Source organism: Macaca mulatta, chromosome 19, assembly GCF_049350105.2.
Source record: "Macaca mulatta isolate MMU2019108-1 chromosome 19, T2T-MMU8v2.0, whole genome shotgun sequence".
NCBI lineage: Eukaryota > Metazoa > Chordata > Mammalia > Primates > Cercopithecidae > Macaca > Macaca mulatta.
This window is the reverse complement of record NC_133424.1, coordinates 39,976,546-40,048,634: the sequence shown is the minus strand read 5'-3', so window position 1 is coordinate 40,048,634 and position 72,089 is coordinate 39,976,546. Positions and strand designations below refer to the sequence as shown.

Sequence of the window (72,089 nt, the reverse complement as noted above, 5' to 3'; positions counted from 1 at the left end):
TACATGTGTCATGTTGGTTTGCTGCACCCATCAACTCATCATTTACATTAGGTATTTCTCCTAATGCTGTCCCTCCCCCAGCCCCCAACCCCCCAACATGCCCCGGTGTGTGATGTTCCTTGCCCAGTGTCCATGTGTTCTCATTGTAGAACGTATTATTTTAATGTTATTCTTCCTACTGACACCTCATAGGCCTATAGAGATATGCAGTAACAAGAGGCAAGTGGAATCATACTTTCCATAAAAAGCATTATAACCTGTTTTTCTTTCCATGAATGATAGTTTGACAAAAAGGGAGCTTATAACCAAATGTTGAGAAGGTCATGTTTCTTTCTCTAACAGGTGCCAAGTCCAAGAAAAAAGAAACCTCCACCCATAGAAAGGAAAGGTACCCTTGCTTTCTGCAAGATTGATTATTTACTGTTTTATTTCAATGAACTGAAATGTTTGGTGACTGTGATGCTTTTCTCAGTGAAGTTTAGAACATGTTATTGAACATTTTTCTCTTTCCACTGAGATTTCATAGACATACAGAAATATCCAGCAATAAAAGACAAATGTAATCATGCTTCCCATAAGAAACACTGTAAACTGTTTTCATTCAGTGAATAAAAGAGTTTGACACTAAAAGGCATTTGTAAGTAAACATTTAGAAGAAATTATTAGAACATGGTTTTTCTCCAATGAGCACCGAGGCTGATAGAGAAATCCAACTATAAAATGTAAGGTTGTTTTCTGCAAGATTAATCATTAACCGTTTTCTTTCAGTTAATAGAAGAATTTGATAAATGAGATGCATTTCTAACCAAAAGTTTAGAACATGTTATTTGAATATTTTTCTATGCCCTTTGTATCCATGTAGGCCTAAAGACATTTTTAGCAATAAAAGAGTAGTGTAATTATGGTTTTCTTAGAATGCATAATAAACTCCTTTTTTATTGAAGTGTTTCAAAAAGAAAGGTGTTTGTAAGCAAATGTTGAGAAGTTATTAGAACATATTTCTGTCTCCAAAAGGCACCAATAAGCCAATAGAAAAATACACGTATAAAAAGTAAATGTGAGCGTATTTCTTTATGATTCATCGTTCACTGTTTCTTTTAGTCAGTGTAAGTTTTTATGAATAAGATAATTTTCTAAGCGAAAACTGAGAACATGCTATTGAAACATTTTTCTTTCTTCTTTGGACCTTCATTGGCCAGTAGAGCTATCCAGAAAAAAATTTTAAAAAAGCAAATTTAATTATAATTTCCTTAAGATGCATCACAGTATTTTTTCATTCAGTAAATGGGAGAGTTTGAAAAAAAAAATCATCTTTAAGCAAACACAAAGAAGAAATTATTATGTTTCTTTTTCTAGTAGAAAGCAAGGGGCCAATAGAAAATCCACCTATAAAGAGTAAATGTAAGCTTGCTTTCTTTAAGATTCATAATTAACTGTTTTCTTTCAGTGAATAAAAGAGCTTGAAGAAGAAGATCCTTTTCTAAGCAAAGGTTTGTGTTATATAATTTGAACATTTTTATTCCCTGTTGTGCTCTTATAGGCTTAGAGAGATGTCAAGCAATCAAAGGCAAATGTAAGCATGCTTTCCATAGGGTGCATCAAGAACTGCTTTTTAAGATAGTGAATAGAGGAGTTTAACACAAAAATAATTTGTAATTAGACACTGAGAAGACATTATTGGGACATGCTTCTTTCTCCAATAGACACCAACAGCCAGAAAAGATATTCATAAATTTAAACAGTAAACGTAAGTTAACTTTTTTCAAACTTTATCATCAACTGCTTTATCTCAGTGAATAAAATAGTTGGATGAATGAGATAATTTTTAACTAAAAATTTAATTATGGTATTTTATATTGTTTGGCTGTGTCTCCACCCAAATCTCAGCTTGAACTGTATCTCTCAGAATTCCCATGTGTTGTGGGAGGGACCCAGGGGGAGGAAATTGAATCATGGGGGCCGGTCTTTCCCATGCTATTCTTGTGATAGTGAATAAGTCTCATGCGATATAATGGGTTTATTGAGGGTTTCTGCTTTTGCTTCTTCCTCATTTTCTCTTGCTCCTGCTGCATAAGAAATGCCTTTCACCTCCCATCATGTTTCTGAGGCCTCCCCAGCCATGTGGAACTGTAAGTCTGATTAAACCTCTCTTTCCACCAGTCTCGGGTATGTCTTTATCAGCAGTGTGAAAACAGACTAATACAGTAAATTGGTACCCAGAGTGGGTGTTGCTGAAAAGATACCTGAAAATGTGGAAGCGACTTTGGAACTGGGTAACAGGCAGATGTTGGAACAGTTTGGAGGTCTCAGAAGAAGACAGGAAAATGTGGGAAAGTTTGGAACTTCCCAGAGACTTGTTCAATAGCTTTGACAAAAATGCTGATAGTGATATGAATAATAAAGTCCAGGCTGAGGTGGTCTCAGATGGAGATGAATAACTTGTTGGGAACTGGAGTAAAAGTGTCCCTTGTTACAATTTAGCAAAGAGACTGGCAGCATTTTTCTCCTGCTCTAGAGATTTGAGGAACTTTGAACTTGAGAGAAATGATTTGGGGTATCTGGCAGAAGACATTTCTAAGCAGCAAAGCATTCAAGAGGTGACTTGGGTGCTATTAAAGGCATTCAGTTTCAAAAGGGAAACAGAGCATAAAAGTTTTTTAAAATTTGCAGCCTGACAATGCAGTAGAAAAGAAAAACCCATTTTCTGAGGAGAAATTCAAGTTGGCTGCAGAAATTTGCATAAGTAATGTTAATACACAAGGCAATGGGGAAAATGTCTCCAGGGCATGTCAGAGGTCTTCACAGGAGCCTCTCCCATCACAGGCTCAGAGACCTAGGAGGAAAAGATGGTTTCCTGGGCCAGGCCCAGGGTCCCCATGCTGTATGCATTCTAGGGATTTGGTGCCCTGTGTCCCAGCCACTCCAGCTATGGCTGAAAGAGGCCAATGTAGAGCTCAGGCTGTGGCTTCAGTGGGTGCAAGCCTCAAGCCTTGGCAGCTTCCATGTGGTGTTGAGCCTGTTGGTGCGCAGAAGTCAAGAATTCAGGCTTGGGAACCTCCACCTAGGTTTCAGAGGATGTATGGAAATACCTGGATGTCCAGTCAGAAGTTTGCTGCAGGGCTGGGGCCCTCATGGAGAACCTCTGCTAGGGCAGTGCAGAAGGGAAATGTGGGGTGGGAGACCCCACACAGAGTCCCCACTGGGGCCCTGCCTAGTGGAGCTATGAGAAGAGAGCCACCATCCCACAGACCCCAGAATGGTAGATCCACTGACAGCTTGCACTGTGCACTTGGAAAAGCCATAGACACTCAACACCAGCCCATAAAAGCAGCTGGGAGGGAGGCTGTATCCTGCCAAACCATAGGGGCGGAGCTGCCCAAGCCCATGTAAACCTACCTGGACCTGGATGTGAGACATGGAGTCAAAGGAGATCATTTTGAAACTTTAAGATTTGACTGCCTTGCTGAATTTTGGACTTGCATGGGGCCTGCAGCACCTTTGTTTTTGCCAATTTCTCTCATTTGGAATGGCTGTATTTACCCAATGCCTGTACCCCTATTGTATCTAGGAAGTAGCTAACTTGCTTTTGATTTTACGTGTTCATAGGCATAAGGGACTTGCCTTTTCTCCGATGAGACTTTGGACTGTGGACTTTCGAGTTAATACTGAAATGAGTTAAGACTTTGGGGGACTGTTAAGAAGGCATGATTGGTTTTGAAATTTGAGGACATGAGATTTGGAGGGGCCAGGGGTAGAATGACATGGTGTGGCTGTGTCCCCACCCAAATGTCAACTTGAATTGTATCTCTCAGAATTCCCACATGTGTGGGAGGGACCCAGGGGGAGGTAATTGAATCATGGGGGCTGGTCTTTCCCATGCTATTCTCATGATAGTGAATAAGTGTCATGAGATTTGATGGGTTTATCAGGGGTTTCCACTTTTGCTTCTTTCTCATTTTGTCTTGCCACCACCATATAAGAAATGCCTTTTGCCTCCCGCCATGATTCTGAGGCCTCCCCAGCCATGTGGAACTGTAAGTCCAATTAAACCTTTCTTTTTTCCCAGTCTCAGGTACTCTTTATCAGCAGTGTGAAAATGGACTAATACAGTATTCTAATATATATCTGGGTTTTTGGAGCCCTCATCAGCCAACACAGATACCCAGCAATAAAAGGAAAATGTAATTATGCTTCTTTAAGAATGCATCATAAAATATTTTTTTTAGTACATAGAAGAGTTTGACACAGAAAGGCATATTTAGGCAAATTTGGAAAATAGGTTATTAGAATATGTATCCTTGTCCATTTATGTCAGGGGGCCAATAGAGAAATCTAGGCATACAAAGTAAATGTAAGCTTGCAGTTTTCATGATTCTTCGTTAACTTTTCTTTCAGTTAATGGAAAAGTTGGATGAATAAGATGTTTTACAAAGTGAAAATTTAGAACTTGTTATATGAATATTTTTTTTCTCATTTAGTGCTTATAGACCTAGAGAGATATTTAGATATAAAATACATTTGAAATCATCCTCCCCCTAGGATTTATCATATACTGTTTCCTGTCAGTGAATAGAATTTGTCCCAAAATGGCATTTGTAAGCAAATATTGAGGAATGTGTATTAGAACATATTCCTTTTGCTAATGGCTATCTAGAGCAGTGGTCCCCAAATTTTTCACACCAGGGACCAGTTTCTTGGAAGAAAATTTTTCCACATATAGTGGAGAGATAATTTCAGAATAATTCAAACTCATTATGTTTATTGTGCACTTTATTTCTATTATCATTACATACTCACCATAATGTAGAATCAGTGGGAGCCCTGAGATTGTTTTTCTGCAACTAGATGGTCTCATCTGGGGGTGATGGGAGACAGTGACAGACCATCAGGTATTAGAATCTCATAAGAAGTGTGCAACCTAGAACCTTCGCAGGGGCAGTTCACAGTAGGAGTTGGAGTTCAGCTTTGCTCACTGACCCTCCACTCACCTCTTGCTGTGCAGCCCACTTCCTAACAGGCCACTGAGGAGTACTGGTCCCTGACCCAGAGATTGGGGACCCCTGGCCTAGAGGATGATAGAGCAATCCACCTATAGTCAATGTCAAGCTTGCTTTTATCAAAATTTATTATTAACTGTTTTCTTTCAGTGCATGAATGAGTTGTACAATAAAACTAATTTCTAATCAATTATATATATATAATTTTATATATATGTGTATATATATACACACACATATATATATAATTTGAACTTCTTTTTACTTCTTCTGGCCTTCATCTACCAATAAAGACATCCAGCAATAAAAGACAAATGTAAGAAAGAGTTTTTCTTAGAATATATCATTAACTTTTATTAAAGTGAATGAAAAATTTTTACATAGAAAAACATTTGTAAGAAATTATAGTTTGATCAAAAGGATTATAAACTATTTTCTTTTTAGTAATTGGAAGGGTTTAACACAGAAAGGAATTTGTTAGCAAACATTGAGAAGTTTTAGAACATGTTGTTTTCTCTGATATGTACTAAGACTTATAGAGAAATCCACTCATAAGAAGTAAATATAAACTTGCTTTTAAAAACATTTACCATTATTTTTTCTCGGGGTATGAAAAGAGTTCAGTGAATGAGAAGTTTTTTTTTGTTGTTTTTTTTTTGTTTTTTTTTTTTTTTTTTTGAGACGGAGTCTCGCTCTGTCACTCAGGCTGGAGTGCAGTGGTGCGATCTCGACTCACTGCAAGCTCCGCCTTCCGGGTTCATGCCATTCTCCTGCCTCAGCCTCCTGAGTAGCTGGGACTACAGGCACCCACCACCACGCCCAGCTAATTTTTTGTATTTTTAGTAGAGACGGGGTTTCACCATGTTAGCCAGGATGGTCTCGATCTCCTGACCTCGTGATCCACCCACCTCAGCTTCCCAGAGTGCTGGGATTACAGGCGTGATCCACCGCGCCCGGCCGAGAAAGTTTTTCTAAGTGAACGTTTACAAATGTTAGGAGAATATTTTTCATTTTGTATTGGTTACTCCATAGGCCTATAGTGATATGTGGCAATAAAAGGCAAATGGAATTATGCTTTCTTTCAAATGCATCGTATACTGTTTTCTTTCTGTAACATAAGAATTTGATCCAGAAGGGACTTTGTAAGCAAACATTGGGAAAAAGTTATTAGGATATGTTTACTCCATTAGGCAAAACTAGTGGACTAATTAATGATTAATGACACCAGTCAGGACCTCTTCTCCTGGCCTATTTAGAAAAATGATAGGATTCTTTCTCAGGGGTAAGAGCGGTGTCCACTGAGCAGTAAAATTCATTTATCAAGCAAATATTTAAGAAAAATCTACTATGTTTCAGACGTTGAGCTAGGTACTGGAGATAGCAAAACCACAAAGCCCCATGTTCACTTTAGTTGGGAAAACAGAAAATAAATAAATAAGTAAATAAATGTGAAAAATGTCAGGTGGCAAGAACTGCTGTGAAAAAAAATAACACAGAAAACGGGACTAGAGAATAGGCAGAAGCATCGTTTTGATGAAGTGGTGAGGAAAACCTCCATGAAGAAGAAACATGAGCGGAAGAAGCATGAGCCACACTGGCACTGTGGCTAGGAGTGTGCCCACGTGTTCACACTTCAAGGAGCACGAAGCAGCTGGTTTGGCTGGTGAGCTGTGTCATGGGAGAATGGCTGGCCACGAGCTGGGCTGGGGGCATATTCAGATCCTGCAGGGCCCTGGAGGCCATGATGAAGCCTGTGACCAGCACTGCAAAACATGAGATGGGACCCTGGGAGCAACTGCTCTTACTTGCATTTTTAAAGGGTCATGATGGCTGCTGTGGGAGTAAGATTAGAAGTAGGAAGATGGAGGAAATTGTATCACTTTATGTCAGACGCCATGTTGCCTTGGACAGGCAGCAGGGCGAGTGGTAAGAAATGGATGGAAGCATTTCTGGGAGATTGGATAGAAAGTATGAGAGGCAGTCTTCAGGGATAATGACAAGATTGCTGTTCCGAACAACTGGATAAAGGGAATTGCTGGAGTGGAGAAATCTGAGGGAGGGGCAGGGTTAGGGAGCAGGAACTAAGAATCTGGTTTTGGATATGTTTAATATGCCTGGTGGACCTTCAAGCTGAACTGTGACGTAAGCAGCTGCAGAGTGGCTGGGAGAGATTTCAGGACAGGAGATAAGTTGAGAGGTACCAGGCATGGGGCAACACACCACCACATGCTGGCAAGTCATCTGAGGATTTGTTAAAATGCATATTATGATTCTGTAGGACTGGGGTAGGGCCCAGAAAGCTGCACTTCCAGCCAGCTGCCAGATGCTGCTACTGGTCCACAGAGCATGCTTTAAAAAGTAAAAATGTAGATGGAGTTTAAAGCCATGAGACTGGGTGGGATAAACTAAGGAATGAATATAGATTGAGAAGAGGAAAAATCCTTAGTGCTTAAGAGACTGGATCTGCTTCTGAGCTCAAGACTAGTATGGAATGATACCTTCTCCTAGGGTACCATCACCCCAACTGGCCAGGAGTATCCTCCAAAAATAATGCAATATGAGGCTCACTCAGAAATAAGGACTGCAAGACTTCCTGAGAAAGGTGTTGCCACATTATACACATTATAAAGATCTTTCCTTAGAAGGGGAGGAAGAATGTCTGTGTGACAGCAGTGATAGGGTAGGGGTGACAGAACAGGTATACTTATATCATGAACCAGCCAGTCCAGCTGTGTTGCATGTGAAAATGGTTACTGGGATAACTGGGATTCTTAAAAGACATTCCAAGATGTCAGGAAGATTCTGGGCCATTTGGTGAGATTTGAAGCAAAAAATTATATTCCTCCCAATTTCTGAGAAGGTGTCTAATTTTTGGAAGTGGGTCTTCAGTGAGGCCAAGAACACTTAGAGATTAATGTAAATATAGACCCTCTTTTCATATCAGAAAAAATGAGGTGAGTCTTTTTTTTTAATTTTTTTTTTATTATACTTTAAGTTCTAGGGTACATGTGGATAACGTGCAGGTTTGTTACATATGTATACCTGTGCCATGTTGGTTTGCTGCACCCATCAACTCGTCAGCACCCATCAACTCGTCATTTACATCAGGTATAACTCCCAATGCAATCCCTCCCCCCTCCCTCCTCCCCGTGATAGGCCCCGGTGTGTGATGTTCCCCTTCCTTAGTCCAAGTGATCTCATTGTTCTGTTCCCACCTATGAGTGAGAACATGCGGTGTTTGGTTTTCTGTTTTTGCGATAGTTTGCTGAGAATGATGGTTTCCATCTGCATCCATGTCCCTACAAAGGACACAAACTCATCCTTTTTTATGGCTGCATAGTATTCCATGGTGTATATGTGCCACATTTTCTTAATCCAGTCTGTCACTGATGGACATTTGGGTTGATTACAAGTCTTTGCTATTATGAATAGTGCTGCAATAAACATACGTGTGCATGTGTCTTTATAGCAGCATGATTTATAATTCTTTGGGTATATACCCAGTAATGGGGTGGCTGGGTCATATGGTACATCTAGTTCTAGATCCTTGAGGAATCGCCATACTGTTTTCCACAATGGTTGAACTAGTTTACAATCCCACCAACAGTGTAAAAGTGTTCCTATTTCTCCACATCCTCTCCAGCACCTGTTGTTTCCTGACTTTTTAATGATCGCCATTCTAACTGGTGTGAGATGGTATCTCATTGTGGTTTTGATTTGCATTTCTCTGATGGCCAGTGATGATGAGCATTTTTTCATGTGTCTGTTGGCTGTATGAATGTCTTCTTTTGAGAAATGTCTGTTCATATCCTTTGCCCACTTTTTGATGGGGTTGTTTGTTTTTTTCTTGTAAATTTGTTTGAGTTCTTTGTAGGTTCTGGATATTAGCCCTTTGTCAGATGAGTAGATTGCAAAAATTTTCTCCCATTCTGCAAAACCCCATCAGTACGTCACCATCATCAAAGACCAGAGGCAGATAAAACCATGAGGTGAGTCTTAATCATTTTAGAGATGTATTTTGTCAAGGTTGATGATGTACCTGGGAAAAACAGATAACCTACAACAGGATCTGGGGCCTGTGCTTTTTCTGAAGAAGATTTTGATAGCTTCAATATTTAAAGGGTAAATGTGGTGGAAGGGAAAAAGGGAAAGAAAGAAAAGAGATAGATGTGGTCACATTCTTGTGAGGCTTCTATTAGGTTAACCAAATCCACCTGTTGCACATGAAAAGGAGAACATAGAGGGAAAAGTCAATTATGCATTCATCTCATGTTCAGTAAATATGCACTTTACATAAGATAAAGTAAACATTGAGTCGAGGAAGCAGTCAAGTATGCATTTGTCTTGGGGTGGGTAGTGGGACAGTTCCCAGTCTCCTCTTGTTTTGTATCCATGAAGATAAGCTGTTAATTTACATTGTCAGGATGAGGGAGGCCCTGTGTGGAGAAATGTGGCATTCTATCTGTAGCAATCAGTTTAGGAACAAAAGGAAAGGCAGTTTTTTGTTTTGTTGTTGTTGTTTTTTTTTAATAACTCAGCTTCTAAGCTTTAACTTTTCTCTTTTGGCATAGTTAATTTGGGGTCCCAACATTCTATTTTTTCTTTGTCATTTCCCCCCTATTTAAAAGGAACTTTCAAATAAAGTATTTTCAATGAAAATGAATCTGTGGTATTGGGTTTTGTCTGATCTCTCATCACTAGGATAGTTCATTCCTAGATGGATAAGTCCCACATTGTTAGGAAGGCTCATTCAGGTTGTGAATTCTCACATTCCATTGAGAAGAACAGAGAAATAAAATAGGGGAAAAAAAGGAGGGAGGAGAGATCATAAAAACAAAAGGGGAAAAGAATCCTGGAAAACTGATTTAGGACATGAATAGGTTGTTATTTCATCCTAAGTTGTTTAGCTTCAGTTCATAGGGCTTTAAGGAAAACACAGCTTTAATTTCTAGTGATTTCAAATTAGACAAATTGGAGATTTAAAAAAAAAAAAAGGAAAAAATTAAAAACATTAGTTTGGAAAACTTGTAGCCAGGAAAACTTTAGGATTTGGTCCAAATTGTAGAAAATAATAAAAACTGAAAAATCACTGAATAAGACTAGAATGTAATAACACATATACTGTAGTTTCTTTTGAAAGATAATTTTTCTCTTTCAGTTCTCCATTTTTACCAAAGACAACTCATAGAAGGACTAATTTATTTTTTTAAAAAAGAAAAAATAAAAGTTTTAGTTTTATTATACTTGGCCTGATTATTTGCATAAAGTCCAGGAAGGAAAACTATCTTCCATATAGGCTTCTTTTTTAAATTGGCTTTACTGGAACATTTTAATATGATAAATCTCAGGTTAGATTTCTTCAAACCCTTAAGCCCAAACAAAGATTTGTCTTTTCCCACAAATACCTGTATGAATATTTCCTCTCTTTTTTTTAAGGACCCACGATAACTTGGGGTTTCTGGGCTGGTCAGAAAGTGATAGTCTTTATATTCCGCAGACCAGAAATTCTGTAAAGAACCTGCATAGACAAGGTATGTGGTCAGTTTTTCCAAGGAGCTTTTCTTGGCTCTATAAGTCAATTTCGGTTTCTTAAGACAGTATGAAAATATGCCCTGCCAGTCAAAGCCTTGGTAAATAGTGTCTTCAATTGTGTCCTGTACAAAAGAAAATAGATTCTTATTGAGTTTATGCAAATAACTATATTGTCATTTATTAAGAATACTAACAAACAGTTTTCAAATTTTAAAGAAATCAGGTAGAGAGGAAGAAATGTGCTTCGAATTTTACTCAAAAGAATATACTCAATTGCTAATAGCTGTAATATAGCAAAAGAAAAATGTTTTTATGGCTCTTAAATACAAAACAAAAAGAATCAACAATGTTTCTAACAAAAATAGTCAAAAAATTTATTTCAGTCTTCTGTTATTTAGTCCATGCAATTAACTCATTCCATTTGATATTGTGTTGGCAATTCTCATGAACACGTTAACTTTTAAATTAGAGTCTTGGAAGTTATATTTTTCTATTCCAACAACACAGTCTCCAAAATTATCAGAAACCTATGTTTAAGAGCACTTCTTGAAGTTCTGTAGCTGATTATAAACCACTTTTTGAAAAGGATTAAAGTAATACAATATTTGTGGATGGCAAAATCTTAGAATTGCCATTGTTAGAGATACAGTTGACAAGGAAATTTGACTATTTTGTAACACACAACAATTTAACATAATAGTTATAATTATTACTGATAACATATACTCAGACATATTAGAATTGTAGGAATCATATGATTTTGAAGCACATAAAAATAAGACATTTATGTAAATGTAACCCAAAGAAAGTTAAACACCTTTGTATATTTGACAATGCTTCCTGTTTTATTTTATTTTACCAAATAAGACAAACATGTCTTTCTTGGACTTCCAAAAAATTAGTTTCAGGCCAAAAGACTGAATTTAGAATTTGATTTTGAAGAATTTGTCAAATAACAAAGGTTTAAAACACTTAATATCACAAAATGGCATTATATGTCACTGAAAATAAGTTATTCAGTTAGCCAAAGTGATAACTCAAAGATTTCAAAAAAGCAGAAACTTCTACTCTTAACATAGAAGAGACTCATGTTCCCAAATAATAAGACCTAATAAAGACATCATTAGGCCAGTGGGTCTGTCTGTCTCTCTCCCTATTCCTGATTTTTTCTTCTTTTTTCACTCAAAGGGCATGCAAAAATCTTTTACTATTTCTTAATATTACAGAAACATTTTGTTCAAAAGAGAATACTGAATTTTACCTTCATATAATGTATTATTAATATTTAAGCTAGTATAAATAAACCTTATGAACATATCTATCTAATTTTAATCAGCTTGATGGTAAGATATAACTTCCATAAATCTTTTATAAGCTTTTATTACTTTTTTAGTGAAGGATAAGATTAGCACCTCACGGAAACCTTGCTATTCCAACACAGGGACCTAGATGCTGACCTTGCATCAATGTGCTTTTCATAATAACGTTTAATTTACAGAGAAACTCTGAACTAATTTTCTCTCTCAAGATAAGCCCCTATAATCTCACGTGCCCACCTCTTTCATAGTAGTCCCTGGCCTGAGAAAGATTCAATAAGTTTAATTTCTGGCCCTGTGTCTCACAAATGCATTTTAAATGTTCAAGATTTAGCAGGAATTGGTGCTTTTTCAAGACCCAGGAGTCAAAGTCCTGTAACTTAACCACACAAGGATTTTAAAATCAATACAGAATGTTATATAGATATATTTCTTAAGCAAATAAAAAATTTAATAATGATGATATAGGAATTATCTCAATAAAACATAAGATCTGTTTCTTAGACCAGTTACCAAAAGTCAAAGAAAGACCCTCTGTAGTGATGGCTTCCCCTTATGGGAAGCCCATTCAGATCACCTGGAAGTCAAACCTGATGGAAAGAATACTCAAATTACTCGGATTCATAAGTCAAGTTTTCCTTTTCATGAAACAATTCAGACATACTAAGAAAAACCAAGAGTGCAGAATCAAGTTATACTGGAGGAAACCTTTGCCTTTGAGACCTTCGAGATAAAATATTTTAGCATCAGGCTTCAACAGCATTTAGAGTTATAGGAAAAAAAGTTACAAACACTGATGAAAAAGTTACAAAGAGAAAGTTATCCTCTCAGGCCTCAAGAGGACAGAAAGCTGAAAGCAGTAAGACACAACAAAAGTTGAACATCTCTGAGTTAAAAATCAAAACTTTCTATAATATTAAGAGCAAATCAATACCTTAAGGTCTAACACAGGGGATCAAAACTTGGAAAGAGTGCTATAAGTAATTTCAAAATTATTCTTTTATTCAATAATAACACACTTTTTGGGTTTTTTTCAACTTTTATTTTAGGTTCAGGGGATATGTGTGCAGGTTTGTTACATGAATAAATTGTGTGCCCCTGAGGTATGGGGTATGAATAATACCATCATCCAGTTAGTGAGCATAGTACCTGACGGGTCGTTTTTAAAAGTGCCCCCCATCTAACCCTCTCTCTTCTTGTAGCAACCAGTATCTGTTGTTCCCATCTTTATGTCCATGTATACTCAATGTTTAGATCCCACTTATACGTGAAAACGTGGTATTTGGTTTTCTCTTTCTACACTGTTTCACTAAGGATAATGGCCTCCAACTGCCTCCATGTAGCTGCAAAGGACATGATTTCATTATTTTCTATGGCTTTGTTGTATCGCATGGTATATATTTAGCACATTTTCTTTATCCAGTCCACTATTAATGGGCGCCTTGGTTGATTCCCTGTCTCTGCTATGGTGAATGCTGGTGTGGACATGCATTCTGGTGGAAGAGTTTATGTTGCTTTGGGCATATACCCAACAAGGAGATTGCTGGGTTGACTGGATGAAATTATCTACTGAAACAAAAGAGACATAAAAGAAGTGAGGCGATCCCTGAATAACACTAACATTTATGAGTCTGGGAGGCTCTGAGCTTTTTTTACTTTTTCTTTTTAAAAATACTTTTTTTTAGAGCAGTTTTAGTTTACAGCGAAATTAAGTGGAGAGTACAGAGAGTTCCCTTGTATTAATACTGTCCTCCCCAGCCTACCTCATTATCAACATTGTCTGCCAGAGTACATTTCTTACATTTCTTACATTTCTTACAACTGAGCCTACATTGCCACATCATTATCACCTGAAGTTTATAATTTTTTTTTTTATGTTTTAAGTTCTAGGGTACATGTGCATAATGTGCAGGTTTGTTACATATGTATACATGTGCCATGTTGGTGTGCTGCACCCATCAACTCGTCATTTACATTAGGTATATCTCCTAATGCTATCCTTCCCCACTACCTCCTCCCCACAATAGGACCCGGTGTGTGATGCTTCCCTTCCGGTGTCCAAGTGATCTCATTGTTCAATTCCCACCTATGAGTGAGAATATGCGGTATTTGGTTTTCTGTTCTTGTGACAGTTTGCTGAGAATGATGGTTTCCAGCTGCATCCATGTCCCTACAAAGGACACGAACTCATCCTTTTTTATGGGTGCATAGTATTCCATGGTGTATATGTGCCACATTTTCTTAATCCAGTCTGTCACTGATGGACATTTGGGTTGATTACAAGTCTTTGCTATTATGAATAGTGCTGCAGTAAACATACGTGTGCATGTATCTTTATAGCAGCATGATTTATAATCCTTTGGATATATCCCCAGTAATGGGATGGCTGGGTCAAATGGTATTTCTAGTTCTAGATCCTTAAGGAATCGCCACACTGTTTTCCACAATGGTTGAACTAGTTTACAGTCCCACCAACAGTGTAAAAGTGTTCCTATTTCTCCACATCCTCTCCAGCACCTGTTGTTTCCTGACTTTTTAATGATTGCCATTCTAACTAGTGTGAGATGGTATCTCATTGAGGTTTTGATTTGCATTTCTCTGATGGCCAGTGATGATGAGCATTTTTTCATGTGTCTGTTGGCTGTATGAATGTCTTCTTTTGAGAAGTATCTGTTCATATCCTTTGCCTACTTTTTGATGGGGTTGTTTTTTTCTTGTAAATTTGATTGAGTTCTTTATAGGTTCTGGATATTAGCCCTTTGTCAGATGAGTTGATTGCAAAAATGTTCTCCCATTCTGTAGGTTGCCTGTTCACTCTGATGGTAGTTTCTTTTGCTGTGCAGAAGCTCTTTAGTTTAATTAGATCCCATTTGTCAATTTTGGCTTTTGTTGCCATTGCTTTTGGTGTTTTAGACATGAAGTCCTTGCCCATGCCTATGTCCTGAATGGTATTACCTAGGTTTTCTTCTAGGGTTTTTGTGGTTTTAGGTCTAACATTTAAGTCTCAAATCCATCTTGAATTAATTTTCATATAAGGAGTAAGGAAAGGATCCAGTTTCAGCTTTCTACTTATGGCTAGCCAATTTTCCCAGCACCATTTATTAAATAGGGAATCCTTTCCCCTAAAGTTTATAATTTATTTTAGGGTTCAGTCTTGATGTTGCACATTCTGTAGGTTTTGACAAAGGTATACTGTAATGATATGTATCCAGTATTATAGCCTCATACAAAAAATTATACTACTCTAAAAATCCTCTTTACTCTGCCTATTCATCCCACTCTCTCCCCATAACTCTCAGCAACCACTGATCTTTTTACTGTCTCCATAGTTTTACCTTTCCCAGAATGACATATAGTTGGAATTCTACAGTAGGCACACTCCATGATTCTATGTATGTGAAACCTAGTAAAGATAAATTTATAATGATAGCAGATCAATGTTTACCAGCGGCTGGAAACAAAGATTTTAGGAGAAGGTGGTTGACTGGGAAGTGACTCAAGGGACTCTTTTGGGATGATTAAAATATTTTATATCTTTCTTGTGGTGATGATTGTACAATTGCATATGTTTGTCGAAACTTTTAAAGTGTATTCTTAAAGTGGCTGCATTTTATTTATGTAAATTATAAAAATAAAGTTGATGTTAAAAAATAATACAGAGTTTTCTGCTCACTTTGTATTGTTTCCTCCAGTTGTAACATTTGAAAAAACTATAGTATAATATAGTACACATTAATATATACTATATATAATATACTATAATACAGTATAACAGATAGTATGTTATAGCATAGTGTTATGCTGCCAAAGATACAGAGAAACTGGATCACTCAAACATTGCTGCTGGAAATGTAAAATGGTACAACTACACTGAAAAGCAGTTTGTCACTTTCTTAAAAACAAATAAAACATGTAACTACCATGTGACCCACAACTGTACTCCTGGGCATTTATCCCTGAGACATGAAAATTATGTTCATTATACACTATAATATAGTATAATATAGTATCTATTATACCAGGATATTGACATTGATATAATCTACTGACCATAATCCAATTTCCCTAATTTTGCTGTGCTCATCATGTGTGTGGATTAAGTATTATATTATTTTAGAATTTGTATAAGTTCATGTCTTCAACACTACAGTTCATATACTGGTCAGTTCCAGCATCACAAGGATCCCTTATGTTGTAATTTCATAACTACACCCTCCTTCTTCTTGTTCTTATCTACTCCCACCTCTTCCTCCCACTCTGGCTACCAGTAATTAGTCTTGTATTTCTAAAATTTTGTCATTTCAAAAATGTCATATAAATGGAATTGTACAGTATGTAACCTTTTAGAAATGGCTTTTTCACTCAGCAAAATTCACTGGAGAATCACGCAGTTTGTTATGTATATCAATCGTTTGCTCCTCTTAATTGCTGAGTATGGTGTGATGATCAATTTTAAGTGTCAATATGATTAAGCCATAGTACCCTGTTATTTAATTAAACACAATATAGGTGTTGCTGTGAATGTATTTTGTAGACATGGTTAACATCTACATTACTCTCAATAATGTAGTGGGCCTCATATAAATAGTTAAAGGCCTTAATAGAAAAGACTGGTTTTTCCAAAGAAAAAGAAATTTTGCTTCAAGACTTCAGCATCCACTCCTACCTGAATTTTCAGTCTGCCTGTTTGGTCTACAAAATTTAAAAATGCCAGCCCCTACAATTGTGTGAGCCAATTTCTAAAAATTTTCCCCTTCTCTCTCTCTAGAGCTCTCTCTCTCTCTCTCTCTGTCTCTTCCCCACCCCCTCATATATAATCTTATAATAATCCTCTTTCTCTGGAGAAGTTTAATTTATACACATGGCTTGAAGGCATCACAATTTGTCTGACAGTTCACCTATTGAAGGATGTCTGGGTTGTTTCCAGTTTGGGGCTATTATGACTAATGTTGTTATAAACATTAGCATACAGGTGATTGTATAAACATAATTTTCATTTCTCAGGGATAAACGCCCAGGAATACAGTGATGTGTCATATGGTACTTACAGGTTTCATCTTTTTTTTTAGAAAGTGCCAAACTATTTTTCAGAGTGTTTGTACCATTTTACATTTCACCAGCAATGTTTGAGTGATCCAGTTTCTCTGTATCCTTAGAAGCATTATGCTACTTCTATTAATTTTTATTCTAATCATTCTGATATGTGTGTAGTAATATCATTATTTATTTATTTATTTATTTGAGATAGAATCTCGCTGTGTCACCAAGACTGGAGTGCAGTGGCGCAATCTCTGCTCACTGCAACCTCTGCCTCCCGGGTTCAAGTGATTCTCCTGCCTCAGCCTCCTGAGTAGCTGGGATTACCGGCATGCACCACAAAATGCCCAGCTAATTTTTTTGTATTTTTATTAGAGACAGGGTTTCCCTCATGTTGGCTAGGCTGGTCTTGAACTCCTGACCTCAGGTGATCCACCAGCCTCAGCCTCCCAAAGTGCTGGGATTACAGGCATGAGCCATCAGGTTTCATTTGTCATTTCCCTTATAGTTAATGAAGTTGAACATTTTTCATGTACTTATTTGGCATCCTTATATCCTCTTCAGTGAAATGTCTATTTGTGTTTTTTGCCTATTTTGTCTTTCATTGTTTGCTGTTTTCAGAGTTTTGTGAGTGCTTTATGTACCTTAGATAGTTGTCTTTGAGGGGTCACCACTCTGACTTGTCTGAACTCCATGTCTCCCACACCTGTGTGAGCTGTGGTCATTGTTTAACTCTTGGCTCAGCCCATGCAGTTTCACCCTAGTAACATGTGGCTCAGTATTCAGAATCAGACTAGAGTGGCAACCTTCTAAAGATTTCTCAAGCTCTTTTTGAAATCAGCTCTTTCTCCTGACACTTCTTTTTAAAAATTCCAGCCACTTCTGTCTCTCCAAACTCTGATCTCTCTTTCCTAATTTGGTGAAATGCTGTGCTCTGTTCAAATTCCCCCTTCCAGTTCTGCAGTCCAGAGACGCCTGCAGGCAGAAAGCCAGGGGGATTACAGGACTCACAACTTTTGTTTGTCTTCTCTTAGGGATCACAGCCCTGCCGTGACCATTGTTTAAAAACTGTTGTTTCATATATTTTGTCTGGTTTTCTAGTTGCTTATAGTGGGAAGGTAAATTTAACTTCAGTTCCTCATCATAGCTAGAAGCAGACACGCTGACCTGCATTCTCTCCATAGGCCTGATAAAAACATAAACACTGGGCCATGCAGGGCGGGTGGTGCCTGAGTCTTGGACTGAGAGGGCAGATCATTGGGCATTGGCACTTCTCTTAACTTCCTTAAGAATTTTTCAGTTGTATCCTAGACTAGTTTCCTAGGATACATACATTCAGACATATGCGATTAAACACTTGACCTGCTTGTACGGGTTTGCAAAGACTAGAATATGAGCACTAGTTTTACGTGATGTGTACATACAAATTTTACATATAGTGCTTTACAAAGTGTGCAAGATTTATTTTATTTTGAAAGTTTAAGCTGCCCTCTAGTGGAAAATACATGTCAAGATTTGGGCCTGGCTTTTCTTTGGTTTTGTTTTAATCATCTGGGAGCCCCAGATACTCAAATCAGTAGCAGTGAGCTAGTATCTCTTCTCTCCCTGAAGCCGATGGGTGTTGTGGGCTACCTTTCTTTCTTATGGAAAGTGCTCAGGCCCACCCCGGGCCCAAGTGGAGCTCCATACAGCTGCAGATAGAGAGACAAGCCTTACCCCAATGGGACCCCTCCTACAATCAGGGGCCCTCTCTCCCTTTCTCTGCTGTTCAGAATATGTGCTGTCTGTCTGGTCCATATCTGCTCTCTGAAATCCATTCACATGAATGTCCAATAATGACTTACAGTAGTACGTGTCTCCCAGGGAATCAAAGCCCTTAGCCATGCTGTTAGTTACCACCCGAAAGGCTGCTTCTGTTCTTAGGGAAGATGTTGAGATGATTTGCAGGCAAAGGAGGGTCACCAACACAATCAGCCTTCACTGACCCTGACTCGGGTAATGACATCAATGTTGAATCTGCTTCCTAGAAGCATCTGGGCAGAAGCAGCCAGCATGGTCCCAGCCCTGGCTGCTGGACTCTAAACCCAAGTTATTCGGCTAATGACATTGTATTATTATACATAAAAAGAACTGTAGGCAAACCACTATCTGAATGGCCCACTAGGGGTTAGAGACCATGTTGGTGATGAAAAGAGAATGCAAAGGAAGGAAGGGAGGGAGGGAGGGAGGGAGGGAAGGAAGGAAGGAAGGAAGCAAAGAAGGAAGGAAGGAAGGAAGGAAGGAAGGAAGGAAGGAAGGAAGGAAGGAGGGAGGGAAATAAAACAAGCAGTAAATTAGAGAATCTGGTAATGATGAAGATGGCAGATGAGAGATTGCACATGCCACAGCCACAGGGAAATAGAAAAATAGTGCTTAAAGATCAACTCTGTGAACTTTTACTCAAGAAGGAAGACAGGAATTCAGACTAGTGAAAGACACACCAGACTCTGGGGAGGGAAAGATGCACAAGCAGCTCCCATGACAGCATTTGGCTGATCAGTGAGTGAAGCCCTTGTCTGCAAGGGCGGCAGCCTGTCTCCCTCTGTGTCTCACCCTTCTGCTAGGGGTCTGTGCAACCCAGACCAAGACAGAGCACCACTTTTTTTCCCAAGCCCTGGAGGTAGCTTGGGGGAGGCTGAGAGATGGAGGGAAGACACTGGGAAAAGCTGCTGGCATTTTCCCAGACTTGGGACTGAGAGGGTGACACCATTTTTAATCTGGGCTCATACCAAGGCAGTCACTGTGTGGCAACTTGGCAATAGTGTCTTCTGCAAACATTTTAGTCTCAGGCCAGAGAGTGAAGCATTTGCCCTGGAGCAGGGGAAGGGCCCCCACAGCCAGAATGGAGTGGTGAGTGTGGAGAGCACCCCAGGAGCAGCCAGTGAAATTAGATTCTCTTGTTACAGGGCTGCCACAGGAGGAGAAGTGCTGAAGAAGAGGTTTCTCCTTAGCAGTAGGATTTGCAGCCAAGAACAGTTTTACAATCTGGAACCAGTCAGTGTGTGTCCTTGCTGGGTGCCCCAGCTTGCTCCCTTGATCAGCTGCCGAAGCGTGACCCACCAACTTTGAGGAGTGGAAGGGAGGCACCCCTCCCCCTCCCCGCCTGCACCGCTGTCCTGGAGACCTAACCCTTGGTGAGGACTGCCTTTGAGGGAAGTAAGAACACAGCCTGTCAGAGCTTCTCTTGGGTCAAAGGAAATGCAAGCGCAGTGCCAACCACTGGAGGGGCCAACACCAAAGCCTACAAACAAACATGGAGAGGAGGTCGTTTAATTGCCCCTGTCTCTCCCCAGTGCACTGCTGTGGATGCAGCCACAGATCTTCCTCTTGGGTCCCGTGAAGTGTGGGCTGAAAGAGGCAGTTCTCGAGCTTCTCAAGGGCTTCTACTTCTGCTGAAGAACAGCAGTACTCGGGGAGGGTGCTCTTGTATTTCTCTATTGCCTCCACCCTTGCTGAGGGTGAGCACAGGCAAAGTGAGACCCTCAGGCTGGCTCCTTACCCTGAGGTGCCATCAACTTTACTGCAGTCTGAATTATAGCACCAAATGAAAACACATTGCTACACCAAGCAGTTTCCGAGAAAGCCACCATACGACTCTGTCTGCAACCAAGGAACCCAGGCCCTCTGAAAGCTCTCAGATATGAAGTCAATTGATCACACACAGCATAAACCACAGTCAAATCCTCAAAGGAAAAAATGATAAGAAATCAAAACGCCCCATCTAAATGATAGCACATTTGAAAAATAAAGCGTCAACTTTCTCAGATGAGAAACAATCAGCACAAGAACTCCAGTAATACAAAAAGCCAGAGTGTTTTGTCACCTCCAAAGTATCTTACTAGCTCCCAAGAAATGGATTCTAACCAGAAAGAAATGTCTGAAATGACAGAAATATAATTCAGAGTATGAGTGGCAAAGAAACTCAACAAGATCTAAGAGAAAATTGAAATCCAACACAAAGGAAACAGAAAAGTGATTCAAGATTTGAAAGACAACGTAGTTATGTTATGAAATAAACAGAACTTCTGGAATTGAAAATTTTAAAAATTCACTACAGGAATTTCAAACTATATTGGAAACCTTAGCAACAGAATAGACCAAGCAGATGAAAGAATCTCAGAGTTCAAAGATTGTTTCTTTAAATCAACACAGACAAAAATAAAGAAAAAAAAATTAATGAACAAAGCTTTTGAGAAACATGAGATTATGTAAAGCAATAAAAATTTATGACATATTGGCACTCTTGAGAGAGAAGAAGAGAAAGTAAGCAACTTGGAAAATATATTTGAGAATATAATTCAGGAAAGTTTCCCCAACTTTTCTATAGAGGTCAACATGCAGATATTAGAAATCCAGAGAACTCCTGCAAGATACTATAAAAGACACCTATCCCCAAGGCATATAGGCTATCCAAGGTCAGTGTGAAAGAAAAAAATCTTAAAGTCAGCTAAAGAAAAGGGTCATGTTAACTATGAAGGGAAACCCAGCAGATGAACAGCAGACTTCTCAGCAAAAACCTTAAAAGCCAGAATAGATTGAGACCCATATTTAGAATCCTTAAAGAAAAGAAATGCCAGCCAAGAATTTTATATGCCAACAAACTAAGCTTCATAAAGCAGAAATAAAGTCTTTCCCAGACAAGCAATAGCTAAGGGAATCTATGACCACCAGACAAGGCTTACAAGAGATGCTTAAGGAAGTTCTAAACATGGAAATAAAAGAACGATACTCACTACCAATCAAACAAACAACAAAAACAAATAAAAACAGCTTCTCACCAAAAAAAGCCCTGGACTACAGCTGAATTCTACCTGACACATAAAAGACAGCTAGTACCAATCACACTGAAACTATTCAAACAAAATTGAAGAGGAGTGATTCTTTCCTAAAACATTCCATGAAACCAGTATCATCTTGATACCAAAATCTGGCAAAGACACAACCAAAAAATAAAACTACACACCAATATCCCTGATGAACATACATTCAAAAATCCTTAACAAAATACTAGCAAACTAAATCTAGCAACACATCAGAAACTTAGTTCACACATGATCAAATGGGCTTTACTTCTGGAATGCAAGATTAGTTTAACATATGCAAATTAACAAATGTGATTAAACCTATAAACAGAAATAAAAACAAAAACTACAGGATTATCTAATAGATGCAGGAAAAGCATTCGATAAAATTCAGCATTTGTTTATGATAAAAACCCTCAAATAACTAGGCATAAAAGTAATATGTATCAAAATAATAAGAGCCATCTATGATAAAGCAACAGCCAACATCATATTGAATGGCCAAAAGCTGGGCCATTTCCCCTAGGAACTGGAACACAACAGGGATATTCAGTTTCACCACTTTTATTCAGCACAGTACTTGATGTCCTAGCCAGAGCAATAAGGAAAGAGAAAGAAGTAAAAGGCATTAAAATAGGAAAAGAAGTAGTCATGTTCTCTCTCTTTACTGATGATATAATCCTGTACCTAAAAAAAAAAAAACAAAGACTCCACCAAAAGATCTCTAGACTCAATGAATGACTTCAGTAAAGTTTCAGGATACAAAATCAACATACAAACGTCAGTAGCATTTCTATACACTAATAATGTTCAAGCCGATTACCAAGTAAAGACTGAAATCTTATTTACAATAGCCACAAAAAAATAAAATACCTAGGAATATATCTAACCAAGAAAGTGAAAGATCTCTACAAGGAGAATTACGAAACATTGCTGAAAGAAAGTATAAATGACACAAACAAATGGAAAACATTCCATACTCATGGATTGGAAAAATTAGTATCATTAAAATAGCCATACTTCCCAAAGCAGCCTACAAATTCAATGCTATTCCTATCAAATTACCAACTTCACTTTCCACAAAACTAGGAAAAACTATTCTAAATTTCATGTGGAACCAAAGTACCTGAGTACTCAAAGCAATCCTAAGCAAAAAGAACAAGGCCAGAGGCATTGCATCACCTGATTTCAAACTACTGCAAGGCTACAGTAATCAAAAATGTATGTTACTGATACTAAATCGATGCATAGACTAATGAAACAGAATAGAGAATTCAGAAATAAAGATGCACACCTACAATCAACTGATCTTCAACAAAGGTAACAACGACAATAGCAACAACAAAGTAATGGGTAGAGATACCTTATTCAATATATGATGCTGGGAAAACTGTCTGACTATAGGCAGAAGAATGAAACTAGACCTCTATCTATTGCCACATATAACAATGAGCTAAAGATGTATTAAAGACTAAATGTAAGATCTCAAACTATAACATTCCTAGAGAAAACTTTTGAAAAACACTCTGGACATTGGCCTGGGCAAAGAAATTATGACTAAGTCCTCAAAAGCAAATGTAACAAAAACAAAAATGGACAGTTGGGACCTAATTAAATTAAAGAGTTTCTGCACAGCAAAATAAACTATTAACCGAAAATACAGAATGCCAAAAATATTTGTAAACTATGCATCCAACAAAGGACTAGTATCCAGTATCTATAAGGAACTTAAATGAATCAGCAACAACAAATACCACCCCATTGAAAAGTGAGCAAAGGACGTGAACACAAACAGACAGTTCTCAAAAGAAGACATACATGTAGCCAACAAGCCTATGAAAAAAGTGCTCAGTATTACTAATCATCAGAAAAATGCAAATCAAAATCACCATGAGAGACCATCTCATTCCAATCAAAATGCTATTAATTAAAAAGTCACAAAATAACAGATGTTGGCATGGTTGCACAAAAAAAAAAAGAGAGAGAGAGAACACTTGTCCACTGTTGGTAGAAATGTTTGTTTAGCCACTTTGGGAAACAGTTTAGAGATTTCTCAAAGGACTAAACATAAAACAATTATTCAACACAGCAGTCCTATTATTGGGTATATACCCAAAGGAAAAGAAATCATTCTACCTAAGACACCTGCACTCATGTGTTCATTGCAGCACTGTTCACAATAGGAAAGACATGGAATCAGCCTAGGTGCCTATCAGTGGCAGACTGGATAAAGAAAATGTACCACATATATACCATGGAATACTACACAGCAATAAAAAAGAATGAACTCATCCCCTTTGCAGCGGTATGAATGCAACTGGAGGCCATTATCCTATGCAAACTAATGCAGAAATAGAAATGCATATATTGCATGTTCTCACTTGTAAGTGGGAGCTAAACACTGGGTTTACATGGACATAAAGATGAGAACAGTAGACCCTGGTGACTCCAAAAAGTGGAAGAAATGGAAGAGGGCAAAGGCTGAAAAACTACCTATTGGGTACTGATATGGTTTGGCTCTGTGTCCCCATCCAAATCTCATATGGAATTGTAATCTCCACGTGTCAAGAGACGGACCTGGTGGGAGGTGATTGGATCATAGGGGCAGATTTCCCTTTTGCTGTTGTCATGATAGTGTGTCCTCACGAGATCTGGTTGTTTAAAAGTATTTGCTTCTGCTGCTTCTGCTTCTGCTTCTGCTTCTGCTTCTGCTGCTGCTGCTGCTGCTTCTGCTGCTGCTGCTGCTTCTTTCTTCTTCTTCTTTCTCCTTCTCCTTTTCCTTTTTCCCCTCTCTCTCTTTCTCTCTGTCTCTCCTGCCACCATGTAAGATGTGATTTGCTTCCCCTTCGCCTTTCTCCATGATTGTAAGTTTCCTGAGGCCTCCCCAGTCATGCGGAACTGTGAGTCAAGTAAACTTCTTTTCTTTAAAAATTACCCAGTCTCAAGTGGTTATTTATAGCAGTGTGAAAATGGAAAAATACAGGTACTATGTTCACTATTTGGGTGTTAGGATCAATAGAAACCCAAACCTCAGCATCATGTAATATGTCCTTGCAAGTATCCCACATCTGTACCCTTGAATCTAAAATTTAAAAGATAAAGGACACACACACACAGAGAAAGAAACAGTATTAATTTAGTTTTTCCCTTTACTAGATTGGTCCTAGTGGTAGGTGCCTGCAACGCAATGAGGAACATGACACATTTCTTGCCTTCAAAGAGTGCACAGCCTCTGTGACAATGCACCATGCAGACTAGGTCTTAGATGTCTCAAACTAGTGGTCTGCAGATAGGTTTTATTTGGCAGGGATACTGTTTGAATTTTTAAAAACTAGATGTTAACATTTTAATATGGAAATTGTCTGATTACATTTAGCTTTATGGCTTCTCTTGGAAGGCCCACGTGGCAACACTGGCTCATCTCCTGCCTACTGGAGAAACAGCAGCACTCACTTCTCTGCTTTGTGTCTTTGGTCTAGACTTTGGATAGTTTGAGACCTCTAGACCAGAAGCAGCAAGAGGGGAGCAGTCAATTCTGAAGGGCTGGGGCAGGTGGAGGCTTGAGTGTGACTTCCTATATGCTGCCCCAGCAACCCTAGGGGACATGGTGGCAGCCCACACAGGCTGTGGTTGGGGAGTGGGATGTGGTGAGAGACATCTGAACTGGGAGATGGGCTGTGCTTAGGTGTGGCTTTGCAGCATAGTGGAGGTGGAGGTGGAGGTGAACCACAGGTAAGAACCCCAGGTCACGTTTTCCAGCAGGAATATGAAAATTGAAACAGCCTCAGGAGAGACGTGAGTTCTGAAGGCCCTTGCATCAAATGTGAATGATGTCACTCGGGGACTGTGGATCTTGTCAAACACAGATTCTGATCCAGCAGCTCTGGGGACAGGTCAGGGAGGGAGGGAGGGGCTCTGTATTTCTAACAAGCTCCTGGTCCCTGGACTACACTTTCAGTAGTCGGGGCTTGGAACAGAAATCACAATCTGGTGGGCCATGGGCCAATTTGGCCCGGGAAGTAAAGTTTTTCTGGCTTACATGATATTTAACTTTAAAAAAAAGTAGTTGCTAACAGTTTAAAGCCAAGTGTTTTGCATAAAATCTGAATTTGTTCCCCTTCATTTTCTGTCACATCATTGAATTTTATTTTTTGCATTTTTTATAATTGAAATTTGCTTGTGAATTGATTTTTTTTTAACCTTTTCATCGTGTATTTCCACTAGGCTGTAAATTCTGTGCAGGCTGGGACATTGGCTGTCTTATTTGCCCTGTTACCCTAGAATGTAGAACAATGTCTGGCACACAGTCTATACTATATATATTTATTATTGGACAAATGAATGAGCAAATCTACTTTCTTGCATAAATCACCATAACCTGCACTAGGCCTTCTCTAGTATATGCCCCGGGAATCACCTAGGCTTAGAGAATCTGAGAGGCAGGAAGAAAAACAAGGACAGGGAAGAGTACAGTAGTGCCCCTTTATCCTTGGGGACACTACTGTACTCCCACTATGCTGTTCCAAGACCCCCAGTGAATGCCTGAAGTTACAAGTAGTACCAAACCCTGTATACACTATACTATGCCTTTTTGATCTGATAATTGAGATGGCCACTAAGTGACATTGGGGCCCAGAAACTGATACCCCAAACCACAGTGCTTTGTCATGGTGAGCTGGAGAAGCAGCCTCAAGGTCTCTCTGACCTTCACTATCCCTTCTTCCAATCCTCTGTCTCTCACAAAGCACAGATGAAGTTGTTCTCTGAAGTTCCTTTTTCTGCTTAAAGTCTGACCCACCAAAGAATCTTCTTCTACTTTCTTCACCAAAGAAACCTTGGGTTTCTTCCCTGAATTTTCATTGAATGAATTTATATTGCAGGAAAAAAGACTGGAGTTTTTCAATACCCTTGGACAGACTTTTGTCATAAACCGTTGCCTGCTCTGTGGGCTCAACAGATTTCGTCCCAGGTCATTGTATGTTCTTTAAGCCCATGGCATTCTCCCCACAAATAATTTACTACCCCCCAATAATCTATACTTCCTCACCTCCCTTTGCCCTAAGAAGAAGGGTGTACAACCATCTCTACCCCACTGCGTGGTGCGGTCATCCTGTGTAATATCCCCAGCCCTGTGCACGTGAATACATTTGTATGCCTTTTCTCTTATTAATCTGCCTTTTGTTGGTTGCTTTTCAGCAAACCTTCAAGGGTGAAGGAGAAGTTTTCCTTCGGCCGTGACAGTAACTACCAGATGGGTAGTGTATATACAGTGTGGGCACTTCTGGACAAAGGAATGAGTCTTGCTACTCAGAACAGCTCACAATTTGAAACTTATAACTTATTTCTGGAATTTTTTATTCAATCCTTTCAGACCACAGTTGACCCAGGTACTACTGTAGTCAGAGAACTAGAATGGAGATCAAGCGAGAGGACACAGAGGGCAAGGGAGGAAAGAGCACAGGGGTGGGTGGTCAGCCACGTCAGTGCTGTCGGGTGGAGGTTGGGGGCCTCAGGAGGGGCTGCTGGCCTTCAAGAAAGCAGGAGAGGGAGGCACTGTACTGAAAAGTTTGGGGCTACCAAGAAGGGAAGCAAGAGGACAGTTTCTCAAGGTTGAAATTGGGCTTTGGGAAGGTTTTAGGGGGAGCGCAGGTATTTGTGAGCCCATGTTTAAACAGAGGGTAAGGACCTAGTAGTGATAAAAAGAGCAAAGATATAAAAAAGTCAGAATAGCAGTAGGTGATGTCCACCTTAGGGCAAGTAGAAGGTTGTGCTAGGCTACAAGGGAAGAGATTGAAAAGGAGGAAGAAGAAAAATACTTTCTTTAGGATATGGAGGGGCAGGGAAAGAAAACTCCCAAGAAATATGTGCTTTTAACAGGTCTCCACTTAGGGAGACACTCTAAAAACCTCTGATAGAATCTGAACAAGTAGCGAATATGTGGTGACACAGGTTTGGAAATGAGAAAGGCTGTGTCTAGGAAATGTATCCCATGTAATCAATAGTTTCTCCTTAATGGAGTTTGCAATAGCATTGGTATTTTGTCTGACCCTGTTGCTTCCTGTTTCTTTCAAATAATTTTCTAGAAGCACTGGTTTGAGTAATACCTCGATGTTTGAAGAAATATTTGGTAATTGAATAAGAAGTGAGCTGTGTTGTCTCCAGTGATAATGAAAATGGGTAAGGAGAAGTGCTGCCACTTGTGAGGTTTATGGGCGGGAGGGTTAAAGGGAAAAATTATGAAAAAGCTACCTTAGTCCTCCAGCCCCGTTGTTAGTCCTCATTTTATTGTTTTCTGTGTTTTCACCTTATGGTGCTCAATAAATATTTGTTCAGTGAACAAATAAATGTAAGGTCAGACTCCGCACACAAGTCAGAGAAATCTTGTTTCCTGGCAAAGCTAGCTGAATTAAGTGCAGGTTTCCACAATCACCTCGCCTGGCTCCGTTTTATTTCAGCTGTAGGGGATCTGAGAGACTGTAGCCCAGGTTTTCCTTCCAAGCAGTAAGTGAAAATGTTTCCCTATGACAAGGCTGCACTGGGTGTCATGTCCAGGCTCCCGGCCTCCTGTGGACTCACCCTGCCTGGTGTCCTGGTGACATGGGCTATCTCAGGCTCCTCTCATCAGCCTGGCAGTGAGGGCCTGGTAGAGACACTAAAGGGTTTCTTCTGTAGTCTGTCTGGTTTCGCCTCCTGGCTTTACCTAGTTAGACTGGAGAAGTCACTTCACTTCTCCAATTAGTTCCCTGTAAAATGGGTATAATAATAGTTCCTCTCTCACGGGATGGTTTTTGAAGATTAAATAAGATAATTCAGGTAAAGCATGCAGGAGGGTGTCTCGCACACAGTACTCAGTAAATGTTAGCCATTATTATTGGAAGCTACAGCTGCCTTTGATCAATAATAAAAAAATACTACATTTGACATTCTTTGAAAATACACTGTGCGTGTGCGTGTGTGTGTTGAGAGGGGAGAGAGAGAGAGACTGATTTTGGTGGTGGAATTTTCTGGCCATGGGGGCGGGGGGGGGGCAGCATCCTGGCACAGGTGAGGTGCGCCTGAAAGGGGAAATGATTTGCCCAAGGCAGTGCCCCTAAGAATGGCCAAAGCCCGTCTAAACACCATGTCTTCTGACTCTCAATCCAGTGTATTTCCCACTCTCCCTCATTCCAGGCATGGCTTGCTCGTTTTTCAAAAATCATCTCCAATGATGTCCCCGTTCAACTTCCCTCCCGTTGGTCCCGCGCAGCCCCACGCCAGAGCTTGAGCGAGAGCAGCAGTCCGCCTGCCGGGAGGGGGCGCTCGGCGGGGGCGGCGGGGCGGGGCTCTCACGGGTACGAGCTCGGCCGCCCGTCCAATCAGAGGCGCCGCACCGTCGCGTCACTGTCCGGGGGACCGTCCGCGGGAATTTGAAGTGGCTGACTGGGCTGCCGGGAGACGGAGGCTCGGGGTCGCGTGCACTTGGCGGCCGGGGAGGTGCCAGTGCCCGGGAGGAAGGTGAGCGCCCGCCGGGCTGGGCCAGGAGCCGCTCTCGAGCGAGGCCTGGGCGTCGGGACCCTAGTGGGGCGCCCGGGCCGGGGCCTCGGGACCCGGCGGGCCAGGACGTCGGGGTCGGGAAGGACCCGGGGCGGGGCTTCCCTCTCTGTCTCAGCTTCCCCGAGACTGCAGGGAGCGGGCTGCGTCAGGTACTCCCCACCTGGGTGGGCTTCAAGGAACTGCCGCGAGCTGTGGAGCAATGGCTCCGCTTTTCCAGCTCCATCTCCGCGGAGATCCGAGCCATTCGCTCTCCCGAAGAAAAAGGCAGCTGGAACCCTGAGCACACGCAGCTGTCCTGATCGCTCAGGGCAGAGCGACCCCAAGTCTGACGAGCAGCCTACGGACAGGGTCCAGAAATGGAACGGGGTCCCCTCGTTCTCGGTCCTTTCTGCCTCCTCCTCAGGCAGATTCCTCCTCCCCCGCCCACCTCCCGACATTTTAAACTGGGTCACGTTTTTTACTTTTAACACGTTCAGTTGTATCGTGTAGTGGAAAGAGCCGCCGCGAAGTGAGAAGACAAAAGTGTGACTTAATTCCACCACTGACCCACCTTTCCAACTAGCAAAAGTCTCCGGGCCGCAGTTTTCCCATCTAAAGACGGAGCCAGTGACTGTTCTTGTGGTGAAGACGCAGTGAAACAGTGTGCGAAGCGGAATATTTTTAAAGTGGCTGTAAAGAAAGAAAAATTCTAAATAATATCACCTATGTGGAAAATAAAACAGAACTGAGAGAAAAAGCGCGGTGGTTGCTAGGGTCTGCAAGTGGGAGAAATGGGGAAGATGCGGGTCAAAGGGTACAAAGTTGAGTAAGTTCTGGGGATCTAGTGTGCAGCTTGGTAACTGTAGTTAATGACACTAATGTGTACTTGAAATTTGCCGAGAATGAAACAAGTGTTCTCAGCACACAAATGCAAGGTGATGGAAATGTTAATTTGCTTTATGGTGGCAATCGTTTCATAATGTGTATCAAAACATATTGTACACCTTAGATTATACAATATTTTTATTTACTTCGGTAAAGCTGGAAAAACAAAATGGCTGTAAAGAGTGGTGCTGAAGTAAGGTATATTTAACACATATACATATATACTGTGGAATTGGCACTGTAGTAAATGGTTAACAAGTAATTTATTTAATTCTCTTAATTGAAGTAGGCATACTATTTTTATCTTCTCTTTATAGGCAAGAAAACTGAGGCACAGACAGATTGTCACACAGCCAGTGAGGTGTTGATGCCCTCTAAGGCTCATGCGCGTCAGTGTTTGTGAACAGTAGTAGACCCTTGCCTGCTTTGATCATCTCATCTGTGGGATCAGGGAATTCTAGAGGCCTGAGCCGGGACAAAGGAATGGAAGGAAGGAGAAAGGGAAAGGAGAAAATCAAAGGTGGTGGGGGAAGAAAGACTGCTGCTAATTACCGTCTCAGACACCTTCCTTGAAACCGCCTTCGGAAACTACTCTGCCAGTCTAAGTGCTACCCTCAGCGTTGCTTATTTAATAGTCATTTCGTTCTTTTAAAAACATCTTATTACACAGAATTAGATATGCCACTGGCTGAATCATGCCTTATGAAACATAATTACATACAGCCCAAACCTAATGTGATTTGCATTTTCTGATCTTTTCCTTAGACACAGTCGTTGAAATTAATGAGGAGGAACCTAGTAGTAGTCTTAGTGAAGTAAACCTTATGCATTATTAAGAATCTCTCATCCCTGTTTATTGAGGAGCCATTGGCAGACTGATATTGTAGAAAATAAAGAGGTTTCAACCCATTGGAGAGGGAGTATAGGAAATCAGCTCTCTCTTTTAATGCTGCTTTATGGCAGTGTTTGGGAGGGAAAAAAATAACAGATACTTGACTTTTATAACTTGCTAACTATAGTAAAGATCCCTAGAAGAACTTAGGTGGTTTCCACTGGATTAAAAAACAACGTTATTTCTCTGCTTTCACCCAAATCCCCACATAACAACAAAAACCTAACTTGTGAAAGGTCTTAAGCTCTTACTGTTTTTAAGTAGAACTTGGATTTTGAGATATTTTTAAGTTTGTAAAGCTGTTTCTTCTGACAGTAATAGAGATAAAAGTAGAGCATTCATACTCAAATCCTTGTTGGTTTGGAATTTCAAGCAAGGATGTGAAGACAGAAGCACTCTACGAGCACTGGAAGTATCTGGGATACTTACGCCTGCTTATTTTTTGTGGTTTTTTAGGTTTCTTTCAAAATGAAGATTCACTCAGTGGTTGTAGCTGTCTTGATAAGCCAGGTTCTAGTTTACGAAGTTTTATTCCAGAGGGAAAAAAGCCACTTCACCTAGAAATCTTCCAAACAAATCAACTTTTGCTCTGTGAGTAATCCAGGCTATCAAGACTACATTTTAGGTGAGTAGGTTCTCTTTTTTGTTTCTTTTCTGGGTTTTTTTTTTTTTTTTTTTGGTGATAGAGTCTTGCTCTGTCACCTAGGCTGGAGGGCTGTGGCATGATCTTGGCTCACCGTAACCTCTTGCTTCTCAGCTCAAGCCATCCTCCCACCTCAGCCACTTGAGCAGCTGGGACTACAGGCATGCACCACTACACCTGGCTAATTTTTGTATTTTTTCTAGAGAGAGGGTTTTGCCATATTGCCCAGGCTGGTCTCGAACTCCTAAGCTCTAGTGATCTGCCCACCTAGGCCTCCCAAAGTGCTGGGATTACAGGCATGAGCCACCGTGCCCGGCCTTTTTTGCCCCTTTTATCTTTTTAGTTTATAAGTAGATTGCCTATCTCAGTCCCTCAGATTGCCAGTTGTTGGTTCTGAGAAAATGGATTTAAGTGGATTTATTAACTTTCCTCTGCTTTCTGCATTCTCACTTCTTACTGTGTTTAATTTGTTTGTAGCTGACGGCAAGGCCTCTGAGGCACGGAAATTCACAGCTGAGTTCTTGGAGAAGGTCCTTGAGCCATCTGGATGGCGTGCAGTCTGGCACATAATGTGCTCAAGGTGCTGCTTGAGGTGAAGTTAATTTTGTTGTTAAGACATTTGTCTCAAGCTATAAGCACTTTACTTCAGACTCTTAGAGCCAAAGTGCTTATTTTTAATTAAAGTTTATGAGCTGATTGAAATAGCATGTTTTTCACATCTAATTGCCATGGTGTAGGAAGTGTTCCGCAAATTTTAAAGGCAATTGAGGAGGAGCTACCAGGGAATTAAAGTGGCTTAAGTTTCAGTGTCCTTTGACAAGGGGAACTGGATTATAAACCTATGAAGTGGAGGAAGTATTTGAGATCGTTTAAAAAATGAGGAGGCCTAATTATGAAGTCAACAGTTTCCATTAATTTTTTACCTTCTGAGTTGTAGCCCATTAAGTGGCTCAAACCAAAGAGGCATTTTAAAACTATCCCATTTTTGCCTAGTAAATTTGTAGATATGTGGTTAATCTCTTGATAATGTGTCTCATTGCAGAAAGTAAAAACAATCTTATTTTTCAACTGACTGGGCCTTTTACATTAAATTTGCACTCCAATTACAGCTGTGAGTTTTTCACAGTGTTTGTTAACTGAACCACAAAAAGCCCTGTTAAGCTAAAATGTTAAACCAAGGAGTGTGAATACACGATTTTTTTGCAGCTCCTTTAGTAAATGGCATTGCATACTGCAGTGATTATGAACGAGGCAGTGGGTTGCAGCTCTTCCTTGTGAGTTTTTAAATTTTGGATTGTGCCAATATCTTCAGTTGAAGTTCAGGCCTTTTCATTGGGTTATGATAGTGCCCGCCCCTCCTGCCCTCGTCACTTCTCTAAAAGCAGTCAAAGTCATTGTTTTAAAAGAAGTGTGCAGTTTCTCTGCTTAAAACTACTAATGCATTGCATTTACCAAGGGCTCCGTGTTGGCTTTATGGCTTCTCATTGTGCTGGAGAACGTGTAAAATCCAAGCGCCTGATGCTCTATGTGTCCTGGTCTTTTTGCCTTTCTCTCCCACCTTATCTCCTACTGTTTCTCCCCCGCTCCCAATTTCCTCCCTTTGGCTCTAGCAAGAAGGACTACCTTTCTGCTCTTTCAGTGGCCAAGCCCATCTCTGCCACAGGGCTTTTGCATCTTCCGTGCTCTTTAGATGGCTGCTTCCTTTTCATTCTCAGCTCAGAGGTGACTGCTCCTGGCCATCCCAGCAAAACCAGATCACCACCCTGCTAGTTACTCTCTGTCACCTACTCATCACTATCTTGTTTATTTACTCTCTTGATTACAATGTAAGTTCCATGAGACTAAAAGCTAGGCCTCTCTTGTTTATCCTTTATGGAAGGATAGGCTTCCATAATGGAAGAAGAATCCCTGCCCCTATTGCATGCTTTTAAAAAATCACTGTTAGTAGTGTTTTATACGTGGAGCTTAATTTTGATTTCCACATGTTAAGTCACATTATTTTACATTTTAGGTGACAGATGTGGCCATTTCAGCCTTGAAGGCAGTGGTGCAGCTTGCTGAGCCATACCTCTGTGAATCTTGAGCAAGCACTTTCACCTTGGAGTGTATGAGAGAGCTCCTCGAGCTGAAGGAACATCAGTTGCTCCTGCAGGAGCTGGGTGGTGTTTGATGATTCTGGAGTGTTTGACTAGACAGCACTTGCAACTGAGCATGTCAGGTATGAAGGTAAGTTGATAAAAATCACTTTGTGGCCAGAAACTTTGGATGAATTGAAGTAATTCTGGTCTGTGTTAGACCCAGCTTTAAAATTCAAACTGTAAACTTGGTCATGGCAATAGTTTAAAATATTCAATGATAGGATAATCTTTTTTAAGCTTAAAAAAAAAAAGTTTTAAATCATTTGGGATAATTTCAAACTCACAGAAAAGTTAACAAAAATAGTACAGTACAAAGCATTCCTGTTTGTCTTTTACCCAGTACCCAAATGTTAACAAAAGGTAGGGGATTCTTAATTTGGTTTGTGTATATTTAGAAACCGACTTAAAAGTTCCGGATGCTAAGGCTTATGGTTGGTATATTTGAGTCTAAAAGGACAGAAAGAGGAAAGGAAAGAAAGTGAAGTTTGTATACCATGATGATGATGTATGCAGTCATTTAACTAATACACATTTTCTTCAAGGAGGTATCTGGTCAGAGAAGGTGTTTTCTGAGGCTGCTTCCCGGATCCCTAGGGGATGTGTTCCTGCCATTCAGCCTTTTTGGCAGTTATTTCCACTTGTACAAGCAGACTTTTGTCACTTACCTGAGAAAGAAAGCCCACACCTGGATTAATATTGATAGGTATGATTTAAAATTTTTTTCAGATAAATCTTCTATCAGATAGTGCCTGATACAGATAGTTCTTTTGGATTTTCTATATATAAGTATATTCACTGTAGAGGGCTACTTTTAGCCATGTAAAAATGGACTTATATTCTTCTAGTAACTGGAAGACTGGCTAATGCAATGATCATAATAGTTAATAATGTTGCTTGGTGTTTTGTAGTTTTGAAAGTACTTTACTGTTTCTATACCATTAGTCAGCTAACCAGGTTTTGCTAAGCTTAGTTTACATACTTGATAAAGAAGCAGAGTGCCTCAGACGCTGCTTCTGACATCTTATGGACAATCTCTAATTGCATGCAAGAACATTTAACCCTGGTGTTCAGTTTTAAGCCAAGCAATATAAATCTAAAGAACTGGTTTCTGTCCAGGACCAAAATAACTCCCTTATGTTTCTCTTGCTTTAAAATAGTCTGTCAGTCGAAGCATTTGAAGGTGAAGGGATAACTGATGAGTTTAGGAAATTAGGAGAGAGGGTGCCAATCTCTACGGGTATAGAAGTTGGTAGAAAGACAAGTACCTGGAACTGGTAAGAGTTCCTGTTAAGGAAGAGGAGCCTGAATTTTTTTTTTTTTTTTTTTTTTTGAGACGGAGTCTTTGCTGTGTCACCCAGGCTGAAGTTCAGTGGCGCGGTCTCAGCTCACTGCAAGCTCGCCTCCTGGGTTCACGCCATTCTCCTGCCTCAGCCTCCCGAGTAGCTGGGACTACAGGCGCCCGCTACCATACCCGGCTAATTTTTTGTATTTTTAGTAGAGACGGGGTTTCACCATGTTAGCCAGGATGGTCTGGATCTCCTGACCTTGTGATCCGCCTGTCTCGGCCTCCCAAAGTGCTGGGATTACAGGCGTGAGCCACCAGGCCTGGCCAAGAGGAGCCTGATTACATTTACTCTCCATGTTGAGGACTCAGATTCTGGTCAGTGACTAGAGAAGGTCAAATTATGAGGGTTTTCATTTGCCCATTGATTCGGTAAGTGTGGAGTGCTGGGTTCTCAGTTGAGGGTGGGGTATGACTGGTGCACAAAACCAACACCTTTGTCGGGGAGCTGCCAGTCTACAGGTGGGAGGTGAAGCTGTATAGAATAATCACATAAGGATGCAGATGCAATTGGAAGGAGCCGTGAGCACCATGAAGAATTTCAGAGTGTCCTAAGACTGGGTCAGGTTGCCGTTCTGTGCTTATTTCCGGAGGAAATGACATTCGAATTTAGGTCTAAAAGGTGAAAGGAGTGGCAGGTGAAAGGGGTGGCGGAGATGGGGGAACAGGTTCAGGAACTCAGTGGGTTTAAGGAGCTGCAAGGTCAATGTGGCCAGAACATAGTGCTGGGAGAGGCATAGGAAGTCAGGGTAGAGAGGTTGGCAGCGCTCAGACAGTGCAGGGCTCTGTCAACCAGTGAATCATTTTGTAAGAGCATGAAAAACCATTGAGGGGTTTTTATTTTGGGGTGAATATGACTTGCTTTGTGTTTTTAAAGGTTCATTCTGGCTGCTGTGTGGAAAATAAATGGAGGGAGATGGATAGGGAGGTGGGGATACGGAAGGGTCTAGAGTGAGGATATGGAGAAATCTAGAGTGGGGATATGGAGGGGTCCAGAGTGGGGATGTGGAGGGGTCTAGAGTGGGAATGTGCAGGAGTCTAGAATGGGGATATGGAGGGGTCTAGAGTGGGGATATGGCGGGGTCTAGAGTGGGGATAGGGTGGGATCTAGAGTGGGGATAGGGTGGGATCTAGAGTGGGGATATGGAGGGTTCTAGAGTAAGGATATGGAGGGGTCTAGAGTGGGGGATATGGAGCGGTCTAGAGTGGGGATATGGAGGGGTCTAGAGTGGGGATATGGAGGGGTCTAGAGTGGAGATACGGGAGGGTGTGGGGGATATGGAGAGGTCCAGAGTGGGGATATGGAGAGGTCTAAAATGGGGATATGGAGAGGTCTAGAATGGGGACACAGAGGGATCTAGAGTGGGGATATGGAGGGATCTAGAGTGGGGATATGGAGGGGTCTAGAGTGGGGCAGAAGCTTATTGAGAAAGTAGAATAGCTGCGCCTTGGTGGTCAAGTGGTTATGGGGGATGAGACATGAGTGGATGTGGAAGTCAAGGCTGATACCCATGTTTCTGGCTTAAAGGAATAAAGACTGGGGAGGTGCAGATATGAATGATGTGTAAGTGCCCGGCATGGTACTGGTGAGGAGGATATCTGAGCTGAGTTGTGGGATGTAAATACAAGCTTACCAGGTGGAGAAGGAAGACACTTCCAGCAGCCTGACCAGCATGTTACATGGAGGTTTGAAAGAGCTTGTGAAATTGAGAGTTTATCCACAAGGGCTCTGAGGCAAGAGAGGTAATTGGAGTTAAATTATGAATCCATGTTATATTACCACGTTTAGGATTTCATTTTAAGGGCAACAAAGGGCCGGCAGAGGTTTTTTTGAATTGAGTAAAGGCATGCTTAGATTCATTTAAAAAAAAAAAAATAGACTCTAGAGGGTGAAGAGACTGACAGCCCAATCCATAAGAATTAAAAGATAGCTGGCTTCATTTTTAGTGCTCCTTTCTTTTCACACAGAACTTTTCAAAAGAGTTATATATAGTCACAGACAGACGGTCTGTACTTCTTGGCATCCCCCTAACACTTCTAGTCTAACTTCACCATGAAAATTGTGCTCAAGATTACCAAAGACTTCCATGTTCTCAAATCCAGTTGACACTTCTCTGATCTCATCCTGCTTGACCTTTTGACTGCATTCTAGGTATTTGATCACTACTTCTATCTTTATTTTTTTATTTTTAATTTTTGCGGGTACATAGTAGGTTTATATATTTATGGGTTACATGAGAAGTTTTGATACAGGCATGCAATGTGAAATAATCACCTCATGGAGAATGGTGTATCCTTCTCTTCAAGTGCTTATCCTTTGTGTTATAAACAATCCAATTAGACTCTTTTTGTTCTTTTAAAATGTACAATTATGTTATTGACTGTAGTCACTCTGTTGTGCTGTGAACTAATAGTTTCTATTCATTCTTTCTAATTAACCATCACCACCTTCCCCTCACCCCCCCACTTCCCTTTTAGCCTGTAGTAACCAACTTTCTACCCTCTATCTCTATAAGCTCAATTGTTTTGATTTTTAGATCCCACAAATAAGTGAGAACATGCAATGTTTATATTTCTGTGCCTGGCTTATTTCACTTAACATAATGATCCCCAGTTTCATCTCTGTCATTGCAAATGATTCATTCTTTTTTATGGCTGAATAGTATTCCATTGTGTATAAGTCTCACGTGTTCTTTATCCATTCATGTGTTGATGGACACTTAGGTTCCTCAGCTACTGTAAACAGTCCCGCAAATAAATGTAGGAGTTCAGGTATCTTTTCAATATACTGATTTTCCTTCTTTTGGATATATACCCAGGAGTGGGATTGCTGGATGATATGGTAGCTCCATTTTTAGTTTTTCGAGGAACTTCCAAACTGTTCTCCATAGTAATTTAACTAATTTACGTTCTCACCAACAGTGTAGAATGGTTCCCTTTTCTTTTCTTTTCTTTTCTTGTTTTGTTTTGTTTTGTTTTGTTTTGTTTTGTTTTGTTTTTGAGATGGAGTTTCATTCCTGTTGCCCAGGCTGTAATACAATGGCGCCATCTCAGCTCACCACAACCTCCGCCTTCCGGGTTCAAGCGATTCTCCTGCCTCAGCCTCCTGAATAGCTGGGATTATAGGCATGTGCCACCACACCTGGCTAATTTTGTATTTTTACTAGAGACATGTTGGTCAGGCTGGTCTCGAACTCCCAACCTCCAGTGTTCCACCCTCCTTGGCCTCCATAAGTACTGGGATTACAGGCATGAGCCACCGTGCCTGGTGTGGTTCCTTTTCTTAACATCTTTGCCAGCATTTATTATTGCCTGTCTTTTGGATATAAGCCATTTTAACTGGGGTGAGATGATATCTCATTATAGTTTTGATTTGCATTGCTCTGGTGATCAATGATGTTGAGCACCTTTTCATATGCCTGTTTGCCATTTGTATGTCTTCTTTTGAGAAATGGCTATTCAAATATTTTGCCCATTTTTTGATTATTAGATTTTTTCCTATAGAGTTGTTTGCAGCCCCATGTATATTCTGGTTATTAATTTCTTGTCAGATGGGTAGTTTGCAAATATTTTCTCCCATTCCATGGGTTGTCTCTTCACTTCGTTGATTGTATCCTTTGCTATGAAGAAGCTTTTTAACTTGACTTGATCCCGTCTGTCCATTTCTGCTTTGGTTGTCTGTGCTTGTAGGGTATTACTCAATAAGTTTTTTCCCAGACCAATGTTCTAGAGAAAACCCTAATTTTTTTTTGTAGTAGTTTTATAGTTTAAGGGTTTTTTATAATTTGAGGTTTTAGATTTAAGTCTTCATTTTGATTTGATTTGTGTGTATAGCAAGAGATAGGAGTCTAGTTTCCTTCTTCTGCATATAGATACCCAGTTTTCCCAGCACCAGTTACTGAAGAAGCTATAGTTTTCCCAGTGTATGTTCTTGGCACCTGTGTGGAAAATGAGTTCACTGTATGTGTGGGATTTGTTTTTTGGTTATCATTCTTTATCATTGGTCTCTGTGTATGTTTTTATGCCAGTCCATGCAGTTTGGTTACTATAGCTCTGTAATATAATTTTAAAGTCAGATAATGTGATTCTTCCAGTTTTGTTCTTTTTCCTTATGATAGCATTGAATCTGTAGATTGCGTTGGGTAGTATGGACATTTTAACAAAATTGCTTCTTCCATTCCATGAACATGGAATATTTTTCCTTTTTTGGTGTTCTCTTTAACTTTTTTCATCACTGTTTGATAGTTTTCATTATAATCTTTCACTTCTTTGGGTAGTTCCTAGGTATTGAATTTTATGTGTAACTATTTTAAAAGGGGGTACTTATATATTTTTTTTTCAGATTGTTCACTGTTGTCATATAAAAATGCTACTGATTTTTACATATTGATTTTGTATTCTGCAACTTGACTGAATTTATCACTTCTAATAGTTTTTGGGTGGAGTCTTTAGGTTTTTTTTCAAATATAAGATCACATCATCTGCAAATAAGGATAACTTGACTTCTTCCATTCCAATTTGGATGCCCTTTATATCATTCTCTTTTCTGATTGTTCTAGCTAGGACTTTTAGTGCTGTGGTGAATAACGGTAGTGAAAGTGGGCATCCTTGTGTTCCAAATCTTACAGGAAAGACTTTGAGTTCTCCGCATTCAGTATGATAAGAGCTATGGGTCTGCTGTATATGACTTTTATTATGTTGAGATATGTTCCTTCTGTACCCAGCTTTTTGAGAGTTTTTATCATGAAGGGATGTTGATGAAATGCCTTTTCAGCACCAATTGAAATGATCACATGGTTTTTATCCTTCATTCTGTTGATATCATATGTCACATTGATTTATGTATGTTGAACCATCCTTGCATCCCAGGGATAAATTACATTTGATCATGATGAATGATCTAATATATTAGTGAATTTGGTTTGGTAGTGTTGAGAATTTTTGAATCAATATTCATCAGAGATATTGGCCTGTAGTTTTCTTTCTTTTTCTTTTCTTTGTTTTGTTTTGTTTTGTTTTGATGTATCTTTGTCTGATTTTGATATCAGGGTAATACTGGTCTTGTAGAATGAGTTTAGAAGTATTCCCCCCTTCTCTATTTTTTGGAATAGTTTGGGGAGGATTGGTAAAATTCAGCAGTGAAGCCATCAGTCCCGAGCTTTTCTTTACTGGGAGACTTTTTGTTATAGCTTCAACATTGTTACTTCTTGGTCCGTTCAGGTTTTAGATTTCTTCCTGATTCAATCTTGATTGGTTGTATATATCTAGGAAGTTGTGCATTTCTTCTAGATTTTCTGATTTATTGGTATATAGTTGCTTATACTATCCACCAGTGATACTAGGAATCAAATTCTTGAATTTCTACAATATCAGTTGTAGTGTCTCCTTTTTCATTTTTGATTTTATTTATTCTTATCTTTTTTTTTTTTTTTTTTAGTTCGGGTATGTCAATTTTGTTTAACTTTTTAAAAAACAACCTTTTGTTTCATTGATGTTTTGTATTTTCATTTCAGTTTTATTTATGTCTGTGTTGATCTTTATTATTTATTTTCTTATAATTTTGGGCTTGGTTTCCTCCTGCTTTTCTAGTTCGTTAAGATGCATTGTTAGATTATTTATGTGGAGTTTTTCCTCTTTTTGATGTAGGCACTTATAGCTATAAACTTTCTTTTGAGTACTACTTCTACTGTATCTCATGGGTTTTTCTATGTTGTATTTCCATTATCATTTGTTTCAAGAAATTGTTCAGATTTCTTCTTAATTTCTTCATTGACTCACTGATCATTTAGGCGCATATTGTTTAATTTCCATGTATTTGCATAGTTTCCAAAATTCCTCTTATTGATTTCTAGTTTTATTCTCTTTTGGTCAGAGAAGGTGCTTGATATTATCTCAGTTTTTTTGAATGTTTGAAGACTTGTTTTGATACCTAACATATGACCTATCCTTAAGGAGGATTTGAATAAACTTGCAACCCCCATTTCTTTCTCTACCTGCTCTTTAAGACCAATAACTCTTAGAATTACCCTTTTGAGGCTATTTTCTACATCCTGTAGACATGCTTCATTGTTTTTTCTTTCTTCTCCTCTGAGTGTGTATTTTCCAATAGCTTATATTCAAGCTCACTATCCTTTCTTCTGCTTGATCAATTCTGGTATTAATGGACACTGTTGCATTCTTCAGTATGCCAACTGCATTTTTCAGCTCCATAAATTCTGCTCAATTCTTTTTATTTCAGTCTCTTTGTTAAATTTATCTGATGGAATTCTGCATTTCTTTTCTGTGTTGCCTTGAATTTTCTTGAGTTTTCTCAAAACAGCTATTTTGAATTCTCTGTCTGAAAGGTCATGTATCGCTCTTTCTTCAGGAAGAGCCCTGGTGCTTTATCTAGTTCATTTGGTGAGGTATTATTTTCCTGGAATGTCTTGATTCTTGTAGGTGTTCATCTGCGTCTGGGCATTGAAGAGTTAGGTACTTACTTATAGTCTTTACTGTCTGGGTTTGTTTGTACTTGTCTTTCTTAGGAAGGCTTTTCAGATATTTGAAGAGACTTGAGTGTTGTGATCTAAGCTGTACCTGCTTTAGGGGGCACTCCAAGTCCAGTAACACTATGGTTCTTGTAGACTCATAGAGGTACTGCCTTTATGGTCTTGGGCAAGATCCAGGATAATTCTCTGGATTACCAGGCAGAGACTCTTGTTCTCTTCCCTTACTTTCTCCCAAGCAGAGTTTCTCTTCTGAGTTGCCTGAAGTTGGGGGTGGAGTGACACAACTACCCTGTGTCCACCGCTACAGTGACTGTACTGGGTCAGACCTGAAGCCGGCATGCCACTGAGTCTCACCCAAGGCCTACTATAACCACATCCTGGCTACTGCCTATGTTTGCTCAAGAACCTGGTGCTTAACAATCAGCAAGTGGCGAAGCCAGCCAGGCCTGTGTCTTTCCCTTCAGGGTGATGAGGTCCCCCAGGCTCCAGTTGGATCCAGAGATGTTGTCCTGAAGTCAGGGACTAGAGTCAAAACCTTAGACGTCTGCCTGGTGTTCTGTTGTATTGTGGCTGACCTGACACTCAAACCACAAGATACAGTCCTTCTCACACTTCTGTCCCCTTTCCAAAAGCAGAGGAGCCTCACCCCGTAGCTACCACCATCCCAGGCCACAAGGACTACTGCCAGACTATTGTTGATGTTCCCGTAAGGCCCCAGGTCTCTCGACTCGGTTGGTGGTGAATGCTGCCTGGCCTGGGACTCACCCTTCACGGCAGTGGGCTTCCCTCCCTCTGACCCAGGACGGGTCCAGAAATGCCATTCAAGAATCAAGTCCCGGAATTAGGGACACTAATAGCCCACTGGGTACTCTACCCCGCTGTGGCTGTGCCAGTATCTAAGGTGCAAGATGAAGTCCCCTTTACTTTTCTCAAGCAGAAGGAGTCTCGGCCTGTGGCCCACCATAGCTGGGAATGTGCTGAGTCTCCCCTGAAGCCAGCAAGTCTCAGTGGCTCACCAAGGCCCTTGACATAGTACCTGGGTATCACTGCTGGTTATTCAGGGCCCAAGGGGTCTTCAGTTGGCAAGCGATGAATGCTGGCAGGACTGGGTCCTTGTAACCCAGGATGTGTCTAGAAATGTCATTGGGGATTGGGAGTTAGGGCCTGGAATGTGGGGTGAGGGAGCCTCACAAATCTGGCTGGTGACGTGTCCTGCTCTGGCTGAGCTGGTATCCAAGATGGAAGATGAAGACCTCACCACTCTTCCCCTTCTTAAGTGGAGGGAAGGGGTCTCCTTTAGAGCTGTGAGCTTTGCAGTCTGGGTTTAGGAGTGGGGTGATGCCAGCACTCCCTTAGCCACCTCAGCTGATGTCTCAGTAGGTTGTGTGCCCCCACCAAGTCTACTGTGCTCTCGGCCCGGTTCAGCCCTACGGTTCAGCCCTAGGACTCACCTAAGAGTCACAGTCCTTATGGCCTAGTCTGCCTTTCAAGTTTACTTAGAGACACAAAGTGCTTTAGCCTTCAGTGGCGAGGTTTACAGGATCTCAAGTTTGGACTGCTGGGAGGAGTGATTCCGCTCTGGCTGGGCCTGGTTTAAATGCCGCCATGGGTGAGCATCAGCTGAGTTTGGTCCAGTTTTCCTTTCTGCTGTAGCAGGACAGCTGAGTTTAACGCCTCACAATTGCAGTGCTCTCTCTCCTCCAGCGCCCAGATATGCTCTCTGTACCACACAGGAGGGTGGGTGAGGGGTGGCATTGGCAATTCAAGACTGTTTTTTCAATCTCTTCCATGCCTCTTTTCAGTGATACGAACTTAAAACCAGGTACTATAGGTGCTCGTGTGATTTTTAGTTCTGACGAAGTTGTTTTTCTGTGTGGTTAGTTGTTAAATTGGTGTCCTTGCACAGAGGATGATCAGAGGAGCCTTCTTTTCTACCACCTTGCTCCGCCTCCTCCATTCCCATCTTAACACACTGTCCTCTCAGCCTCTGTGACAGCACTGTTCATTTCGTGTCTCACTGGCTTGGTTTTCTAGCCATCTTGCCCAGCTCTTCTCTCATGCTTTAACTTTTTAGAGTGTTCGAGTTATCAAGGGATCAATCCTATTACTCTTCTTTTTCTAATCTACTCTACCTTGGAAGCACATTATAATAACTTGGGGATTTTCCTTATAGACGTGTTCCAACCACTACATGAAGAAGGAATGATAGAATATCCATATTTTGTAACCACTAATGAAATAAAGGTTATAGGCAGTGATCCTCCATGACTGCTATAATCTTTAGGTAAAAAATTAATAGAGAACTTTGTAGTGGATGAATCAGGTTGACAACACCTGAATCCATTGATCAGTCTTAACCTCACAAAAAGAGATGGCTAGGCATTATAGAGGTCTTCACTTACTGTTGTTGACAGGTTCTTGGAAACTTCAACTTTAAGTGAAACAGCAAAACTAATGTTACCATAGGCTAATACATATAAACAAAAGTTAAAGGTCCTATGGCATATTTCTGGTCACAAAAACATCACCAAACTTCTAATAAAGACCCAAAACAATTTTAATCTTGAACATTGAAATAAATGTGAATCCTGTATACATGTAAGAAAACAAAATAATTATTTACCCAATTTTTGGTGAATCAGTGAGTCATGGCAGTCATTCATGGTGGTTGTTGGTCAAATTGAGGAATAAATGTCAGCAAAGTAAATATTGTAAGGACTACCCTTTACCACCATGTGGTTCAAACCAGTCACAAACTTGATGGACTTGCTGGGCGATTTTATACTGCATTGTTTATTTTTGTGCATTTATATGATTATTGTCTAATTTAAAATTTTTTATTTGACAGTAATTCATATTCATGTTTTCATTTTCCAACTTGCTTGTTCCAGTTCAGGATTGCAGGTGGCCAAAACCTATCATGGCAGCTTAGGGTGCAAGATAGGAACCAGCATGAGACAGAATGCCATTTCATCCCACGGTGAACTCACACCCACACTCAGACTGGGAGGATGTTGACACACCAGTTCAGCTAGCATGCACATCTTTCATATGTGGGAAGCTAGGGTACATGTAGAAAACCCATGCAGACGTGGGAAAACATGAAAACTCCACACAGGCTGTGACTATGGCTAGGAATTGATGTTTATTCCCTTATATAATGAAAGACATTGAATGAAAGGCTGACATTAGAGGACTTGCTATATGCGCTTCCTGATGTAAGTACATCATGCCTCACTTGAAGTATTCCTGCCAACAAATCTTTCCTGAAGCCCATCAGGCTCTAGATCTTACTATCAGTTTACTAGAAAGAAAGGAAACAGAAAAACATGTTAAATGACCCCCTGGAGAAGTAATCAACAAAATTCAGCGTATGGGAAGCTATTAAATAAATTACAAGGGTAAAAAGAGCAAGGGGTAATGTATAGAATAAAAATGATTTAAGAGACACATCCATTAAGGACCACAGCTGGCCTTTTTTGGATCCTAATTTGAGTAAGTCAACTGTAAAACAACAACAGCAAAGAGAAAATTAGGAAAATTTGAGTACTGACTGGGTATTTGGTAATATTAGAAATTAAAACTTTTTTGGCATAAAGATTTATTTTAGAGCTAAAAATTTGTGAATGATTTTATGTATCTGAGATTTGCTTCAAAATAAGCCAGGGTAAGGATGTTGGGAGGAGAGGAGCAGAGGGTAGGTTGGTGAGGTATAGATGAAATTAGATTGCTCCTAAGTGGGTAATTATTGGAATTGACTGATGGATACATGATATTCATGATACTATTTTATCTGTTATATGTTTAGAATTTTTTGTCATAAAAATTTGTTAAAGTGCTTAGAGAGCTTTAAAAAACATGTGGATGCTAACCCCCCTCCCTCCACAGATATCTGATTTATTGGTCTGGGCTAGGGAATCAATTTTTTAAAGTGTCCTGGGGGACCCTAATGTGCAACCAGGATTGAGAACTGCTGCTTTATATTATGTCCCTAGATGATCTCATTTTCTGCTTTAAAACTATTAATATGCTGACACCTCCGAGATTTATGTCTCTAGCCCTGACCTTTCCCTGGATCTCTGGGCTTGTGTATTCCTCTGCACACTTGACATCATTACTGGGAGGTCAGATAGTCATCTCAACCTGAACATGGTGAAGACAAAACTCTTCATTTTCAACCCCAAACCTGTTTCTCTCCCAGTGTTTTCTATCTCAACAAATGGAACTACTATCTGCCCAGTTATAGGCGGTAAATAAATACTACTTCTGATAAAAAGAAAGTTTTAAAAAAAGAATGTTGTAGAAAAACCCCTCTAGCTGATCCAAAGAAGGCCATTATCTTGTATGACTCAACTGATAACCATAGCAAATATGCAGCATTCTCTGAGATATGAGAATTGCTTTGATTTATTCTTTAGCTCTCATCCCTCCAGAATCCTAACATTTGGAGCCAGTGATTAAATTTGAATGATATTAAGTTATTTTTCAGGTTTTCCTACCAAAACATTTGGAAGAGTTGGAGTGAAGAAAAGGATGATGCATATGATTATTTTGTCAGATGTGTTGAACCTCAGTTGAGATTGTGTTTATTACTAATCTTGTACATATTGAAAAAATAGTTATCATGGCTTAATTTTACCTTTGTGAGACACACATACACACGCATGCACAACACACACACATGCACACTCTTACTCCAAGGGCCTATAGACAGAAATAGACCAATATACAAATAGTGCAACCCCTTTTCAAGTTATTAAATGAAACAAACAAGTGCAGAGAAACCTGCTTTTACTGTTTATAAACTGAGTCTAAAATCAGGAGGTTTGTGAACATCTATTCAATGACAATTGTTGTTTTCAAAGAGTGAACTTGTTTGAATTATAGAGACTTTTTTGCTTTAAACTTTTAAAGAATACTTTTTAAGCTATATGGCTTTACTCTTAAGTTCCTATAGTAAAACATACTAGGTTAAACTAACAGATGAATCCAAAATACCTAAACACATTCTTCTAATTTATCATATTTTGACAAGGAAAATCCCTTCCATAGAAAAATACCAAAATTAATCATGCAACCTAAATTAAGTAGTTGTTCTATGCTGGTCTTGTTACATGTGACACTTATCTTTCCACTAGATGGTGCCCTAAGATCAGTAATTTTCTCCTATATTCATGAGCAGTAAATTATTAGGCAATGCTGCAATAAAATTAGAACTCACATTAAAAAAAATTGTAGAAGGTAATTTGTTTTTCCTATGTGAAAGATGATTTGACTATATAAGACAAGGCAAGAAGTCTTTACATTTTCATGCAGTTTGATTTGATTTAGTAAGTTTCTCTTGGTTTAAGTAGTAAATAATAAAATTTAAAAAATGAAAACCTGGTTAATGGTTCTACGTGGTTTAGAATTATGTATGTCTGATTTCAGCTTTCATAAGTTGGCTGTGATTTCTATTTAGCCTTTCTAATTTTTCCATTGTGCATTTCTTATTTTTCTATAGTGTGTTCAGTACAATCCCAGAACATCAAAAAGCTTGAGTATTTTCTAGGTTTGATACACTTGCTCTTAAAGAGTAGTCATTGGTTTTGATTGAAGTAGAATGTAATGGTAGGAGAATATAATGCATATCTGGCAAATTTGATCTGTATGTGGACAAAAATTGTACTCTGATTTGAGAACCTTGCATGTGTGAACAAGTAATGATTTCCATACATGCCTTGTACATCACTGGCAGATGGGACAGCATAAGGGAGGAATTGTTTTTAGTTATGGAGAAGAAACTGTGGTACTTGATGGAGGGACTGGAATGTTACCAAATGCAGGCAGACTCTAAAGAGGTCCTTGGGCTAAGATAGGAGTAGAGCTATCAGCCAGCAAGATCAAATCACTGTCTTGATTTTGCACCGTGTGGCAAATACTTTCCTTTCTAATTCAAAACACACTGCTTCAGAACTTAGGGGTCTGAAGATGGTGCTGGTTTATTGGTTCTAGACTATGAAGTTTCAATCTAATGAGAAGAAATAAGCTAACTTGCATGGATATTGGAAATGCTAAGAAACTTATTTTAAAATTTTAGTCTTAATCTTCACGACTTAATAGACCAGTGGTTTGGTTCCTAATTTCTTATCTGCAAAGTAGATTTCTAGAATATCTTTAATTGAGTGTGGGTAGCCAAAGTAGACAAAATCCCTACTTTTTCAAGCTTTACGTAATACATTTACTTGAAAAGCAAGAAAATAAAATCCTCTGTTCATTTTAAATATTGAGTGTTCACCATAATTTGATATGAATTAGGGTTTTGTTCTGCTTTTCCCCCCCATCTTCTTCAGAACATGACTAAGTTAAAAAAACAATAGTCATCTAAGACAGTAGTTGTCAACTTTGGCTACACATTACATCCCTAGGGAACTTTAAAAAAATACCTCTCTACTTTCAGAGACCAGTTTTTATTGCTCTGGATGTTGGCCTGAGCATCTGTATTTTTGAAAGATCCTAGGTGATTCTAATATCAGAATTGAGAAGCTGTAACCTAAGGAACAGCTAGTTGATATACATTTAACTGAAAAATAAAGCAATTATTTTAAAACTACAGGTAATGGCAATATTTTAGTGTTAAACCCATTAGTTTAATATCTATTGACTGTACATTTATAAGTTATTTTATTACATTGAGACATACTTTTTGTTCTGTCATTATATTTGAGAATTTATGTAAATGAATAAATTTCAAGTGCTAGTAAGGTTGTCCAGTACGAGGTTATTTTGTGTTAATCATTCTCTAATAATGACAGCATTTTTTCCCCCTCAGAATCTCAAAGGTTTATTTTTTTGAAATCCCATGATCTTTCTCAGGGAATATTCATCACAATTTTTGCTTATATAGTGCTTTAAGTGCAAGGAAGGACTAGACAATTTGAGTAATTTCTAATTTTTGATCCTATAAATATGGTAATCTTTTAAAACATTTTAAAATTACATTCAGTTCTCTGAAAAACATGGCAGTCTTAACCATTGTGAAACAATTTACTTTGCTCTATATACCTATTCCCCAGTTGGCCCTTGCCACCCACTCCTTATTAAGATTTTGAATCTAAGATATGAGAAGAAAATAATTTCTTATTAAATAATGATTACAAATTGTACAATATGAACTTTAGGTAATTCTAAAGCACAAATGTTTGGATCTAAGAAAAAACAATTCCTCAAAAGAAGAAAAATTAGTGACTTTAATGAAGTGGTGCTTCAAACTTTCAACAGCTACCACTTAGAGTACTATTCAGGGAGACTTAACATGTACCTGAGTTATAAAGCACTTTTCTTAGTGGGTCTTTGAGGACTAGATGGGCTTTCTTAATGAGAAAAAGTGTGTCTGAAAGGCAATGGATTTCAGTTTGCTTTTAAACTCTCAGGCATTATGACATTCTTGAAAACTGGAGTTCCTTCAGGACGTGACTGCCACAATCTGTTGTCTCAATGTGAGGAGATTTACAGCAAATTTTTTAATCTGAGAAGCAGTTTGTCAAATTGTAGCTTTGAGCAGGAAAATATCTCCATGGTTGAAGGGTTAAAATTGTATTCAGAGATTGAACAGGTGAAGCAAAAGCTAAAACTCGTGGAGAATCCTTTGTTGAGGTATGTGTGTCTTTGTAATTCTTAGCTAGTTAGCATCTTTTCTTCCTTGCTGTCTTACTGAGAACTGATACGTTTGTTTGGTTTCTTCATGGTATGTGTTTGATTATCAGAATTCTAACATCTAAGCAAAGGGTGTCCATCCAGTGGTCAGTAGTTCCACCCATGAGATCTCCTTCACCAAGATGACTGGTCTGCTGTGGACCCTATTCACGGACAGGCTTTGCCAGGTGCCTTGGGGGAAGAGATAGAAATACAGGTAAAAGGAGAGTTTCTTGCTGCAAGTGGCTTTTTTCCTTCTGATTCACCATACGTTTTCATGAATTCTACAAAAAGCTTCCCAGAGATGGTTTTCTGTTATATAGGAAGTAGTGAGAACCCTGCCTTTCATCAGCAGTAGCCATTTACCAGGTGTTCATTTGGTTCAGTCCACTACCAAAGGAGATGCTTCAGTGTGCAGTGTTGGCTCTATTTTCAGAGTGAGATATGAAGGCACTTGGAATAATACTCAAGTTGCTTTGTGGGGGTGTATATTTGTCACTTTGCACACAGCCTATAAATACCTGAAACAGGGTAATTTATAAAGAAAAGAGGTTGAATTGGCTCACAGTTCTGCAGGTCATAAGGACACATGGCAGGGGAGGCCTCAGGAAACTTACAGTCATGGTGGAAGGTGAAGGGGAAGCAGGCAAGGCTTACATGGCTGGAGCAGGAGGAAGAGAGAGAGAGAGAGAGGGTAGGTGCTACATACTTTTAAACAACCAGATCTCGTGAGAACTCTATCATGAGACAGCACTAGGGGGATGGTATTAAACTGTTAGAAACTGTCCCCATGACCCAGTCACCTCCCACTAGGCCCCACATCCAACATTGGGGATTACAATTGAACATGCGACTTGGGTGGGGACACAGATCCAAACCATGTGAGGGTGTATATTTGCAAGTATGTTGTTTTCTAGTTCTGTAGTGATCCATTGTTATAAATGCCTGCTATGAAGGTGACACTGTTATTGTTTGTCCTGGCCATTTTGTGGTACATGGCATAATGGAGTGCAGTGTTGACTCCATTGAGTTGGAAGGTGGGTATGGAAGACACAACCAAACTCTCATGCATGACATGATTAAGTAAACAATAAACGACTGTTCTTGTCAAAGCTCCAAGAATGTGATTTCAACCTATTTGACTTCAAATGAATTATTGAATTGCCTTGAAACATTAAAGGCATTGGAAGCTTAAAAGGAGTTGACCCAGTTTTTGAGTAAGTGGACTTGTGGTTCTTTGTAGCAGTGTATATGTTGGGAAGTTACTTACAGGCCTATATAGAAAAAGGGCCATGAGGAAGAAGCATACTTTACAGATTGTAGTGATTTATGGCAAGGATGTCAAATTTCTAAAATTAAAAAAAAAAAATTGTAACAATATATTTTTAAAATTTCAGTAGTTTTTAGTTTGTTGCTTACTCTTATCTCATAGATATTGTGATATCTTAGTGCATGACTTTTTTGTTTTAAATTTAGCTTATTTTTATGAGAGATATGGTGAAGGACATTTTACTTGAAATTGGTATCAAAAATTATCTTAATTTTCTAAAAGTTTGCTGAGTGTCACAAATGCTACACTTTGTCTCTCGACACAGTATGCTTTTGAAAACAATGTTGAAATATTAATATTAAAATAAATATATTAGTTAATAAATAGATAACTATTATCTGCTTTAATAGATATCTTTAATATCTATTAAAAATAACTTTTCAAGTTATAATCTTTTTGTTCATTTGGAGTAATTTCTAAGTTTAGATTACTTTACAATTGTTCATCTTGGTCCTGTGTATTTCCATAATGTATCAAATTTAATTGTACCTGTTCAACTATTTACCAAAACTGCTACAAGTTAGCAATGAAGCTTGTAATGCAAAAAAATCATATATCATTTTGGGACTTGTGCAGCTGTTCACAAACTGCTTAAGCTGTGCTCTTGATCTTTATCTCGCCAAAATTTCTTAATGGAAGCAAGGCTGGGAGTTTAATTTCCTGCTGTTCACTAGGACATCATCTCACTCCCTTTTTTGTTTTATGTTTGTTAATTTTGTTCTTTCTCATCTCCAATGCTTGATTTATAGTAGATGTGTATGTATAAGTAACACATCTGCAGGATAAATCACTGCAATAAAAACACTTTATTTTTTGGCAGAGTAAAAATAACATTGATATTATAAATTGTATAGTAGATAAGAGTTCTTAGATTGGTGAGGAAATTGCAATGTAATTGCCAGAGTGTCATAAATAACCTATCAAATTCTGATAGTTGAGTGTAAAAATGACTGTAAATTTACTGACAGAGGACATTTCTGAGAACTGAGGAATCAAATGGTATCTCTGGTGTGAATATATGGAGCACTTGCTTATGAGTAAATTAAAGCTTATCTGATGGTAATCTATAGCTAACACTTAAAACGAGATATATTGAGTACCTACTATGTGCAGGGTATTAATAGTACTTATAGTTGGGCTTCTCTTTCTTCTTTAGAAAATCTGTTCACTTTAGGTAATGGCTTTATGTTTTAAATTGGTAAGAATACATAATTTGTCAGATGAGTAGATTGCAAAAATTTTCTCCCATTCTGTAGGTTGCCTGTTCACTCTGATGGTAGTTTCTTTTGCTGTGCAGAAGCTCTTTAGTTTAATGAGATCCCATTTGTCAATTTTGGCTTTTGCTGCCGTTGCTTTTGGTGTTTTAGACATGAAGTCTTTGCCCATGCCTATGTCCTGAATGGTACTACCTAGGTTTTCCTCTAGGGTTTTTATGGTATTAGGTCTAACATTTAAGTCTCTAATCCATCTTGAATTAATTTTCATATAAGGAGTAAGGAAAGGATCCAGTTTCAGCTAATATCCAGAACCTACAAAGAACTCAAACAAATTTACAAGAAAAAAACAAACAACCCCATCAAAAAGTGGGCAGAGGATATGAACAGACATTTCTCAAAAGAAGACATTCATACAGCCGACAGACACATGAAAAAATGCTGATCATCACTGGTCATCAGAGAAATGCAAATCAAAACCACAATGAGATACCATCTCACACCAGTTAGAATGGCGATCATTAAAAAGTCAGGAAACAACAGGTGCTGGAGAGGATGTGGAGAAATAGGAACACTTTTACACTGTTGGTGGGATTGTAAACTAGTTCAACCATTATGGAAAACAGTATGGCGATTCCTCAAGGATCTAGAACTAGAAATACCATATGACCCAGCCATCCCATTACTGGGTATATACCCAAAGGATTCTAAATCATGCTGCTATAAAGACACATGCACACGTATGTTTATTGCGGCACTATTCACAATAGCAAAGACTTGGAATCAACCCAAATGTCCATCAGTGACAGACTGGATTAAGAAAATGTGGCACATATACACCATGGAATACTATGCAGCCATAAAAAAGGATGAGTTTGTGTCCTTTGTAGGGACATGGATGCAGCTGGAAACCATCATTCTTAGCAAACTATCGCAAGAACAGAAAACCAAACACCGCATGTTCTCACTCATAGGTGGGAACTGAACAATGAGATCACTTGGACTCGGGAAGGGGAACATCACACACCGGGACCTATCATGGGGAGGGGGGAGTGGGGAGGGATTGCATTGGGAGTTATACCTGATGTAAATGACGAGTTGATGGGTGCTGACGAGTTGATGGGTGCAGCACAGCAACATGGCACAAGTATACATATGTAACAAACCTGCACGTTATGCACGTGTACCCTAGAACTTAAAGTATAATAATAAAAAATAATTTTAAAAATAAATAAATAAAAATAAAAAAAAGAAAATCAGATGGAAATTAAGATCCACAAAAAAAAAGAATACATAATTTGTGTAAAAATCTGTTTTTTCTTCAATATGCAATAATTTTCTATTTTTAATTTTTCTAATGGTAAAAAAGAAACAATGGTTATTATGGAAAATATTCAAAGTACAGGCAGACACATACAGAATCAGAAACAAAATTACTCACTGTTCAGTCATTTCTAGACCACCCCGATAGCATTCTAGTGTATGGAGTCGTCTTGCCTTCTCTAGTGCCCCCAAAGGCTTGTCTGTACCCTTCAAGTACGGATAAGTTCAGTGGCTTTGCCTGTTTACTGCAGTTACTGCTTTCATGTACTCAAGGACTTATCATTAGACAATGAGGTCTTTCTTTCTTACAGCTTTGTCTGTGTGTTTGTCTTCTGTTTTATAATGAAAATCAAGCGAGATTTTTAGTTTTCTGATATTTCAAGGTTTTGTAAGCCCACTCAGAGGCTTGGCCTATATTATTGATTTGATTAAGATTTATAGAGATCTGATGGTTTTTGTTAATTAATGAGGTAGACTGTTTTTTCCTGTAGCTAAACTGTCCTAAGTCAGTTTGTCAAATTTTAAGTCATTCTTTCTACAAGAATGTTAAAATTAGGTAATCCTGAGAACTGCTTAGGTTTATTCAAATGTAATTTATATTAGAATCATAGAATCTCAGATACTTAAGGTTCCTTCCACAGCACCCATGCAGTTAGAAAACAGCTTAAGAGTGCTGAATGCTTTAAAGCCCTTTCACCCAGCTGTAGGTCCTTAGGATTATTTTTGAACTTTTATGGCAGCTTTGTATATGAATTTTGTGCTGGGCTGGTCTGAGATGGCTGATAGAGTAGTCTTGCTAATATGGGGACACATTGGGAAGTTGTTACTGTTAAAAATTTGATGCCCTGGTTTAAATAGGATATGTGGGGAGATCAACTTTATTTAAATGCATCTGGGTTGGCTGGTCTCATTATCATTTCGAGTCTCTACATTTCATGTAGAGAAATGTGTTCTACATTTTTGTGTTTGGACATTTCCCCTCACCTACCTTAAATGTTTCTGTTCTCCCTTAGGATGTGGTCTACCAATTGATACTGTGATAGAAAATAGGGAAAATGGTGACACTTCTGTGGACTGCATGAATGAGGATATTAACATCTCAGGCTTAAGATTTGTTCAGCATGGTGTTGTAGAAGGAATCTTAAGTAAGTGTCTGACTGTTTGGTGTATTTACTCATTCTAGGCTTTTAAGAAAAACTTTACTTTCTATGGAAGAGAGAATTTAATGAAATGCCACTGTTAAGTACAGGAATACCTTGTTTTATTGTGCTTCGCAGATACTGAATGTTTTATACATTGAAGGTTTGTGGTAACCCTGCTTCGAGCAAGTCTACTTGGCCTCATTTTTCCAATAACTGGTGCTCACTTTATGCCTTTGTGTGACATTTTGGTAATTCTCACAATATTTCAAACATTTTTATTTTATATTTGTTATGCTGATCTGTGACCAGTGGTCTTTGATATGACTACTGTAATTGTTTTGGGTGACATGAACTGCATCACCATAGAAAATGGTGAACTTAGTAAGTGTTATGTGTGTTCTGACTGTTCCTACAATCAGCCATGCTCCCTTCTCTCTCCCTCTTCTTGGACTTCTCTATTCTGAGACAAAGCAATATTGAAAGGAGACCAATTAATAACCCTACAATGGCATCTATGTGTTCAAGTGAAAGGAAGAGTTGCACGTTCCTCACATTAAACAAAGTCTAGAAATGATTAAGCCTAGTGAGAAAGGCAAGTCAAAAGCCAAACACATGAATAAGAAAGCAAAACAGCGTTATTACTAATATGGAGAAAGTTTTAGTGGTCAGGATAGAAGATTAAAGCAGCTACAACATTCCCTTAAGCATAAGCCTACACAGCAAGGTCCTAACTCTTTTTAATTCTATGAAGGCTGAGAGAGGCAAGGGAGCTACAGAAGAAAAAGTTGGCTAGCAGAGGTTGGTTATTGAGGTTTAAGGAAAGAAGCCATCTCTGTAACGTGAAAGTGCAAGGTGAAGCAGCAGTTTCTATTGTAGAAGCTGTGGCGAGCTATCCAGAAGAGCTAGCTGAAATCACTGATGAAGGTGGCTACACAAGCAGATTTTCACTGTAGATGAAATGACCTTCTATTGGAAGAAGATGCATCTAGGACTTTCATAACTAGAGAAAAGTCATTAGTTGGCTTCAGAGCTTCAAAAGACTGGCCAACTCTTTTACGGGTGACTTTAAGTTGAATCAGTGCTCATTTACAATTCTGAAAATCTTAGGGCCCTTAAGAATTATGCTGTATCTATTCTGCCTGTGCTCTAGAAATGGAATAACAGAGCCTGGGTGGTAGCACATCTGTTATTTGCATTGTTTGCTGAATATTTCAAGCCCACTGTTGAGATGTACTGCTCAGAAAAAAAAAAAAAAAAAAAAAAAATCCTTCCAAAATATTGTTGCTTACTGAACAATGCACCTGGCCACCTGAGAGCTCTGACAGAAATGTGCCAGGAGATTAATGTTCTTTTTGTGCTAACACAGCATCCATTTTGCAGCCCATGGATCAAGGAGTAATTTTGACTTTCAAGTCATAATATTTAAGAAATAGACTTCATAAACTATAGCTTCAATTGATAGTGATTTCTCTGATGGATCTGGGTAGAGTCAATTGAAAACCTTCTGGGAAGGATTCACCATTTAGATGTCACTAAGAGCATCCAAGAATCATGAGAGGAGGTCAGAATGTCAACATTAACATGAGTTTGGGAGAAGTTAATTCCAACACTCCCACACTCTTTCAGGGTCAAGATGTCAGTGGAGGAAGTAACTGCAGATGTAGTAGAAATAGTGAGAGAACCAGAATTAGAAGTGGAGCCTGGAGATGGGACTGAGTTGCTATAATCTTGTGACAAAACTTGAACAGGTGAGGAGTTGCTTTTTATGGATGAGCAAAGAAGATGATTTCTTGAGATGGAATCTACTCCTGGTAAAAAGACTGAATATTGTTGAAATGACAATATGCCTATATGTGGAAGGCTGATTATTTATTTGTGTACACAGCATGACAACTTAGGAATCTTACCCTGAAGTGAAAAATAGTTCAGCCTATTCTTGAAAATGTGTAGTTTAATATTAATTTCTTCTCGGTGCAGTCATCTTTTTCTTTTAATACTTTCCAATGTGGTGGTCTGTGTTCATTGTTTTCAATTTATCACTAGACTGAAACTAGCTGTCTTCACATTGCAGTAGTATTTGTTTCCTAGGATCTGTGTCTTCTTTCTTGAATAAGATACTTTTTTCCCAGGATATGGGGCAAAGTTGCTCTCTGATATTCTTTTGTGGTAATGAAAAGTGCTTTTGCATTTCTGAGGTCAAGTCATTCTTTTTTAAGAATGTTGCTTTTAGATTTTAGAAAATAACTCAAAATAGTCATGTTTTGTATTTTATGAATTTCTAATTCAAGTTTAAATGGAAGCTTTTAAATATTTAGACTATATCTAATGTCAGCTCCAGGCTGTCCCTGATACTGGAAAAGGTACATTACTTCTTAAAGCAGTCAGCTGTATGTTTTCATCACAAGCACTCACCGTAGTGAGACTCCATCAGAAAACTGTGCTGCCGTGTGAAGTAGCATGAGGCACAGCACGCATATCAATAGAATTTTTAATGAAGAACTTGGATTTACACGGTGACAAGATATGATGAGCTTTTTGTGGGAAATAGTTTAAGTTGTAAATAAATATATAAAATGTGAGACCAAGATGTAAGTGCATACTCCTATTCTCTTTCTTCAAAGAAGTTCAGACATTTATATCTACTAAGTCATGCAAGCTCAATTGTACAAGGTTCTTATGTAGCATTTTCAGAACATAGTAAGAAAAATAAATCTCACAATTTATGGTAATTTTCAGAGAATTTTAGACCTTAAAATTATAACTTTGTAAACAATTCTGTAACAGTTAAAGCTCAGTTGCTTTTATTTAATTACTTTTTATTTTGAGGTAATTATAGATTGACTATGGTTGTAAGAGATAACACAGAGAGATCCCGTATGTACGCTCTTTACCAGTTTTGCCCAGTGGTGACACCTTATGAAACCACAGTATCGTAGCACAGCCAGAGTGCTGACATTCAGTTAGGCTGAGGAGCACATCCATCACCACAGGGATTCCTCCAGTTGCCCTTTTATAGCCACATTCACTTACTTCCCTCTCCCACCAGTCTCTTCCTTAACTGTAGGCAAACCTTAATCTGTTTTCCATTTCTATTATTTCATCATTTCAAAAAAGTTTTAAAAATGAAATCACATTCCTTTTGGGATATGACCTTGTGGGACTGGCATTTTTCACTTAGCATAATTCTCTGGAGCCTCATCCCGCTTGCTGTATGTACCAGTAATTTGTTCCTTTTTATTGTTGGGTAGTAGTCCAATGTGTGGTGGTTCTACAGTTTGTTTATTTACTCATTGGAGGACAGCTAGATTATTTTCAGTTTTTGCCTATTGTCACTAAAGCTGCTATAAGCATTTGTGTACAGATTTTGATGAGACTATACTTTTTATTCCTTAGGGGTAAATGCCCAGGAATACAATTGTAGGTCCTATGGCAGTTACATGTTTAGTTTTTTAAGGAAACTGCCAGACTGTTCTCCAGAGTGGTTGTACCATTTTCAATTCCCACTAGCAATGTTTGAGTGATCCAGTTTCTTCATATCCTGAAAGCATTTGATGTTTTCACTATTTTTTGTTTTAGCCATTCTGATAGGTGTGTAGTACTGTCTAACTGTGGTTTTAATTATTTCCGTAGTGGTTAACGATGTTGAACATTTGTTCATAGGCTTTTTGCTATTCTTCTATCCTCTTTAGTGAGATGTCTATTTGACTTTTGCCTATTTTCTAATTGGATTGTTTGTCCTTTTTTACTGTAGTTTTGAGAGTTATATATATATTCTAGAATACTAGTCCTTTGTCAAGTGTGTGTTTTGCGGATACTTTCTGCTGCGTTGTAGCTAGTCTTTTTATCTTCTTTATATGGGCTTTTACAGAGTAAAGTTTTTATTTTGTCCAATTTATCAATTTTTCCTTTTATGGATTGAGCTTTTCAGTGTTAAGTTTAAGAACTCTTTGCCTAGCTGTAGATTTCAAAATATTTTCCCCTATTTTTTTCTGAAATTTTTATGGTTTTACATTCTATATAAAGTTGTGATCCAGTTCTTAGTAATTTTGCTGTAAGATGGGAGGTTTAGGTCAAGGTTCATTTTTTTTGCCTATGGATGTCCAGTTGCTCCTTTACCATTTCTTGAAAAGACTGTCCTTCCTCCAATAAATTGGTTTTACGTTTTTTAAAAATATTGTTTGGGCATATTTGTATAGGTCTATTTCTGTGTTCTCTATTCTGTTTCACTGATCCACTGATCCTATTTCTTCACTAATACCTGTAGCTGGATTTACATCTTGAAATCAAATAGAGTGATTTCTCTCACTTGGTCTCTATGAAAATTGTTTTAGCTACCCAAGTTCTTTGCCTTTCAATATAAATTTTAGAATAATTTTGTATACACAAGAAATCATACTGAAATTTTGATAGGAATTTTAATAAACTTGTATATAAATTTGGGGAGAATTGACATCTTTATTATGTTGAGTCTTCCAGTCTGTGAACATATTTCTCTGTTTATTTATATCTTTGATTTCCTTCATCAACGTTATGTAGTCTTCAGCATACAATTGTTGTTTGTGTTTTTTTTTTTTTTTCAACTTTCATTTTAGATTCATGAGGGACATGCGCAGGTTCATTACATGAGTAAATTGTATGTCACTGGGGTTTGATGTGCAAATGATTTAGCCACTCAAGTAGTGAGCACAGTACCCAATAGGTAGGTTTTTTGACCTTTATCCACCTACCACTCTCCCTGCTAAAGTAGGTTCTGTTGTCTGTTGTTCCCATCTTTGTGTCCATGTGTCCTGAGTTTTTAGCTCCCATTTATAAGTGAGAACATGCAGTATTTGGTTTTCTGTTCCAGTGTTAATTTGCTTAGAATAATGACCTCCATTTGCATCCATGTTGCTTCAAGGGATATGATTTTTTTATGTCTGTGTAGTATTCCACGGTATATATTTACCACATTTTCTTTATCCAGTCCACCGTTGATGGGCATCTAAGTTGTTCCCATGTCTTTGCTATTGTGACTAGTGCTGCAATGAACATACGAGTTTGTGTGTCTTTTTGGTAGAATGATTTATATTCCTTTGGGTATATATCCAGTAATAGGATTGTTAGGTCAAATGGTAGTTGTGTTTTAAGGTCACTGAAAAATCTTGAAACTGCTTTCCATAGTGACTGAATTAATTTACAGTACCACCAGGAGTGTTTAAGCATGCCTTTTTCTGTAACTTCACCAACATCTGCTATTTTTTGACTTTAATTACGACCATTCTGACTGGTGTGAGATGGTATCTCATTGTGGCTTTTATTTGCATTTCTCTGATTACTGATATTGAATATTTTTTCATATGCTTGTTGGCCATGTGTATATCTTCTTTTTAGAAGTGTCTGTTTATGTCCTTTACCCACATGGGTTTGTTTGGTTTTTGCCTTTTTTTTTTCTTATAGATTCTAGCCATTAAGACTTTGTCAGATGCATAGCTTACAAATATTTACTCTCATTCTGTAGGTAGTTTGCTGATACCCTGCAGTAGCTCTTTAGTTTTTCTTCTAAGGTTTTTATACTTTTAGATCTTACTTTTAAGTCTTTAATCCATTTTCAGTTGGTTTTTTAATATGGTGAAAGGAAGAGGTTCAGTTTCAATCTTCTGCATATGGCTAGCCAGTTATCCCAGCAAAATTTATTGAATAGGGAGTTTTTCTCCATTGCTTGTTACTATTAGATTGTCATACTATATTTTTAAGTTCAATGTTCGTATGTTTATTGCTAGTATATAGAAATATAATTGATTTCTGTATGTTCATTTTGTATTTTGTGACTTTGTTGAATGTTACCTATTAGTTATAGAAGTGTTTTTGTAGATTCCTTGGGATTTTCTATGTAGACAATCATGTTATCTGTAAGTATCAAAAGTTGTTTTTTCTTGTTTTTGTTTTGTTTTCGGATTAGTATGCTTTTTTTTTTTTTTTTTTTTTTTTTAAATTTCTTGCCTTATTACACTGGCTAGAACTTCCAGCACTATTTTGAATAAGAGTAGATAGCTTAACTTTATTTTTCATGTTATGGGGAGTATATTCAATATTTCATCATTAAGAATGAGGTTAACTAGGTGTTTTATGGATATTCTTTATCAAGTTAAAGAAGTTCTCCTCTATTTCTCTTTTTCTGAGAACTTTTATCATAAATGAATGTTGACTTTCCTTAATGCTTTTTCTGCATTTCCAGAGATGATCACCTGATTTTTATTATTAGAAAAAAAAATAATGATGGGTTATACTGGTTGACTTTCAAATTTTGAACCACCCTTGCCTCAATGGCATTAATACCACTTTGCCATAGTGTATAATCTTTTTATATTTTGCTGACTTGTACTTGCTAATGTTTTATGAGGAAATTTTGCATCTATATTCATAAAGAATATTGGTCTGTAGTTTTGTTTTTTTGAACTCCTGTCTTTGGTTTGGGTATCACTAATACTAGCTTCATAAAATGAACTCTGAAGCATTTTTTTTCTCTTATTTTCTAGAAGAAATTTTGTAGAATTACTGTTAATTCTTCAAATGTTTAATAGATTTCTCCAATGAAACCATCTGGGCCAGGAAATTTATCTTTTGGAATTTTTAAAATTATGAATTCAATTTTCTTAATAGGTAAAGAACTATTCAAATGACCTATTTTATATAGAGTAAATTTTGGTAGTTTTTGTTTTAGCAGTATTGAACCATTTCTTCTAAGTTGTCAAATTTACATATATCGGAATTTTTTATAGTCTTTTTCTTTTGATGTTGGCAGGGTCTGTAGTGATAATCTCTGTTTTGTAATCTATATTGGTAGCTCGTTTGTTCTCTCTCTTTTAAGAACCAACTCTGTTTCATTGATTTTTAGAAATTGTTCTGTTTTCAATTTCATTGGTTTTTGCTGTTTTTATTATGTCATTCCCTCTGCCTGTTTTGGGTTTGTTTTGCTTTTGATTAATGTGCACACTTAATGTTAACAAACTTCCCTCTCAGCATTACTTTAGCTGTGTTCCACAAATTTTTATATTTTGTATTTTCATTATTTGACCCATGCAGAATTTAGAAGTGTTAGTTTCTAAGTATTGGGAGTATTACTGTTATCTTTTAGTTGATCCCTAGTTTGATTCCATGGTTGTCAGAAAACACAGTGTATGACTTCAGCTCTTTGAAATTTGTTGAGGTTTGTTTCATGACCCAAGATGTGGTCTATCTTGTTAAGTGTAAAGTGACCCTATGAAAAGAATATGTATTCTGCTGTTGTTGGGTATTTCATTCTATAAATATCAACTAGATCAAATTGGTTGGTGGTATTATTGAGTTTTTCTGTATTCTTTCTGATTTTCTGTTTAGTAATTCTATCAGTTTTTGAGATAGGGTTGCTAGCATCTCTAAGCACAAGTATGGATATGTTTGGCTTTTCAGTTCTGTTAGTTTTTGCTTCACGTATCTTGCAGTTCTGTTATTTGTTGTATGCCCATTTAGGATGGCTATGCTGTCATTTTGGTGAAACATATTTCTGATTATATAATGTTATTATCTGTCTCTGGTAATTTTCTTTGCTCCAAAGTCTATCTTATCTGACATTAATATAACCACACTTGCCTTCCCTTGATTAATGTTTGCATGATACATCTTTTTCCACCATTTTACTTTCAACTTGCCTATATTATTTTGTTTAAATTTGGTTGTTGACAGCCTATAGTTGAGTCATGTTTTTAATCCACTCCGTGAATCTGTGTCTTTTAATGTCTTTATATTTAGACCATTTACATTTAATTATTGATGTTTAGTCATTAATCTATTTGTTGTTTTCTGTTTGTTCTGGTTTTTATTTCTTGATTTGCATTTTTCTGCCATCCTGGGGATTACCTGAGCAGTTTTCATAGTTTCATTTGTTTTTGAGTATATCTTTTTGTATAGCTATTTTTTTTAGTGATTGCTTCAGGTAATATATGTACATAGCCTCACAGTTTACTGGTGTCTTCATTCACCAGTTCAAGTGAAGTAGAGAAACTCTGCTTTTCTTTACATCTCTTGTGGAGCACCCGATTCTGTCGCTGATCGTGGCACCACTATGTAACCCGCATGAACCTAAGGGGACCAAACAAAGCTGGGCAAATGTGGGAATAAAAGACAAGAGACAAAAGAGTATATTTGGAAGAAGCGGTCAGGGGGCACCTTGCCTCTAGTGGACAAGAGCCCTGAGCTTTACACAGTCTTCCATATTTATTAGGCAAAAGAGATAGTGAGAAGGGGCATGGAAGAAGGGATCAGCTGCTTGGTCCAGAGCAGGCTTGCAAGAATGCAGTTTTTGAACAATGGGCTGTAGATGTCACAGTAGATAACCTCAGCACCAGGGAGTGATTGCCTCCAGCAAACCTTCTGTCAGCAGGAGCAGTCGTGAGTTTGCCTACATCCTGCATTCATGAAAAACAGTTTGTTGTTTGATCATACAGCCTCCAGTGGAATGCTGAGTTGGTGACATCCCACCAGCCTTTGGCTCCCTGCAATTTCTTTTTATAATTGTCTTAAACATCTCCTTTATGTACATATAGAACCACATTAGACAGTAATAATATTTTCATTTCAAATTTCAAACATAATTTAAACTCAAGAGGAGAAGGAAAGCCTATTTACTGGTATTTTTGCTTACTTTTGCTTCTTTTTCCTTTCTGATGTTCCAAGATTCCCTCTTTTATTATTTCTATTTTGTTCAGAGAACTTTCTTTACCCATTCTATTAGAGTAGATCTGCTGGTTGCTAATTATCTTAGTTTCTCTTCTTCTTAGAATGTTTTGATTTCTTTATCATTCCTGAGGAATATCTTTACTGGCTATAGGATTCTGGATTGACAGTTTTTTTCTTTCCACCCTTAAATAATACTGGGCCTCTTTTGTCTGCCATCCATGGTTTCTGATGCTCTCAATCACAATTTCTCTCCAGTGGGTAAGGTGTAAATTTTTCACTGATGCTTTCAATACTTCCTTTTTGTTTTTGCCATTAGTTTTCAGTAATTTAATTATGATATATGTTTTCACGGATTTATTTGAGTTTATCCTGTGTGGAGTTTGCTCAGCTTCTTGACTCTATGGGCTTATTGTGTCTTACCAAATGTGGGAGCTTTTAGTCATTATTTTCTCAATTACCTTTTTGGCCTCACCTTCTTTCTCCTCTCCTTCCAGGTCTGTAATGACACAAATATTGGATCTTTTGTTATAGTCCAATTAGGTCCCTGAAGCTCTGTTTATGTTTATTTTTCAGTTTAATTTCTCTCTATTGTTCAGATAGGGTAATTTTTATTATTCTATCTTTGTATGCACTGTTTCTTTCCTCTGTTCTTTTCATTCTGCTGTTGAACTTATCATTGAGCTATTTATTTCAATTATTCTTCAGTTCTAAAATTTTTATGTGTGTGTGTGTATATATTTATGTATGTATATACACACCATGAAACACTACTCAGAAAATAATGAACTATGAAAAATAAATAATGTCTTTTGCAGCAACTTAGATCAAGCTGGAGACCATTATTCTGCAGGAAGTAACTCAGGAGTGGAAAATCAAATACTACATGTTGTCACTTACAAGTGGAAGCTAAGCTTTAGGTGTACAAAGGCTTATAGACTGGTATCACCAACATTGGAGGCTCAGAATAGATAAGGTTGGAAGGAGGGTGAAGGATGAAAAACTACCTATTGGGTACAATGTGTACTATTTGGGTGATGTATATTCTAAAATCCCAGACTCTCCATCACTATACAATTCATCCTGTAACCAAAAAGCACATGTACTCTGTATTAGGATGTTCTTGCACTGCTATAAAGAAATATGTGAGGCTGGGTAGTTTATAGGAAAAGGGGTTTAATTGGCTAATGGTTCTGCAGACTATATAGGAAGCATAGTGGCATCTGCTTCTAGGGAGGTCTCAGGAAGCTTACTATTATGGCAGAAGCCAGAGGGGGAGCTGGCACATTGCGGCTCCTGGCTGGACCAGGAGCAAGAGAGAGAGAAAGGGGCTGCAGGTATCATACACTTTTAAATGACCAGATCTCACAAGGTCTCACTTACTATCCTGAAGACAGCATCAGGCCATGAGAGATCTGCCCCCATGATCCAAAAACCTCCCACCAGGCCCCACCTTCAGCATTGGGGATTACAATTCAACATGACATGTGGGCAGGGAAAAATGTATATCCAAACTATATCATTCTGCCCTGGACCCTCCCAAATCTCGTGTCTCTCTCACATTGCAAAATACAATCATGCCTTCCCAATAGTCACCCAAAGTCTTAACTTGTTCCAGCATTAACTCAAAGTTTAAGGTTCAAAATCTCATCTGAGTCTCATCTGAACAAGGCAAGTCCAGTCCACAAATGAGCCTGTAATGTCAAAAGGAAGTTATGTACTTCCAAGATAGAATGGAGCTATAGTCATTGGGTAAACATTCCCATTCCACAAGGGAGGAACCAGCCAAAAGAAAGGGGTTATAGGCCCCATACAGGTTTAAAACCAGGCGGGGCAGTCATGAAATCTTAAAGCTCCAAAAAAATCTCCATTGACTCCATGTCCCACACCCAAGTTACACTGATGGAAGGGGTGAGCTCCTGAGGCCTTGGGCAGCTCTTCCCCTGTGCCTTTCGAGAGTTTAGCTCCTGCAGCTGCTCTCACTGGCTGTTGAGTGCCTGTGGCTTTTCCAGGCTCAGGGTGCAAGCTGATGGCGGATCTACCATTCTCAGATCTGGAGTTTGGCCACCTGCTTCTCACAGCTTCACTAGGCAGTGCTCCAGTGGGGACTCTAGAGGTTCCATCCCCACATTTCCTCTAGGCACTGCCTTAGTAGAGGTTCCCATGGGGGCTCTTCCCCTACAGCAGACTTCTATCTGGACACCCAGCAGGCTTTTCTGTACGTCCTCTGAAATCTATGTAGAGGGTACCAAGCCTCATGCACTCTTATGCTCTGTGCACTCACAGGCTTAACACCATGTGGAAGCTGCCAAAGGCTATGGTGGCTTACCCACTCTGGATTGGTGGCACGAGCAGTATCTGCGACTCTTTGAGCCACAGCTGGAGCCAGAGCAGCCAGAATGTGGGGAGCATTGTCCTGAGGTTGTGCAGGCTTTGGGAACCTTGCCCTGGCTACGCAAACAATTCTTCCCTCCTAGGCCTTTGGGCTTGTGATAGTAGGGGCTGGTGAGAAGAGCTCTGAAATGCCTTCAAGGCCTTTTACCCACTGTCTTGGATATTAGCACTTGGATCCCTTTTAGTTAAGCAAATATCTAACAAGTAGTTGTTCCACAGCTTGCTTGAATTCTTCTCCCCTAGAAAGCTTTTTCTTTCTCTGCCACATGGCCAGGCTGCAAATTTTCTAAACTTTTATGCTCTGCTCCCTCTTTAAAGCTCCAGCTTAAAGTCATTCCTTTGCTCTTGCATCTGGGCGTAGATTGTTAGAAGCAGCAGCCAGGCCACTTTTTGAGTGCTTTGTGGCTTAGAAATTTCTTCTGCCAGATACTCTAAGTCATTGCTCTGTAGTGCAAACTTCCACAGATCCCTAGGGCATGAATAGAATGCAGCCAAGCTCTTTGCCAAGGTGTAACACACGTGACCTTTGCTCCAGTTTCTTGTGAGTTTCTCATGTCCATCTGAGGCTGGGCTTCATTGTCCGTATCACTATCAGCATTTTGGTCATAACCATTTAACCAGTCTGTAAGAAATTCCAAACTTTTCTCCTCTTCTTGTCTTTCTTGGAGCCCTCCACACTTTTTCTAACCTCTGCCTGTTACCCAGTTCCAAAGCTGCCTCCAAATTTTCAGGTGTTTTTAAAGCAATGCCCCACTCCTCAGTACCAGTTTTCTGTATTAGGCTGTTCTTGCATTGCTATAATGAAATGCCTGATACTGGGTAATTTAAAAAGAAAAGAGGTTTAATTGGCTCATGGTTCTGCAGGCTTTAGAGGAAGCATGGTGTTGGCATTTGCTTAGCTTCTAGGGAGGCCTCAGGGAGCTTACAATCATGGTGGAAGGCAAAGAGGGAGCAGGTACCTCACATGGCAAAAGCAGGAGCAAGTGAAAGGGGGTGGGAGGGGGCACACACTTAAATGACCATATCTCACAAGAACTCACTTATTGAAATGACAGAACCAAGCCAAGAGAGATTTGCCCCCATGACCCAAACACCTCCCACCAAACCCTACCCTCAGCATTGGAGATTAGAGTTCCATATGAGATTTGGGTGGGGACAAATATCCAAACTATATTACAGTCCTAAAGCTATTGAAATAAAAAATAAAAATAAAATTTTAATTGGATGCTTTCTATGTTCTATTTCTTTGCTGAGACTCATTTTTCATTTGTTTGAAGTATGTTTGTAATTGCTCGTTGAAGCATTTTTATCCTGGCTGCTTTCAAATTATTGTCAGCTAATTCTGTCATCTCTGACATCTTGGTTTTGGCATCAGTTGATTGTCTTATTCAATTTGACACCTTCTTGGTTCTTGGTATGACAAGTAATTTTCATTTGAATCCTGGACATTTTTTGTATTACATTATGAAAGTCTGGATCTTCTCTAACTTCTCTGACATTCCTGCAGGAAGATAAAAGATGGGGGTAGGTGGCCATCAACTTGTTAAGGTAGAAGTCATAGTTTCCCCTTGGCCTCTGTTGATACTCAAGCTGGGTGGAGGAGCTCCTTGTTACTGCTGGGTAAGGGTGGTAATTCTAGCTTCCCATTTGGTCTCTGCTGATACTGTGGTATACGGGGCTGGTCTTCTTACCATTGGCTAATTGTGAAAGTTGTAATCGCCACTAGGCTTGCTCTGACACCACCCCAGTGAGGAGGGGGCAAGCATCTTGTTGCTGCTAGGTGGGGGTACAAGCCCAGGCTCCTCAGTCGTCACTGATACTGCTGCAGAGAGGGCCTTGTAACCAGTTAGTGAGGATGAAAGTCCTGGCTCCCTGTTTTGCTTTCACTGATTCCACCCCAGTGGGAGTGTTGGGATACCTGGTTATAGCCTTCAGAGGGCGAAAGTCCAGGTTCTTCTCGACCTTGGCTGGCATGATGGGAATGGGGTTGCTCTTTTATTTTGTGCTGTTTGGCTGGAATGGAGGTATTATTATCTGTTTTCAGTCTTTCTAGGTTGCCTAGTCGTTTGACTAGACAAAGCAGTACACTTGAATTAGTTGTTAATTTTAACCTGTGTAGCAGTGAAGGCCATTACTTAATTCATAGAAGCAATTTTTAAGTTGGATTGGGGTATCTTATAACTGGCATTTTTTTAAATGTAGGGCCTTGTTTCTAGTCTCAAATTACACTTTACTAAACTCAAATACTGTTCTTCACTAATTGAGTATATGAGAGAATGGTCATTTTGAGTAAGTGCATCTTTCAACAAAATTGTTAAAGGATTTCTACTTTTGGCAGAATCTGAAAACTGATTTGTCTAAAATGAAAGACAGTGGAACAGGAATTGAATGTTGACACTCAGTCTGTGTGTTGGGGTGGGATGGGGTGGTTTGAAAATGATGCATGCTAATGACTTGCTAATCTGGAACAAATGAAGTGTTGGTTTAAAATATCTAATAAAGCTTATCTGTAAAACACTTTATCTTTGTGCTTTGCATTTGCACTGTGTAAATGGCTAAAAAGTGATTGTAATAAAACTCTTCCTGCGTTTTTGGAACTGATTGTTATTATCTCAAATTGTAACTTGCAGGGTGCTGGCGTAGAAATATACGGGAGTAAGTGCGGGTTCCCTGAGTGAGAATGGACCTGCTGTTGCAAGGAAGGGCTCCTCATTAAGCTGAACATCAGCTGAGACACTTGCTTTCTAAAGGTTGGAATGATTTCACCTAAGAAATTATGCTTTATTACATTCCCATGTTGGGTCCTATTGTTTTCTGATTTTGAAAGGCCTAAATAGTATATAAATTCTAATAATATCAGTAGCTAATGATTGAAAGTCTTTTGCAAGAATGCTTTGTTGCCTATAGATCTGCAGAAATGACAGAGGAATGCTGCATCACACTGTGCTACAGCATGTCAATCAGCATAGTTTTTCTGCTTTATTTTTAAAATAGTGTGAAAAAAGCCAAGATTTTTTAAGCAGGCAGTGTTGAAAAGACAGTTCCTTGAAACATTTGTTTCAGTGTCACAGGTCTTCTTAGATGAGCATTATGACATTCCCAAAATATCCGTGGTGAGTAATATCATAAAATGAAGGTTATGGTGTTTTCTTGGTGACAGCTACAATTTTCTCTAACCTGCAAGAAAATGCCCAAGATGAAACTGAAGGTATGCAATATTTAGGAATTTTAGATAGAAAAATCAGACCTAATTTACTTGTTTTTAGCATTAAAATCTGATTAAGGATCTGAGTCTTCCTGCTTTTTTCTTTTTTCTTTTTTTTTTTAAGATTGCCAGAATATATTTGGGCATGGAGAAAGAGAAGTTTGGTAAAGCTATAATATTATAGAATCTGAGGGAGAAAGGAACTTTCAAAAGTCAGCTAGTTCAACTGTTCATTCAAAACTTTGACATTGTGGTTTCTGTGGTCCTGCAGTTCCCTTCTTACCGTGGTTGGCTTTCTATAAACAGATAGAATGAGGATGGGTGTGTGATAGCAGCGGTGGCTCTGGCTGGCTTCTGTTGAGGTTGGAGGTGGGGAAATCCATGTGCCAGGTTGAGGGCTGTGTTTACTGGAGTGGATAGTGGAGTTTGCCTCCATTTTTTATTGGTAGAAGGAAGTGCCTCCCTGTCATCTGCCTCTCTTGGCAGCAAAGGTGAGCTAACTCACTGGATATTTGTGAACTTCAAAGCGATGACATAGATCTCAGTCTACTAAATCTCAGTCATAGAGAAGAATTAAGCATTGACTGAGTTAAGGAAAGTTTAAAGCAGTTTCAAGAGTACTCCTTGTCATCCTTCAGGGTCCACTCCTGAAGAACTAGTTCTTTATTTCTTCACAGGTCTGAAGGGTGAAGTCAAGGTGTCAGCTGGACAGTGCTCTGATTTGAAAGCTCAGTTGGGGCTGGACACAATGGCTCAGGCCTGTAATCCCAGCACTTTGGGAGGCCAAGGTGGGCAGATCACCTGAGGTCAGGAGTTCGAGACCAGCCTGACCAACATGGAGAAACCCCGTCTCTACTAAAAATACAAAATTAGCCAGGTTTGGTGGTGCACGCCTGTGATCCCAACTGCTCGTGAGGCTGAGACAAGAGAATCGCTTGAACCCGGGAGGCAGAGGTTGCAGTGAGCCGAGATTGCGCCATTGCACTCCAGCCTGGGCAACAAGAATGAAACTCCATCTCAAAAAAAAAAAAAAAAAGCTCAGTTGGAAGAACCTACTTCCGAACACATTCATGTTATTCATCAACAGAATTCATTTCTGTAGGTTGTAGGACTGAGGTCTCTGTTTTCTTGTTGGCTATTGGCTGGGGCTTGCACTTAGCTTCTAGAGGCTGCTCTCAGATTCTTGCCCCATGGTCCCCTCTATCTCGGCAAAAGAGAACCTCCCTCAAGGCAAACCTTTCATGCTTTGAATCTCTCTGACTTCCTCTTTTCCAACCAGCTGGAGAAAACTGATCAGGAACCTTAGTTACATTACAAATTGCAGTGCAAAGTCCTTTTGCCATTTTATCGTCATGAAAATAATGCCAGGGGGCTGGGATCATGGGGCTCATCTAGAGTTTGCTTCAAGATTGGGAATTAAAGGAAAATAGCACTGTCTTACCTATCTGCATCCTAGTTCCTAACACAATGCTTAACAGATAGTAAATATCCAATAAATATCTGTTGAGTGGAGAAGATTCTAGGATGAAAAGGGTAGACAAATTGTTCAAAATTTGTGATCCTGTATGAAGATCAGGAAACCACATAAAAGAGCAAGACAATCGCTCATTGAGATTCTTATGGCAAGGAATTTGTAAACTCCAGTTGGATGACAGGAGGAATGCTTGGCAGAAAAAACTTGAAAGCTCTAACAAACTGTGTAGAAATAGTCATGTTTTAGTTGGGCTAGCTTGTATACTGAACTTTGTCATAGTTTGTTTCTGCAGAAAATAAAGCACTTAAAATTCAGACGAGTAGAAAGGCAGATGTAGCTGAAAGAGTAGATCCAGAGGAGCTGATGTAATGTGCACCTGCTGAAATGGAGCTTTATGCAAGATCTGACCTTTCTGAGCAAGTTGAGGGAAATTGTAAATGAACTGGTTCCTGCCTTTACACAAAAAGGCCAGATAAAGAAGAAAAGGTTAAGTGAACTGGGGATCATGCAAGCTGATGACAACCTAATGCCACAAGTGATGTTTGTTGGAATTATGGGGATCCAGTTCAAGTGGAATGAGAAAGAGTGTTTTGGCACATTTCTGATCACAATGACATTAGATAGCAAGATAGTATATTTTGCACATGCTGCCCGAAGAATCACTGTTGCCGTTGTAGTTTGCTTTATGTCTGTATTTTATATTTGATTATTCTGCTGGGCTTGAGTATAGATTTATTTCTGTTAGCAGATGTTGCACATCAAACACTCCTTCTTTATAAGAAAGATTGTAAAAACGTATAACAGAAAATATTTGGAGATTTCTTATCTGAAAGCCTCACTTTCTTAAACATATAGTTCTCTTGTAATAAGCCCATTTGTAACTGTCTAGTGTAATTATACTTTAATCGGGCGCTTCAAAGAGGAGGAAGAAAGGAAGAGAATGTGAGACGAGTGCATAAAATGCAATAGGTGTCACATGTACAGCCTTCTTCTCAGAGTGTCTTCTTATCCCAATTACAGTGAGTCCAATTTCCACCCTAGATTTGCATAATAGTTGTCCTAAAATAAAAGCTTTTATGATTGGGAAGTTATCTGCCTAATCAGACTTATTATTGGGAATCTTAATGGGATGCATTTTCATGTTGAACTGTGTAATCATCAAAACAGCAATAGGTAGCACAGCACGTCTGAAAAAGAGATGAAATGTGTTGTTCAGAGCCACCATGTACATAGAGCATTTTTACTATTGCTGAATGAGAATGATTAAAAAGAAGGTATTTTTCCTTCATTGTAACAGTATTCTGATCATATTTCTTTCACAGTCAAAATGATTACCTATACAACCTATATCGGTTGTGTGTTTTTGGTATCATATTGTTGAGACACAGCTTTTAATAATATATATTTAAAAAGTGTATATGACATTAATATGCGTAATGATTAAGATTATAGTGATGAAATAATAAAATCAAATATTGTTATTTTTTCAAACCCATTATGGACCATAGTGCCAGTGTAGCCTATGTGATTATCTTAAGAACCCACAGTATTTTATCTTTTTGGTGTTTCAGAAAGAGTATTACTGTTTTTTTTCCCTAAGTGTGGTTATGTTTGTTTCTTAAATTTGAAAAAAAAAAAAACCCTCTTATTTTTAAGATGCTACTAAATGTAGAAAGATATATGTTAGATTTATTGTTTGATCACTGAAATTTTTTTTTATTTCTTTTTAAAAATCCTGTTGCAAAGAGTTTTAAAATGTAATGCTGATTAATTCTACTTCAACTTCAGCCAAATATTGATTAAAAACCATTTATTCTTTTTTCATTTTCCCTCTAGATATGATGCTTTAAGATAAAGCCATTTATTCATCTTAAAAAAAAACATGTTGGTTTTTCAATTGAATTTTCACTTTATCTTGGAGTTTAGATTTTGTATATTCTTTTGTAACTTTCTAGAGTGTCAAGACAATATACAGATAGGTCAGTGAAGTTAATACCATCCTTGTTCCTGATAGTTTTT

At 38.8% G+C, this 72,089-nt stretch overlaps 1 pseudogene; it reads left to right on the top strand.

The window, feature by feature from the left end:
• The first annotated feature begins 30,487 nt into the window (after window positions 1-30,487).
• On the top strand, window positions 30,488-70,776 carry LOC100427776 (SHC SH2 domain-binding protein 1-like; annotated as a pseudogene).
• Window positions 70,777-72,089: the final 1,313 nt, after the last annotated feature.